This window comes from Ovis canadensis, chromosome 13 (assembly GCF_042477335.2).
Source record: "Ovis canadensis isolate MfBH-ARS-UI-01 breed Bighorn chromosome 13, ARS-UI_OviCan_v2, whole genome shotgun sequence".
NCBI lineage: Eukaryota > Metazoa > Chordata > Mammalia > Artiodactyla > Bovidae > Ovis > Ovis canadensis.
In genome coordinates, this window is record NC_091257.1 from 68,371,095 (window position 1) to 68,432,042 (window position 60,948).

At 44.7% G+C, this 60,948-nt stretch overlaps 1 protein-coding gene across 1 annotated transcript; it reads left to right on the forward strand.

Moving 5' to 3' along the window:
* Positions 1-38,588: 38,588 nt before the first annotated feature.
* LOC138417258 (tyrosine-protein phosphatase non-receptor type substrate 1-like) lies at positions 38,589-57,421 on the forward strand. Its single transcript, XM_069547073.2, has 7 exons — positions 38,589-38,652; positions 42,136-42,447; positions 43,280-43,600; positions 47,889-48,197; positions 55,277-55,603; positions 55,713-55,819; positions 56,421-57,421. The coding sequence occupies exons 1-6, from the start codon at positions 38,589-38,591 to the stop codon at positions 55,814-55,816; spliced, it is 1,437 nt and encodes a 478-aa protein (XP_069403174.2). The 3' UTR covers positions 55,817-55,819; positions 56,421-57,421.
* The last annotated feature ends 3,527 nt before the right edge of the window (positions 57,422-60,948 follow it).

A 60,948-nucleotide genomic window follows, 5' to 3' on the forward strand; every position in this document is an offset into this window, starting at 1 on the left:
TCCCAGGCACATCCTCCTATTGTAGCCCTAGTAACCCAAGTAAAAAAATACGGAAAACCTGATCCAAATAGTGGGATTGTCTTCACCTCTCCCAGGGTGCTCCAGTTGAGATCTCCAAATGAGTCTCTTTCTCCTTCTCCCTCACCGAGTCCTCACTCTACCCCAGCCCATAGAAACAGGGGGCTTGGAGGAGTGAGGGGAGAGGTGGCCACCAGAGGCCAAGGAGTCCCACATTGTGCCTTGGGGAAGGTGGGCCCTCTATGAGGGGGCCATCTGGGTCCATTTGACCTGGATTCTTGGGTCCCCAGAGCTAAGGGATGCTCTGGCTTCACAGATCAGAAGCAGACTGGGCATGGCCCAATGTACGATAAGTAGCCTGGTCTGTTTTGAAGTCATGAGCATGTCAGCCTAACTGAGCTTTCTGTGTCACCTTGCCCAGTGAAATTCAGAGGCTTAGGCTCTCAGAGTCCTCAGTACTAATTACTTAGAAAGTTAGAGTGTTGCCTTAGAATTGTATTCAAATAATACAGAAATGTCATATCCTTAGGTTAGAATATTGTCTTATAAAATCATAGCAGGACATTCAGAGAAGGCAATGGCACGCCACTCCAGTACTCTTGCCAGGAAAATCCCATGGATGGAGGAGCCTGGTAGACTGTGGTCAATGGGGTTGCTAAAAGTCGGACATGACTGAGCGACTTCGCTCTCACTTCTCACTTTCATGCACTGGAGAAGGAAATGGCAACCCACTCCAGTGTTCTTGCCTGGAGAATCCCAGGAACGGGGGAGCCTGGTGGGCTGATATCTATGGGGTCGCACAGATTTGGACATGATTGAAGTGACTTAGCAGCAGCAGCAGGACATTATGTAATGTTGTGTGTTATAATAGTATGTGCTTCAGAGTGTTAGATTAGAATGTGGGTTAGAACTGTGCTAAAATGTTGAAGTGGAATATTAAGCTGTGTCGAAATGTAGTATTTGAATGTTATGTTATTGTAGTATATCAGAGCGTTACATGAAATATTGTTGAAATGTTCTGTTAGCATGTTTTCTAAGGATGGCAAGTGGCATCTTTAGCCAAAAGCCAGTGCAGGGAATTGCAGGGTGCTTTGATAGGGTGCAGAGCAAGGAGGGGCCTGGCCATTTCAGGAGGGCTGGACTTGGGTTCAGCTCTGCTGCTGACTCTTTCCCCAACTCTCCCTTTCTCTGGACCTCAGTTTCCCCACTTTGGAGACAGGGGCTGTTGGACAGTGTTTTCTATAGCGTCTCTCACACTGACTATGGGGCTCCAAGTGCTGGAATTTTGCCTTTCGCCTCCTCCCGGACAGGAAGTGAAAATTCTCTTTAACAATGAGGTTGATCTTATCAGGGAATAAATGACTTTCTGGGAGTAAACAGCTTCCTCACAGACAGGAAAAGTAAGAGGATAGAGCACTGCAGCCAGAACACGGGCCCTCCAGCCAATAGCCCATTGCCTCCCTAAAGGCAAAACAATCCCTCCCCCAAACTGGGGAAGAACCAGGGTCCCCTGCCTTCCCCCAAGAACCCTCTCTACCCCACCTTCAACACTGCTTGGTCCTCTCCTGACTGTACTCCTGGAATTCCCACCACTGATGAAAGGAAGGCATTGCTGAGTTCTGAGATACCCCCATCCCCACCCCCAGGCCTCGGCCAGATCCCCAGCATCTCATGTCTGTCCCTTTCTTCATGTGCGTCAGGCCCCTTCAGAGGCAGGTTTTGAACAGAGTTCGAGCAAAAATACCCTGGGATTCCTCAGCCCCAACTCTCACTGCTCCTTACTCCTGAGAAGAAAAAAATGAGTGATGCCAAGGTGACCTGGGAGAAGCCACATGCTCACACATACCGTTCTGTACATTTTCAGGGCTTTTATCCACTGCCACCCACCCACAGACCTCAGGGGTCTATGATCTAAGACATTAAGAGCATGTCTGGCCATGCTAATGACCATGCGTGTGCTTGTGTAAGCGACTTCTCTTCTGTGTCCTCAGCAGCAAAATGGGGTGGAGGTTTTGATCTTGTTGGGCATAGTGGGCATGAATTTAATATAATACCTGCAAAGCATTTAGCTCAGCACCTATCAAGTGGCAGGTGCACTGAGCTAGTTGAGGTTGAGGATGTCCAGATCTGGGAGACCCCACAGCCACACCTATGCCTCCAATCTGGAGTCTGGGCCCTAACTTCTCTGTGTGCTTCTGTTTGGAGAGTACTTGGTCATCCAAGGTCATCCTGAGATGGAAGGGGATATCCATAGGAGAAAGGGAGCCAGGAGTCTTTGTGGTTGGAAGAAGGTTTTCCTAGCAAGTTGATAATGAGCGTGATTGGTTTTGCTGAAACAAATTCTTGATATGTGCAAGGATCTGATAAAGCAGACCAGACCTTGAAACCTAGAGTCAAAAACTGGGCAAGGTTCTAGCCCCCCATTTCTTCACTGGCTGACCTCTTCCTGTTTTAGTTATCCGGTTATATTATCTGTAACATGGGGCTTAAAAAGGCACTTTCACAAGGCCATTGTGAGAGTCAAATAAGAAGCTTGTGTGGTATGAGGATGGAGAGCAAATAGTGTCATGCAGAAATGGAGCAGGGAGGAAGGAGTGAAAGTGAAGGAAAGAGGGAATGACTTAAGGAAATGCAAGCTATGGGCAGTGCCTTGGGCAGTCCCCTGGGCAACTCTATAGAAGTAGCACGGGGTGGGCAGTCAGCTGAATTGCGTCTGAGTGCCAGCTCTGCCATTAGCTTCCTGTGTGAACTTTAGCTGGTCCCTTGACATCTCTAAGCCTCAGTGTCCTCATAGGTAACAGCCAATCAGACTAGATGCCCTCCAATGATTCACCCTCCCTTGGTCCCTCAGATTTCCTATTATGCAGCTTGGCTGAGGATGCTCAAATTGCCCACAATTCCTAAACACCTTCATTTTCATCTTCATGATTTGCCCAAGGATGGCAAAGAAAAGATCGCAAACTTTTGGATAGGGTAGTTGGGAAAGTTGAGGACAACCAGCAGCCAGTGCTCCCTACCTGAAGTTTGGTGGCAATCCCCAGATTCTATCTGCCTGCTTCCCTGTAGTCACTTGCTGGGAATAGTGGGAAGTGAGCTAGACACAATACCTAACACTGGAGCAAAGCAGTGAGTAATACAGATCCAGTTCTTGCTGTCATGGAACTAACATTCAGGAAGTAGGATGAGCTCTAATACATTAGAGCTCTGATATTTGGTACATATATGTTTATTATTGCTATTACTTTCTTGTTCAATTGACACTCACTAATATATAATGTCCTTCTTTGTCTTTTATAACAATGTTTGGCTTAAAGTCTATTTTGTCTGATATTAGTATAGAATGCACTGGGGATAGAAAACACCCTCTTCCAACAACACAAGAGATAACTCTATACATGGACATCACCAGATGGTCAATACTGAAATCAAATTGATTATATTCTTTGCAGCTGAAGATGGAGAAGCTTTCTAGGGTCAGCAAAATCAAGACTGGGAACTGACTGTGGCTCAGATCATGAACTCCTTATTGTCAAATTCAGACTTAAATTGAAGAAAGTAAGGAAAAGCACTAGACCATTCAGGTATGACCTAAATCAAATCCCTCATGATTATACAGTGGCAGTGACAAATAGATTCCAGGGATAAGATCTGATAGGCAGAGTACCTGAAGAGCTATGGACAGAGGCTTGTGACATTATACAGGAGGTAGTGATCAAAATTATCTCCAAGAAAAAGAAATGCAAAAAAGCAAAATGGTTGCTTGAGTAGGCCTTAAAAATAGCTGAGAAATGAAGAGAAGAGAAGATAAAGGCAAAAGAGAAAAGAAAAGATATATCCATCTAAATGCAGAGTTCCAAAGAATAGCAAGGAGAGATAAGAAAGCCTTTCTAAGGGATCAATGCAAAGAAATAGAGGAAAACAACAGAATGGAAAAGACTGGAGATCTCTTTAAGAAAATTAGAGATACCAATGGGAACATTTCATGCAAAGATGCGCACAATTGAGGACAGAAACTGTATGGACCTAACAGAAGCAGAAGATATTAAGAAGAGGTGGCAAGAATACACAGAAGAACCATACAAAAAATATATTAATGACCCAGATAACCACAATGGTGTGATCACTCACCTAGAGCCAGACATCCTGGAATGCAAAGTCAAGTAGGTCTTAGGAAGCATCACTCCAAACAAAGCTAGTGGAGGTGATGGAATTCTAGCTGAGCTATTTCAAATCCTAAAAGATGATGCTATGAAAGCGCTGCACTCAATATGCCAGGAAATTTGGAAAACTCAGCAGTGACCATAGGACTGGAAAAGGTCAGTTTTCATTTCAATCCCAGAGAAAGGCAATGCCAAAGAATGTTAGAACTACTACACAATTGCACTCATCTCACACGCTAGTAAAGTGAAGTTGCTCAGTTGTGTCCAACTCTTTGTGACCCCATGGACTGTAGCCTACCTGGCTCCTCTGTCCATGGGATTTTCCAGGCAATAGTACTGGAGTGGATTGCCATTTCCTTCTCCAGGGGATCTTCCCGACCCAGGGATCAAACCCAGGTCTCCCACATTGTAGACAGATGCTTTACCATCTGAGCCACTCAAAATTCTCCAAGCTAGGCTTCAACAGTACATGAACCATGAAATTCCAGATGTTCAAGCTGGATTTAGAAAAGGCAGAGGAACTAGAGATCAAATTGCCAACATCTGTTGGATCATAGAACAAGCAAGAGAATTCCAGAAAAAGCATCTGCTTTATTGACTATGCCAAAGCCTTTGACTGTGTGGATCACAACAAACTGTGGAAAATTCTTCAAGAGATGGGAATACCAGATCACCTGACCTGTCTCCTGCAAAACTTGTATGCAGGTTGAGAAGCAACAGTTAGAACCAGACATGGAACAACAGACTGGTTCCAAATAGGAAAAGGAGTATGATAAGGCTGTACATTTTCACCTAGCTTATTTAACTTATATGCAGAGTACATCATGCAAAATGCCAGGCTGGATGCAGCACTAGCTGGAATCAAGATTGCCAGGAGAAATATCAATAACCTCAGATATGCAGATGACACCACCCGTATGGCAGAAAGCAAAGAGGAACTAAAGAGCCTCTTGATGAAAGTGAAAGAGGAGAGTGAAAAAGCTGACTTAAAATTCAACATGCAAAAAACGAAGATCATGGCATCTGATCCCATCACTTCATGGCAAGTAGATGGGGAAATAATGGGAACAGTGGCAGATTTTATTTTCTTAGGCTTCAAAATCACTGTGGATGGTGATTTCAGCCATGAGATGAAAAGACACTTGCTCCTTGGAAGAAAAGCCATGGTAAACCTAGACAGCACATTAAAAAGCAGAGACATTACTTTTCCAGAAAAGTCCATATATTCGAAGCTATGGTTTTTCCATTAGTCATGTATGGATGTTAGAGTTGGACCATGAAGAAAGCTGAGCATGGAAGAATTCATGCTTTTGAACTGTGGTGCCAGAGAAGACTTTTGAGCGTCCCTAGGACTGCAAAGAGATCCGACCTGTCCATCCTAAAGGAAATCAGTCCTGGGTATTGATTGGAAGGACTGATGTTGAAGCTGAAACTCCAGTACTTTGGCCACCTGATGCAAGGAGCTGACTCATTTGAAAAGACCCTGATATTGGGAAAGATTGAGGGCAGGAGAAGAAGGGGATGACAGAGGATGAGATGGTTAGATGGCATCACCAACTCAATGGGCATGAATTTGGGTAAACTCCAGGAGTTGGTGATGGACAGGAAGACCTGGCATGCTGCAGTTCATGAGGTCGCAAAGAGTCAGACAGGACTGAGCGACTGAACTGAACTAAACTGAACTGCAAGGAGATTAAATCAGTCAGTCCCAAAGGAAATCACTCCTGAATATTCATTAGAAGAACTGATGCTGAAGCTGAAGCTCCAATACTTTAGCCACCTGGTGGGAAGAACTGACTCCTTAGAAAAGACCCTTATGCTGGAAACATTGAAAAAAAAAAGGTAGAGTTACAAACCAAAATTACAATAATATTTGCTTTTATATTTGCCCAAGTACTTACCTTTATCAGATATTCTTATTTCTTCATACAGCTTTGAGTTACTATCTAGTATCTTTTTATTTTAACATGAAGGATGAAACATGAAATTAGAATTTCTCATAGGTTAGGTCTAGTGGTAATGAATTACCTCAGTTTTTGTTTATCTTGATGTGTCTTAATTCTTCCCTCATTTTTTGGAAGGATATAGTTTTTCTGGATAAGAATTCTTTGGTTGAAATCTTTTTTTTCGACACTTAAATATATTCTCCCACTTCCTTCTAGTCTTCAAGGTTTCTGCTGAGAAGTAGGCTAATAATCACATTAAAACTCCATTGTCCATAATGGAGTCACCTCTCTCGCTGTTTTTCAAGTTTTTTCTTTGGCTTGGGCATTTTACAATTTGATTATAATGCAGCTCAGAGTGGGTTGGTTTGAGTGCAACCAATTTGAAATTATTCAGCTTCTTGGATTTGTAGATACATGCACTTCATCAAGTTTGGGACGTTTTAGCCATTTTCTTCTTCAAATAGTTTCTCTGCCTCTTTTTATCCTCTTCTTTGGGGACTCCCACAATACATATATTGGTCCTTTGTTGCTGTCCTGCAAGCCCCCTGGATTTTATTCATGTTCCTTCATTCTTTTTTTCCCCCTGCTCTCCAGGCTCAAACTTTTCCGTTGTTCTTTCTTCAGGTTTACTGCATCTTTCTTTGGCCTGTTCAGTATTGCCCATTATAGGCAGCAGACTAGATGTCTAGGAAGCTCCAAGCTCTCATCCCTCCCATGGAAGCATCAAGAACAAAACCAAAAACTAGAAACTGCACTGACCTAATATAGGAGCTCTGGAAAACAGTACAAGATTTACAGCAACCGAGTGAACATCCAGTCAAGATGTCTGAGGCAAGTGATTATGGGCAGACACGTACAGCAAACCATCTATGGACCCGGGCGTCTTGGTTCTATCTTCTCCCTGAAGCTTTTATGAGTGGTGCCTGCTGCATCTCCCTACCTGAGATCCAAATTAGATGCAACAAGGACCAGTTCTTCAGGGAGTTCTCATCAGATCAGAAAGTTGCAAACAAGATCTGCCTTGAAACCTCTGGTTTGAGAGAGAGGGAACTAGGAACTGGGCTGCTGTCTCCCCCAGACGAAGATCACTGTTGTGCCAGGGAGAGGATGGAATAAGAGCTAATAAAATCATCACAAAACATTTCCTACTGTTTTGAAGGTGGATTTTTCTTGATTGTGTGTTCATTTAGTTGCTATAAATTTCTGATTGTTTTTCAGAGCTCCTATATTAGTTCGGCCCAGTTTCTGGGTTTTTATTTTTGTTTTTGGTGCTTCCGTGGGAGGAATGAGAGTTTGGAGTATCCTCATCTGTCATTTTGCTGCCTCTGATGGACAATATGTTAGAAACACTGAAATATTTAACTGCATGATAAGAGAAAGGAGCAGTATCACTGGTGTGAACATGCATATGGCAGAAGCTACTATAAATGATTGGGATCAGGCTTTGGGGAAAAGATGAGTTTTGAACTGAGGGAGAAGAAAGAAAGAGACCAGGAGAAGAACTGAGGAAAGAGAAAAAGAACCAAGTTCCCAAGATGGGAAAGAAGCTGGTTTAGCCTGAGCCCTATTGAAAGGTTGATTTTGAAGCTCAGGGAGTCTGGAGGCCAAAGCACACAGACCTGAGAGCCAGGTGGAACAGCCTGGGCTTTCTTCTATCTAACATGGAGGGTTTCAAGAACTAAAGAGGCCTCGTGATTTTTGTTTAAGGTCACTGCGTAGGTAAGGCCTAGGATGGAAGCAGGGAGACCAGTAAGGAGGGTGATATAGATGGCCTGGCCAGAGGTGCAGCCAGAGTCTGATAATTAGGGGCCAGCCTTTGGCAGGAGTCAAAGGAGGCTGAGTTTTGCGGGAATGGGCTGGCAGCATCCCTGAGGGCTTTCAGAGGTAGACCAGGGAATAATCTCGGCCAAGTCTGGTGCTGGGGCAAATCTGCGGAGGTGGGGGAATGGATCACTTTTGCTCCTGTGGATGTCTTTTGAAGTTTTATGCTCTGCCTCTCCCATCTGTGCCTTTCTCAGTGGGGAGGTGGGGGGGGGGGTGGTGGGAGACAAGCTGTGTGCCTGGGGTTTGCAGAATCAGTATCTAAAAGGTCCATGCATTTAACAGGAACTGGCTCATTGAAGAGATGGGGAAGCTGGGCCCAAGAGAGGGGCTGTGGCTGTGGGCTCACAACCTGTGGGCCCCCTTCAGTGGGAATGAGTCAGGGACCTCATCACTCAGTTCCTGCTAATACCGAAGTGTCAGCATTCTGAGTGTGTCTGAGGTTAAACACAAGGATTCCAAAGTTGGTCTGGCCTGGCCAGAATCCTGAACCTCTGACTCACAGTGTGATGTTCTGCAAGCTGCCGAGCCTCAGTTTCCTTCTCTGTACCACTGAGGTGGTAACAGTCCTCACAATATTGATTTGTGGTAAACTAGATAATGTGGACAAAGCCCTTAGCAGGGGCCTGGCTTATAGTAGGTACTCAATATTTGATATTTGCAATGATATTGCTAATTACTTTGATAACTGTAATTATTAGCCGAGTATCCTGCCAACAATTTCAGGCACTCATCAGAACCACAGAATCCAGCTTGATCTGGTTTGGGAGCATGTCAGAAGGACAGATTCCTTCTTCTTGTTCCCTCTGTCTTAGCCACAGAGCTTGCCTGCTCCCAGGCCCTGCCACCTAGTTCATGTTCAGAGTGAAATGTCAAAGAAAGGGAAAGAGAACCTGCAGAAAGAAGAACAACACGCCATTACATCCGTTCCTCATAGATGGTGGGTGGCATTGGAGATGGGCCTTGAGGTTGGGTTGGAGATATACAAGCCAATATGGCAGGCTGGCATTCCAAGAGAAGCGAGGCGCCTCTGCCAAGGTTTGGAGATACAAAAGTGTTTCTCACTGCTTTTGGGTAGACAGAGAAAAGACTGGCTCATTTTAGCCATGTGAAGAGTTTGTGATAAGAGGGTGAGTATGAAGAAATAAAGTTGTTAGATTGTGGCTATTTGTGGATGCCAGGGTAGAGGACTTTGGTGTCCACCATGCAAGTGACAGGAGATGTGATTGTTTCTGAAGAAGGGAAGATCACTCTTAGAGCTGGGCTCTGGAGAGGTCCATACACAGACCAGAGGCCCTGATCCCTGTTCAGAGCCTTTACAGTGGTCTAGGCCAGGGATGCTGAGGTCCATCTTTGGGAGTGTGGATGGAGGGATTTTCCAGGCGAGGTGTATAGTCAACAAGGCTTGACAACTAATTAGAAGTGACAGAGGAGAGGGAGGACCCAAGACAGACTTGCATGGCTGGAGGGTTGAGCTGAAGGGCAAGGACAGAGAGGTCTGGGGAGGAGGATGGTGATGGCAGCTCTGGATGCTTCTTGCTTGAGGAGCCTGTGAGCCCTTCGCAGGGCCAGTTGGCTCTGCAGCTCTGGACTTAGAGGTCTCAGGATCGGAGATGGGTATTTGGTGATGGTTATGCCTGAGTTTGTCTGATCTGTTGAGGGACGTGGGCAGAGGGGAGGGTCTGGCAGGGCCGCTGGCTGCTGCTGCCCCCTCGGCCCACGTGTGGCCTCAGAGTCTGTTTCTTCTCTCTGCCGCCATCCCCTCCTTCTCATCTTACACTTCCTTTCTGGCCCTCACTCAGCTGCGTCATTTTAGGGAACTTGGAAACCAGGCCTCATGTCTTTAACTTACAAAATTATACACTCCAATGAGCCGGAAAGGGGCTTTCTGGAATAATTCTATTGAAAATATGTGGGTTTTCGCCTTGAAATGATCTTCCTGAAATTATCCCCTTTCTCTCTTTATAAATATTAAAAAGAAGGAATCAGAGCTTAGTGCTTTAAATCCCTATTCAGGGATTTCTCATCTGCCTCCCAGGAAAGCAACCAGTCACTGCTGAGGAAGAAAAGGAAGAAGCTGGCTTGGGTCCGTCTAATGTGATCACCCTGACCCCAGCTTTTGGAGTATCCCTGACCCATCCCTCCTTGTGTCCCTACAGAGAAGCTGGGATGTGTCGGAATGTGGGGGTGTGAGAGGGAAGGAGCAGGCTGGGAGGGGTGGGGGAGAGGGAAGGTGAGTAAGGCTGCAGAGACAGAGGCAAGAGAGACGGAGAGCTGCAGTGAGAATGAGAGAGACAGAGACAGAGAGAGACATCAGGAAGAGAGAGAAGACAGTTGGAGTGAGAGAGAGAAGTGGCTTTAGGGAGAAAGAGACGTAAAAACCAGAGACGGGGGGCTGGGTAAGAGAAGTAGTCACAGAACCAGAGCCCGAGGATTAAAGGAGACACAGAATACAGAGGGAGAACACACGAGATGCCGAGAGAGAAAGAGAAGCTATGGGGATGGGGGACTGGGAGCGTGAGACAGGGAGCCAGAGGCAGACAGAGATGCAGAGAAAGGCCCACAGAAGGGAGGCAACACAGACTGACAAGCAGGGTAGGGAAGAGCCGTGGAACAGAGACACCGTGAGACAGTGACAGAGGAGGGATGACAAGGCGGCTGGAAGGGCCGGGGCCACGCCCAGGCTGGGGGCTGACTTGGGCTGGGGATGAATGTGTGACTTGTGTGCAGGGTGGCATCAGATGGAGGGAAACTCCTCTTTCCTAGCCTGACCCCTCAGGGCCTTCCTCAGTTCCGTGATTTGGGTGAAACACTGTCGGCTTTAATATGCAAGGGAGGGGTGGGGGAACAGGAAGCAGGCCTAGGAGATGTTAGGTCCAAGTGTGAGGTCTGCCAAGCCATTGCTGTGTCACCTTAGGCACTTTTTCCAGTTTTTGGAGCCTTGGTTTTCTCATCTGAAAAGTGGGTATAATGGAGCCTACATCACAGGACTGTTTTGCCACCCACATGGGGCACTACCTGTAAGGGGCTTGACACAGAACCTGGTGGTATGTGCTCCACCTTACAAGAATGTTTGGGACTCAACCACAATTCTTCTGTGATCTCAGAACTAACCAGTGCACGTGCTGAAGACCTAGAGGGTAGAACTTGTACCCTATAGGCACCTGGAAAAAAGAAGTCTGTGGGAGGAAGAGAACAGGAAACTTCATGGTTGGGAGAGTTCCTGAGAAGGCTTTCTAAGGCAGTCGTGATGGGTACAAGAGGTAAAGGGGGAGATAGGAACATGTAACTAGTCTCCATCCTCCTGAAAGGGGCCCTGGTGAGGAGAGAAGTGCCCTGGCCCATGGCTCCCTCTGTGACCATGAGCCCTCCAGGGCTTCTGCCTGCCTGTCTGACCAAGAGGCTATCAGACACCAGGCTCTGGAAGGCTTTGAGGCCCTAACATTCAGGGGTTCTTCAGGTCTGTGATTGTAGCAGCCTGATCTGGAGTGGGGGTGGGGGTGGCGAGGATGTCCCCTGTGCCTTCCCGCCACCCCCAGAGCTGCAGCAGGAACAGAGCCCTCTGCCTTCTAAAGGATCTGTCACAAAGCACGGTGGTGGGTTACTGGTTACCACATAAGCCAAGCCCTTGATCTGCCGTGTTTGAGGAAACCCTTTGTTCCTTTCAAGTCTCTATTCTCTCAGCCAGGGTTGGCGCAGAGACCGAAGCACTGTTTTCTCTTTCTTCCTTTTCTTTTTGGATTTTTAAAAATAACTGGCTTGTGCATTCAGGCAGTGTTCCAGAATTAGGTTCCCAGGCTTGGGTTCAGGGCCAGGGACTTCAGCTGCCCCTTACTCCTGGGAGCACCTGGGAGGAGTGAACCCAGGAAGACTGGGGGAATGGGGAGGGCATTAAAACCATGTCCTTGAGACAGACTCAAGCTGAGGCAGCAGCCCTGTGAGGTGAGGCTAGAGAGTACAGAGTGATGGGAGGTTCCAATCCTGGCTGCAGTAGCCCCAAGCTGGCTGACTCTAGTATACCCCCATTCTCTTCTGGACATCAGTTTTGTTAAGTGTAAAATTAGAGGTCAGAGCAGAGATGGCACCTCTCTCCATTGCTGGGTCCATGCCAGACATTACTAATCAATATCCCCCTCCCCCAACCCTCAAGCTTGGATGAGACCTGGGAATTCTTTTCAACACAGTGCCCTGTGTGTTTACCACCAATTGAATCTGAGCAGTGCAAAATGAGACCTACCTCCCATCCTGGGACATCTCAAGCAGCCAATATGAAGTGGGTACTCAAAAAATATTTATTAGATGAACAGAAAAAACATTTTTTTTAGTCCCTACTACATCTCATGCAACGAGTTGACTTATTGGAAAAGACCCTGATGCTGGGAGGGATTGGGGGCAGGAGGAGAAGGGGACAACAGAGGATGAGATGGTTGGATGGCATCACCAACACGATGGACGTGAGTTTGAGTGAACTCCAGGAGTTAGTGATGGACAGGGAGGCCTGGCATGCTGCGATTCATGGGGGTGCAAAGAGTTAGACACGACTGAGGGACTGAACTGAACTGAACATGCCAGATATTGTTGTAAGTACTTCTAAGCAGTGAACAAAACAGAGTTCCTGACCTCAATTCAACGTGGGGGGGAGACAGGCAATAAGCAAATAAACAGAGAAATAAATATCAAACATCAGGTGGTAATCAGTGCTGCGAAGAAAAATGAACCAGAATAAAACGATGGAGAGTGAGAGAGAATGGGTGCGGTGACGGGGTTGGTGGGGGGTAGATATTGTAGATAAGGTCATTAAAGAAGGTCTTCTGAGGAGTCGATAGCACATCAGAGAACAGAGTGAGAAATCTCTTAAGATTCCGTCACTCTAAGACTATGAGTGGATTTGACACTAAGATTCTAATTTTTGTTGTATAGGATTCTAGAATCCCATGAATCTAGGAACCGGTAACTAAAATTGCAGATTTTTACTGCTCTCACATTCTCTGACCATGATTCTAGAATTTTGTGACTCTGAAATGCTAGGATTCACTGAAACATCTTTTTGCTTGAATAGACCAGGATTCATTGCCTACCCTCTCCTGCTACCCTTAGGAAACGAAGCTGAAAATAGAAACATCAAAACAACAAGCCATTCCAGCTCTAAGTGCCATAGTAAACAAATGGTCCAATGTTGCTCCGATGGTTTAATTGCAGCAGCTCCAGACAAGCTCATTCATGAAGCATCTTCAGTTGATGAAGAGGAGGAGTGAGGCCTTGGGGGAAGGGGTGGCTTGTGGCTATCTCTGAGAAGGTATCTGAACTGCCATCCCAGGTGAGGGAGACGCTCTGGGAAGCTGGCTGGGTTTTAGCAGTCAGAGCCCTCTTTGGCTGGATCGTCTAGACACCCTTTGCTTTGGGGATCAAGATGGTAGATATTTTCTAGGAGATTAAGAAAGGCCTCTGTGAGGAGATGGCAGTAGAGCTGGATCTGAAGGACTAAGACAAAGCCAGGTTGACAGACTGCCAGGGGAGGTGAATTACAGGCGGAGGGAATAGCAGAGGCAAAGGTCCTGAGGTGAGAGGGAGCTTGGCTGGTTCCCAAAGCTGTTGGAACACATAAAAACAAGGAGGTAAGATTAGAAGGGCAGGATGGGTCTGGATCCTATATGGGTTTGTAGGCCAGGACTAGGAATGTGGAAGCGCCTGGAAGGTTTTAAACAGAGGAGTGACATAATGTTAATTCTGTAATTAAAAGATTCCTAAGCACTCTGAGTAGAATGAACTACTGTGGGGAAAAGTAGAAACTAGAAGATCAGTAAGAAACTGGTGTTTGTCCCACTGAGAAATGATGGTGGCTTAGACTTAAATGGTGGCAGTGAATCCATCTGTTCATCTCTCCCTTTTTCCTTCTCTCTTCCTTCCAGTCTTCTCTCTATCCATCCATTTATTAACCAAACACATATCAAGGGTCTATGGGGAGTTAGGCACAATGCTGGAATCACAAAGATGAATACAACATGGTTCCTAACCATGAGGAGCTCAAGGACCAGCAGGGTGAATGACGCTGCAGTATACTGGTATGAATGCTCCAGGTAAGAAACTCACCAAATACAGTGCAAGCTCACGGAAATGTGTTGAGCCTGGGAAGCTGGAAAAGGCCTCATGGAGGAGGAGCTGATGTTTGGCTTGGACCTTTCGAAAGACACAGGGAAAGTGGGCAGCCAGGACAGTGTCCCTGGTAGGCGGGCAGCGTGAGCAAAGGCAAGGGGGCAGCCTGAGACAGCATGGTGTGTACTGAAACGTGGAGATGTCCAGGTTGGTGGAATTGTCCCGCGAGTATACGTTCCTCGATTCTGTGTCTCGTCACAACAAAGATTTGGAGCGACGGACATTAAAGCCCCCTCGGCATGTCACAGCTCTCAGGTCTTGGATAGACCGTGTTATAGCTCTCAGGTCTCGAATGGACCATGTTATAGCTCTTAGACAAATCAGTGTTACAGCCCAGTGTTACAGCTCTATTTTATTTAGAAGATAGCAAGAAAATCCATCTTCGAGGCGTGAGGGCACGTCGATCCAAAGACACGAGGAGAAGAGCGCCCCAGCGTGCGGTGGAGAGAGAGAGAGAGAGAGAGGGCTGGCTTTGGCTCCTCTATTTACATGTTTTTCTCTCCCTGGGCCAGTCCTATGTCAACTGGGCCAGCCAGGAGTGTTGTTTGTTTCACCTGAGGTCCTCCCTCCGGTCCTCGGACCTTTTTTTGTTTCATTTTTGCGGGCTTTTCCCTTCCTTGTCTTGTAGCCACCGCCATTTTGGACTCCTTTTCCCTGTTCTACCTACCTAACAGAATCAACAGGTGGGTGGAGGCACACTCTGGGAGAGGTGGAAGGCTTGTGATGGGCCTGCCCCTCGCTGCTCAGTTCTGCCTGCGCCAACCAGAGCTGAGTAGTTTAATTAAGTGCCAGCTCTCAAATAAGATGCAGCTGTTTAGCAGATGTCGCCTTCCACCCCAGATGGAGGTGCATCTTGGCGAGGGGCACAGCATTTCTAGGGCATCTAATTTGTGAAGCTGCAGAGAGGAAGGAAATTCAAGACACTGCCATTATTATCTAACGACCCTCATTCGCTCGGCCCCCACCCCCAGGACCAGGGCCACCTGTCAGCCATTCCTGTTGGCTTCAGACTAGAGACAGGGAGGTGGGCTTGCAGGACTAGGAGCTTGACTTGCTGGTTCTCACTCAGTAAAGGAGAAGAAAAGTAAATGAAAAAGCTGTCAATCCACAGAGAGTCCCCAGAACTTTTATGATAGTGGAAAGTGACCTATTGCCCCAGTTTTCATGAAAGGGGCACAGACAATAAGGACTATCTACTGAACTCCTACTTAGAGTCACACGCTGTGCGCAGTTCTTCATGCGCCTGTCTCTGGTTCTCTAGGCCCCCCCCCATCTCCATGCGCCCATGTACCCCATGCACAGTACTGCCTCAAGGCCTCTGCTCTCGCTTCCGCCCCGGGAATGCTCTTCCTCCCCTGGGAATGTTCTGTCCACGTGGCTTATTCCCTTCTGTTTTTCAATGTCACCTCCTCACAGAGGCCTTCCCTGACCCCCCTACTTACAATAGCACCCTCCCCATCATTCTCTATCCCCTTACCTTGCTTTATTTTCCTTTATCACCCGATATGTGTATGTTTACTTGGTGTCTGTTTCTCTCCTCTAGAGTTTAAACTCTTAAGCACAAAGATTTCTGTCTGTTTTATTCATTGTGGCCCCTCCAGCACTCAAAAGAATGCTTGACGCAAGGCAGAACTCTGTAAATATTTGTTCAGTGGGTGGATGAATGATCAATGGATCTCATTGAACTTCAGGGAGATAAAATCACTTTCCCAGGAGTAACATAGCTGCAAGGGGCAAGCTTGGATTTGAATTTGGGTCTGTCTGATTCCAAAACTCTTTCCTTAAGGGTCTCTCCTCTATTCTTTCTCCATAGCACTTACAACCACTTAGTTGTTAACGATCTGTTCTTGTGTTTGGTATCTGTCTCCCCACTAGAATGGCAACTCCACTGTAATAACAGAGTTCACCTCTTTTATTCACAATTGACTCCTCTCACACACATAATTCTTTAATCCTGGAAGCAACTCTGCAAGGTAGGTTTCATCCATGCCATTTTACAGATGGGAAAATTGACACTCGGTCAGAGGAACTGTTTGCCTTGCCCAAGGTCCTCCACCTAGTGAGTGGAGATCAGGTTTTCATTTAACACTTGCTGGTTCAGCCCACCCAAGGGGCTGCCCAGCCTGGCCAGAAGCTCCACTCACAGCCTCTAGTGCCTGCGCTTTCCCCTCAAGGTCAGCAGTGTCAGGGCCAACCTCAAGCTAACCCTTAATTCATAACTCCCCAGTTTTGTCCATTCAAGTAAAAACTTTGATGTTATTTTAACTCAAATCCCCCATTGACTTCAATGGAAGCTTTGAATCCATGAGGAAGTTCTGACAGCGATTTTGGAGGTAGCACAAGCACCCAATGGAAATCACATTAGCATACTCATTATCTCAGGATCCTTTGAATGTGTTTTTCAGCTGTTCCCTTAAAGTGACTGGCAACAATGGATCCTTTCTATTCACGGATTCCCGGGCCTGTAGTGTGGCTGTGGTGGGCTCCTAGGTGCTTCCCTGCGTTTTCCAAATGGTGACAAGATGTGAACCCCTGCGGCATAAGGTAAAGAAAGCCATTCAGGCAGACACCCTGGGATGAATGAAGCACATGGTCTGGGTTTGGAAGAAACAACTCCTCAAGTCACTTAGGGCCAGTGTGGTGGGACCCCCAGGAGTGAGAGTGGGGGCTCAGGTAACAAAAGCTGTTGCTAAAGGGCAGGGATGGCTCTGGGTTGTCAAGATGGCTGCTCAACTCCTGGAAAGCGCCAGAATCACCTGGGGAGCATCTGCCAACCCTCAGCATCCAGAACTCCCACAAAAGACCATTTAGCTCTATATCTTGGGACTTGGGGGGACAACTGGGCCTCAAAGGCTTTTGAGTGTTCCCGGATGACTCTGGTACACTGACAGGCAGCTAGTAAGTGGAGCTAAACTGCTCTCTCAGTCAAACCAGAGGGGAGGGGAAGCGGGAAATTATGCTGTGGGTGATGGTGGCAGAGAGGGGCAATAGGAAGTCCTCTGAGGATGTGTGGGGAAGAAGGCACATCGGAGAAAACATCCCCCCCCCCTTTTTTTTTCTTTTTAAGAAAAATTTCAAATACAGAAAAGTAGAGAGACTAGTACAATGACCCTCTTATTTGTTACCAGTCTCATCAATTACCAACTTGATGCCCCTCGTTGCAGGGGGAGGCTCAGGTGTATGTGGGAAGTAATGGACCCCAGCTTCCCTGGGAGCTTCCTGGAAAACCAGCACTGTTCACCAGTGGTTCTGTGACAGCGGATCCCTGGTGGGAATGCAGAGCGCCAGGACCAAGCTCTCAGGCTAGGACAAGTTTTGGCAGGAGAGCCAACAACTGGGACACAAGGACTTCTGTAGTAAGGGAAAAAAGTTATACTTAAGAAGAAATTCCCAACTATTTGAAATAATTCTTCCTTGACTAGTTCCTTGGTCCTCATGTTTGGGGACAGGGCTGTGAGCATCCCCTTTTAGCGGGAGCTACCTGGCTGCTGAGTGCTGAGCATCTGTAGAAGGTGAGCAACAGAGCAGATGGCTGTTGCAGTCTCCCCAGACCCACTGACAGTTTAGCCACTTGCAAATCATTCAGCTGCCAGTGCTCTGGGGGCTGAGTTAGTTCAGGGCCCCCTTCTTGTCTTCACTTATGCGCCTTCACCTAAGAGTCTCTGTGTCTTCACACAGTCTTTGTAATATCTGATCCTATGAGGTCTTTCGGTTTTTATGCATTTCTCCAACTCTCAGATCCGGATTCAAACACAGTACCAATACTAGACCAAATGGTACTGATTGGTTTAGCTAACTGCGCTCAGCCCTGCTGGGTGGAGATTTTGGACCAGGCCAAACCAGTGGCTGCCAGCTGGCCTATATTTTGGCAGCCTTTGGCTCACGTGACACCTCCTGCTCCAATCAGCAGCTGTGGTGCCTATGGAGGCACTATTGGGTATGAATATAAAGTCCACATGGTAATAGAGCATGGATTAAGGTGGACTCTGGGGCAGACTGCCTGTGTTCAGGTTCAAACCCAGCCTTCACCACTTATTGTGACCTTGAGCTGGGTATTCAACCTTACATTGGTGAAGAGTACGTAAGCTGATCAATGAACACACAGTATAGTGTTTAATTAGAGCTCAAAAAGTGTTCATCGCCGTTGCTCCTACTATCAGGGGACAGTTTATCTGCACTAAGTTAGATTCTTTAAAGGTAAGTTCTCATTCAGTTCTTTAAAAAACTGCAATGAGATAGGCTGTCTTTTCTATCCCGTCACATAGGTGTGAATATAGAGGGACAGGTATGTTACCTTCTGGTTCTAGGGTCCCTCAGCTAGTAAGGATAGAGCTGGGATTCAAACACAGGTTTGTCTGGATCCAAAACCATTGCTCTGATTCACTGTGCCCCTGACAGGGCACCTATGTATAAATGCCCACCATTGGCCACTTCTGCAAGGCTTAGGCAGGAGCCCTCCCACGCCCCAGAAGGTGTAGCACTGCCCCGACCCCACACCCCCTCAGCTGGCCCTGCTCTCCAAGGATGCAATCTGCTGAAGTGGAGACTGCATCCTGTCTGGCTCTGGTCTACAAAGGCCGTTCCTATCCCTCGTTCTACGTGGTCCTCAACAAGTGCCAACAAGTTAGTAGACTGGGAATTATCCCTCCCATTTGACAGATGCAGAAACTGAGGGTCACCAAAAAGACAGAATCAGAATTTGAACCCAGGTCTGTCTGTCCCTTTCCCCTTTTCCATCCCCTTTGCAGGGCAAAGCTGAATCCACGGGGATCGGGAGCCACTGTAGATTCTTGAACAGGGTAAATTAAAGGCAAGAACAACTTGAGGTCAGAACGGAGAACCTCAGAGCTGGAAGGTGCCTCATGTAATTGGGCCCAGAGAAGCCAGGGGGTTGCTGGATTTGTGCCCTGATCACTGCTTAACAATTAAACAATTGTGTAAAGTTTCCTACCCGTGACCTGGGGTTCTTTCAGGGTGTAGAGGAAATGGAGTGAAATGAATTCCAGGTGCCAGTTTAATTTCACGAAGTTCAGAATGCCTGCCAAACACAGGGATTTGATGCAGGTTCCCTGACTGAAGGACTGCAGGGAGGAAGGGGTATCTGCAGGCTCTTGGCTCAGGTTTTCCTCTTCTAACACTCACACACAAAGCAGGGCCTTACTTATCCTCCAGGCTGATTATCGCTCAACAGTCCCTGGGCTTCACATATGTAGGCTTTTCAGCACACCCGTGGAATCAAACAGACAAGGATTTGAATTCTTATCTTGCACCTACACGCTGTGTGACCTGGGGCAAGTCGCTTAACCTCTCTGGGCTTCCATTTCCTCATGTATCAATACAGTCCTCTCCTATTTGGTTACTGTGAGGATCGAGTAAGATATGTTCATACAGTGCTTGGTGTAGTGCCTGGTGTATGGTGAAAGCTGTTGTTGTTATTTTAGGCATTAAAATCCCGTGGCCCCCACACACAAAACTTCAGACACATGCTGTTGGCATGGGGATGATTAAGAGATTTACCTTTTAGAAACATAAAAGAATGATTAAAAAGGAAGGGTTATTTTGGTGACAGGGTAGAGGATGCATTAGGAGGAAGAAGACTGAAAATGAAATATGTCCATTAGGAATGTGTTTGGCTGTTAGTAGCAAAAAATCCAACAATGAAACAGATTTCCAGTCTTTCCTCAATCTTCACTCTCCCTCTCTTCCTTAGTCAATAGGATTCCTAATTTTATCTGGGCACGTGGCAGCCTGGCATGAAGATTACAGTTCCTAGCTTCCTTTTCATATTTTAGGTATGGCCATGAATTTCTCTTGCCAATGAGAAATGTTTTATGTGATTTCTAGAGAATGTCTTAAAAGAGAGAGTATACACATTACTCCTCTCTTCCTCCTTGCTGGCTGGAATTTGAGATGTGATGACTGGATCTTAAGCAGCTGTTTTGTAAATTAAAGATGGTTGATAATTCTTTGACCCTCTTTCCTTCGAGAGGAAGAGTCAACTTGAGTCAATTTTTCCCTTCACTAAATCTAGGCTGGCTTGTGACTTCTCGGACCAAAAGACTAGAGTGGAAATGCTGTTCTGCCAATTCTAGGTGTTGCCCTTAAGAGAACTGACAGCTTCTGCCATGGCTTTTTGGATCCAGATGCTGCTGTTGGCAAGGTCAAACCACTCTGCTGGAGAGATCACCTGGAGAGGCCTAGGACTACATAGAAAGGGAGGGGGACCCAGCTGAGCTTAGCACTGTAGTCATCTCAGGAAAGTACCGGCATCCCAGTAAAATCATCAGCTGAATGTGAAAAGTGGCTAGTTGACGCTTACAGATCAGAAGGATCCCCCAATTGTTGTTGTTCAGTTGCTGAGTCACATCTCATTTTGCAACCTCATGGACCACAGCACACCAGGTTTCCCTGTCCTTCACTGTCTCCTGCAGTTTGCTCAGACTCATGTCCATTGAGTTGGTGATGATATCTAACCATCTCATCCTCTGTTGCCCTCTTCTCATTTTGCCTTCAGTCTTTCTCAGCATCAGGAGCTCTTCCAATGAGTCAGCCCTTTACATCACATAGCCGAAGGATTAGAGCTTCAGCTTCAGCATCAGTCCTCCAGTGAATATTCAGGGTTGATTTCCTTTAGGATTGACTGGTCTGATCTCCTTGCAGTCCAAGGGATTCTCAAGAATCTTTACCAACACCACAGTTCAAGAACATCAATTGTTTGGTGCTTAGCTTTCTTTATGGTCCAACTCACATCCATACATGACTACTGGAAAAATCATAGCTTTGACTATATGAACCTTTGTTGGCAAAGTGATATCTTTGCTTTTTAATATGCTGTCTAGGTTTGTCATAGCTTTCCTTCCAAGGAGCAAGTGTCTTTTGATTTCATGGCTGCAGTCACTGCCCCCGGTGATTTTGGAGCCCAAGGAAATAAAATCTGTCTCTGCTTCCACTTTTTCCCCTTCTATTTGCCATGAAGTGATGGGACTGGATGCCAGATCTTTGTTTTTTGAATGTTGAGTTTTAAGCCAGCTTTTTCACTCTCTGCTTTCACCCTCATCAAGAGACTCTTTAGTTCCTCTTCACTTTCTGCCATTATAGGGAAATCATCTGCCTATCTGAGGTTGTTGATATTTCTCACCCAATAGAGCCCTGCCCAAAGCTTTGACCCACAAAGCTGTAGAAAAATAATAGAATGGTTACTGTTTGAGAGTTGTTTATTATAAAACCAGAAATAATCAGAACAGAGGATGAGATGGAAGCTATTTGCTGACGATGGTGCACCAATTACATTAGCCTTGGTCTGGCCACCTCCCGATTGCTTGTTACACAAGAAAAGTCAACTCTATTTGTTAAAGCCTTGATGATACCTTGGGTTATTGCTCAAGGCCTCAGTTTCCCCAAAACTGTTCAACTGGACTTAAGCTCATGCCCTTACCTCCCAAGTGCCTGAAAGGATAAAGCAATAATCAAGAGGAGGGGGGCCTTTTTCATGTATATAAACAATGCTTCTATCCAACAAGACCAATAGGTGTTCAAGATGGGTGTGAACTCATCATGAACCAATTACAAAGGATTTTGGAATCAGCCATACTAGAGCTTGAGGCTCAACTCTTCTCTTTTCTAATGTGATGGATTGGGGCAGTCACTAAATCTCTCCAAGCCTAGTTTCCTCATCAATAAAACACAGATGCTGCTATTTCCCTTGTAGAGTCTGTGTGAGGATTAAATTAGATTAATCCATCTATTTGATAAATAGTGAATTTCTCTTATGTTCTAGGCCAGACCCACTCCTGATATTGGTGGGGCCTGGGGCCCACTCACTCCCAAAATTTAAATATTTAAATATTATATATCAAGCTAATACATTGTTTTTAAAATGTTCTATCCTTCTCCTCAAGGAATATAACTTCATGACTACCTGGAAGGCCAGGTTCAATTTGGAAACCTTGGACTCCTCAGACTGAGATGTCAAGTGGTAGTGGGCAGAGCTGGGCCCCAGCCTAGCTCCCCAGATGCCTTCTCCCTTCTCTCTTCTCATTCTTGGCTCCTTGCCACACTGTGCAGACCCACATGCACTCCAGGCTGCCTGTCCAAGCTCCCTTCACCCATACTCCATCCTGTTGGTTGATTGACCTATTGGTTACATCCTGAGCCTAGTATTTTGCTTCCAGACAACAAATCAAAAGAGGCCTGCAGAGGCCCTGGAATCAGCTTGGACCCTTGAGAAGGGAGCTTAAGAATCCTGGGACCCCAGAGTGTGTCTAGAAAGGGAGTAAAGTCTTGGGCGGGCATGTCCCCTTGGCCCTGTGGGGATATATGCAGCTGGAGGAGCCAGAGAGAGGCTCTTTAAAGTATGAGAACCAGGGACAACGGCAGGGCCCCCTACCTGGATCTGAGGCCTGTTAGTAGATGTGTATCAGTGTATGAAACAGATACTGCCCCTGCCCTGTTCCATTTGGGCCTCAGTCTCACCTCTACTTGTAAAATGAGGGTTTAGCTGATCTGACATCTCCAAGTTTGTGTTGGAGACCAAGGGCTAGGGACTTGGTGAATGCCAACATGAATCTCCTAGACACCAGGAGATCAGATGCAAGAAGGGTGTGTTTAAGACCTGAGTGATCAACCTCCCCCCACCCCCCACCCAGCCCAAACCTGGCAGAGCAGGAGGGGCCTCTACTGGCTAGCCCAACCCATTATCCACACAAAACTTTAGCAGCCATAATAGCAATGTGACTTCCTGTCAAATCTGGAATAAAATCCTGGCTCTATACCAAGACCTGCAAAGTTTCTTCCACTTGGCCTCTGGCTACCTGCAGTCTGCTCACCCACCACTCTTGCCCTTCCTCGCTGAGCTATAGCCCCCTTGACCTTCCTTATATTTGTGAAATGTAAAGAGTCCACTCCTCCCACCTCCAGGCCTCGGCCCTGGCTGTTCCCACTGCCTGGACCACCCAGCTGTTTGCACAGCTGTATCTACTCCTTCAGGCCTCAGCTTAGTTGCCCTGGGATGTAGAGATGTTCACTGACACCTTTCTAAGAATAGTTCTCCTTTAGCCCAGTGCTCTCTTTATAATTTTTCATCTTCCTTAGCATGACCAGAAGTGGCAGATGGAGTGATTAAAAGGTCACCCTTGGAGCAGAACTGAGTCCAAAGCTGGTCTCCACCATCTACTGGACTCTTGAGTAAATTCTTCAGCCTATTTTGCCACGAATATATTATTCGACCTCTCAGTTTCCTTGAATAGTGATTCAACCTCCATTTTCCCATCGGTGAAAGTGGGTAATATTCTGTCTCTTGGGTATGTTGTGAGATTGGAGGAGCAAACCACACATATTTATACCATTTAGAACAGAAGTCTGGCACTAGCACTTTATTTGTTTTTTGCCATTTTATTAGCACTTGTTATTTGAAATTATCTTGTCTGTTTATTTCTTTACTTGTTTATTGCCTCTCCTCTCTTTCTGAAAGGCAAACGCCTCCTTGTGCCTGGATAAAAGGATTCCAGCAAGGAGCAGGCACCGTGCCCAGCCCTTCTGAACATCTCCGGGTGCAGATGGGGAAGCTGAGGTAGCGATAGAAGGTCGGGAGCGAGGGCCTACGGGGGAGAGCCAACCAAACTGCCGGGCTCTCTCGGCGGCCCCTCTTGCAGGATGGCGCTGAGATGCCACCAGGGCGGCGCGGCGCGGCATGTCGCGGCGCTTTGATTTCCAGCGCTTAGGTCTTTCAAGGCCCCACAGAAGGGAATGCGGGAAAGCCGCCTACAGCCCGCATCAGCTGCGGGCCCATCCTCTTGCTCCCGGTGCACGAACGCAGGTATTTGCATGAGAACAAGAGCTCCGTTTGCTGAGACGGCCTGTCTGCGCTCCCGGGCCCAGAGGACACCCTTCCTTAGACCTCGTGGGACAGGCTCCTGTCAACTCGTTTGTACTCTGCGGAGGCGTGGGAACCCTGGAACGGATGAACTGCCCCTGGGGTATCTACCCCAGGGTCTCCCTCTTGGTCTTGGCCCCCGCTGGCTCCTTCATGCGAAGGAGCGCAAGCGTGAACAAGGGCCTAACCCCAGGAGAACGCAGTCTACCCGAAGGATGCGCGCCTGGCACCTAGGGGGGCTCAGTGAATATGGGCTCGGATGTCCCTCCCCACGCTGTTTCTCAGCCAGCTCTTTGCAAATCCCACCTAGCCGCTACTCTCGGAGGCAAGTCATTTAGAGCAGTGGTTCGGGAACCAGGGAAACCTGGCTTCAGATCTTACTCCGGCCCACACTGCCATCTGTGTAGTCAGGAGCGAGTTATTTTGTCTTTTGAGGCCACAGCTTCCTCATCTGTAAAATGGGGATGGGATAGTCTGTAGGGCGCTTAGATCAGTCACTGTCACAAATTAAGTGCTTAATTCATTCTTACAGTCACCACTTCCAGTTTACAGGGAGTCAGTGGCAAACCGTCCAGATGTCCTTAAGAGTCTTTTAGCAACCTAAAGGTCCAGATACCCCGCAGGGCTTTACAGAGCCAGTAAAGATGCGCTCTTCCCTCGTGCTCCCTCCCCACCCCCAAATCCCAGAAGATGCACAGGCTTCCTGTGAACTGAAGAGTAATGGCTGGTTGGTCCGGTGCCTGGGGTGAGGTTCTAGGACGCTTTTCTGCCTAGTTGAAACTCATTATTATTGTTATAATTATTTAATTTAATACAGAAAGCCTCCTTTGGAGACAGCGCGCTATTCATAGAGGCCCATGATCCCTCCATGGTTCCCTGTCAGGAAGGAAGCCTCAGGCTGCCCTCTAGTGGCAGGCAGGGTTGTGCAGACCCAGAGAAACTGGCAAACAAGGGAACCAGAGAAGCAAGCTTCACTTAGCACGTGGTGGAGACTCTCTGGAAGCCGGAGGCAGAAAATACAGCCTGGTTCTCTCTCTGCTGTTTGTGGTCCTGCTGGATCTCTCAGAAATCTTGGGAGAAGAGAATAAAAGACTGAATTTGAAAGGCACGGGAGGTTTTTTTTTTTTTTTTCTTCATTCTGCTTTTGTTTATTTTTGAATAGACAACACATTTACATGATTCCAAAGATAAAAAAAAGACTGTAGAGTGAAAAGGAATTCTCACCTTCCACTCTTGTTCCCCTGCCATCCAGTTCCTCTTCCTAAAGGGAGCCCTTGTCATGTTTCTTGTGTAACCTCCAGCAAAAGTTTATGCAAATACAAATATTTCACAGGATCAGTAGCTTCTTCCAAATATTCTTTTGTATGTTGCTGTTTCATGTAAAAGTGTATCATGGGATTTGTTCTGTATTGATTCATGTAGAGCTGCCTGATTCTTTTGAACAGCTGCATAATATTCCATTGTCTGATCTTATAATTATTTGATCAGTCTTCTATTGACAAGCCTTTAAACTGTTCCCAATCTTTAGTAATCACGTTACAACAATACTCTTGTATAAACACTGTTGTGCATGAGTGAATCACTCAGCTATTGATGCATAACAAACAGCTTTAAACAAAAAGCTTTTGTTATTGGTCATATGGATCACTGGTGGCTAGGGTCAGGCTGGGCTAATTTTGTGTTGGCTCTTCTGTCTGGATCAGATGGTGGGTCTTGCTGGGGGCTGGCTAATCTAGGAAGAATGAGCTCAGTCACATGTCTGGTAGTTGGCTAGTTATCAGCTGGGGTAAAAGGGCGCCTGAGACATGTCTCTCATCGTTCAGCAGCATGTAAGTCCTCTGGAAACTCTGTGACTGGCATTACATTCCCATCCTATGCTGTTGGTCCAAGCAAGTCACAGGCCAGATTTAAGAAGTGGGGAAATGAAAAACACTTCTCCAAGGGAGGAGCAGCAAAGTCACATTGTAAAGAGTATGACGCACGGACATGAACTGTGGTTATTAAAAATTATTTTTTAATTTTAAATTAATATTTTTATTTTATAATGGTTAGATTTACAGAAAGTTGTAAAGATAGTACAGAGAGTTCCTATATACTCCTACACACAGCTTCCCCTATTGTTAACATCTTGTATTACTGTGATACATTTGTCACAGCTAATACTGATACCAATATTGACACATTATTATTAGCTCAACTCCATGCTTTATTCAGATCTCATTAGTTTTCCCTTAGTACTTTTTTCTGTTCCAGGATCCCATCCAGAATGTCATATTACAATTAGTCATCATGCTGTCTTAGGTTCCTCTTGGCTATGACTCTTTCTCAAACTTTCTTTGTTTTTGATGACTTTTATGATTTTGAGAAGCACTGGTCAGACTTTCTGTAGATTATCCCTCAGTTTAGGTGTTGGGTATTTTCCCCATGATTAGAATGGAGCTATGAGGTTTCAAGAAGAGGACCTCAGAGGTGAAGCATCATTCTAAGCACAGTATATCAAGAGAACATGCCATCAGCATCGCTAATCATTAATGATGTTAATTTTAGTCACCTGAGATAGTGTTTCCCAGCTTTCTCCGCTGGGACATCACCCTTTTTCCCTTTCCATGTTATTCTCTGTGAGAAGTCACTACGCACAGCCCACACTTAAGAGAGGGAGAGTTATTCTCTATCTCTTTGAGGGGGCAGAATCTACATAAGTTATTTGGAATTCTTCTGCTATTTGTTTATTCCATAGTATATTATATCCGTGTAGTTTCTCCAAGGAATCCAGTTCCTTTTATTAAGAATGGTATTAGAAGCCAAGCTCTGAGTGCCGAGCATGCTTGTTGCTACCTGCGGCCACTCTCAGTGGACAGAGCTAGGAAATACAAGCAGGTGGTGGGAGCCTGTATGTGCCCATAACTATAGTTATTTCTGCATCTATCCATTAGCATTGTGTTAAGCTAAATGTTCATGTTAATGTTCATGAGTTCATGTTAATGTCTCCAACATGAATTCATTCATACAGTTCATTCTATTCTTCTCTCCTTGCTTATCTGTAAGCTCCCCATCCCCACTTCAGCGGTAAGAAACCTGGCTCCCACCATCTGCCATCTATTTACTTCATTGTTTAATTCTAGTGCACATGAACAGGAGTTTCAGAATTGCCAACCCACACTCTCATGAAGTATAACTTTACCAATAAAAGTACAATGCTGTGGACAGCTCTTTTGGTCTTCAGTTTTCTTGTTTTCAGTTATTTCTAGAGTTATTTATGTCGGCACGTCTGTTCCCCACACCCTTCAGTGAGTTTATGTCATACATTTGTAATGTAGTTGGATTCTTTTATAACATTTGCATACATTCAGATTCACTCTTTGTGCTGTGAACTCCTGAGTTTTGACGAATGGATGGTCGTGTACCTATCACTACAATGTCACACAGGATAGTTTCACAGCTCTAAAATATCCACGTACTTCACCTGGTCAATCATCACCCTCTCTCCAGTCCCTGGAAGCCACTGATCTGGTTTTTATCTCTATAGTTTTGCCCTTTTCTTAACCATATAAATGGAATCAAACATTAGGTAATGTTTTGAGTCTGACTTCTTTCACTTAGCAACATGCATTTAAGATTCATCCACACTGCTGTGTGGATTAACAGCTTGTTCCTTTTCTTTTTAATTGAAGTATATTGATTTACAATGTTGTGTTCATTTCTGCTTTACATGAAAGTACAGCAAAGAGATTCATTTATACATATATATTTTTTAAAATATTCTTTTCCATTATGCTTTACCTTAGGATATTGATTATAGTTCCTGATGCTATAGAGTAGGACTTTGCTGTTGATCCATTCTGTACGTAACCGTTTGCATCTACTGACCTCCAATTCCCAGTCCATCCCTCCCCCATCTCTCTTCCCTCTTGGCCACCACAAGTCTATTCTCTGTCTAATAGCTTGTTCCTTCAGATTGCTAAGGAGGGTTCCAAAGTGTGGATGTGCCCCTGTTTATCCATCCACTTATTAAAGAATTTCTTAGTTGCTTCCAGCTTTTTTAGGAATATAAATTTGCTATATAAATATTTGTATAAAGGCTTTTGTGTGGACATAACATTTCTAATCAGTTGGGTAAATATTTAGGAGTGCAACTGCTGCATCATATGGTGCATATATGATTAGATTTATAAGAAATTGCCAAACTGTCTTCTGAAGTACTTGTACCAGTTTTCATTCCCACCAGTGTGGGTAAGGGTCCCTGCTCTTCTGCATGTTCATCAGCACATTGGCACAAAAATGATACTGCCCAGTTTTTTTTGGAATGTGATCATTTTAGTAGGTATGTAATAGTTGTTTCAATTTACCTTTTATTTTAGCTGGCATTTCCTTAATGACAAGTGATGCTAAGAATCTTTTCATGTGTTTATTTGCCACTTGTATATCTTCCTTGGTGTGATGTTTGTTCATATCTGTTTCCCATTTTTAAGTCAGGGTGTTTGTTTTCTTATTGTTGAGTTCTAGAAGTTCTTTGCATATTGTGGACATGATTCTTTTATCAGATATGTGATTAGCCAATATTTACTCTCAGTCTGTGGCCTGTCTTTCCATCTTCTTCACTTTGTCTTTTACAGAAAAAAATGTTAATAAAGTCCATCTTGTCCATTTTTTTTCTTTTGTGGATTGCATTTTTGGTATTGTGTCCAAAAACGTATCATCAGACCCAAAGTAAATCAGATTTTCTCCTATCTTTTCTTTCAGAGTTTTGTTGTTTGTGCTCTACATTTAGATCTATGATATATTTCGAGTTCATTTTAGTTTTCATGTAAGGTAGAAGATATATGTTGGGAATCTTTTTCTTTTTTGCATATGGGCATCTAATTGTTCCAGCAGGAATTTTTAAAAAACCATCTTTTCTCCAAATAAGGTCAATCTTTTAAAGTGTGTTGACTTCTTTCGTGGTCTAATACATGGTATCTTGGGCTTCCCTAGTGGCTCAGATGGTAAGGAATCCACCTGTAATGCCTGAGACTGGGTTTGATCCCTGGGTCAAGAAGATACCCTGGAGAAGGGAATGGTTACCCACTCCAGTATTCTTGTCTGGAGCATCCTCAGGATGGAGGAGCCTGGCAGACTACAGTCCACAGGGCTGCAAAAAGTCTGACATGACTGAGCAACTAAGCACATATGATATCTTGGGAAATGTCTTTCCATTAGAATCTTTAACATATTAGTTGTAGTTGTTTTAAATTCCCTGCCTGATAACTTCAATGTGGGTTAATCTGAGTCTGCTTCTAGTGATTGTTTTGTCTCTTCAACCTATAATTTTTTCTTGCCTTTTGGCATATGTGATAGGCTAAAGAATGGATCTTGAGGTGCAAAGATTATTCTGGATTATCCAGGTGGACTTTAAGTGCAACCACATGCATCCTTATGAGACAGGCAGAGGGAAATCTGGTACAGAGAGAGAAGAAGAGGGGAGGGTGATGTGACCGTGCAGAAAGTGATTAGAGGCATTCAGCCACAAGCCAAGGAATCCTGGCAACTGCCGGAAGCTGGGAAAGGCAAGGAAGGGAGCTCAGCCCTGTGGCATTTTGATTTCAGCCCTGTAAGGCTGATTTTGAGTCTCTGGCTTCCAGAAGAGTAAGAGAATAAATTCCTGTTGTTTTAAGCCACCAAGCTTGTGGCAATTGGTTATAGCAATCCTGTCTTGTAAATTTTTGTTAACAGTTGCACATATTGTAGAGGATAATAAATGCAGACCTTTAGTGTCAGGATTGATGTTAATTATCGCTAGGACTTGGGCCACATTTAATGCTTGTTTGTAGCTCTGTGTACCTGGGGCTTCACGGTCCTTTGTGTCCTTGTTTTCTCCTTCCTTTTGGCCCTGGAGCATCTCTTTGAATGTCTCCTCAGAGAATCTGTATCTTGCAGCTCTTTGTAGCACTCTTTCAGCTGTAATCCGCTGTGCTTATTTATACTGGGGCCTTACTGGTGTGGTGGTAGTAGAGCAGGGTGGAGGGAAGGCATTCCCTAATCTTCCAATTAAGTCTCAGTCTTTCTGTGGGGCTACAGCTCATCTCAGGGGTGTGGCCTTTACAAGTGTTGCTGTTCCTCTTCTAGAGGTAAAGCTCCTGCCGTCCCGCTGCTTCTGGTCCCTTTCCCACCCAGGTGCAACATCCCAGCCTACCTCCTATGTTGTGTATACACACATACATTTTCCCCCTTAGGTGAAACAGGAAGGCTGGAGAGGGCTGGAGCGCTGCAGAGTTCCTTTGGCCTGAGCAAGGGTGAAGTCTCAGAATTGCTCTCTGGCATAATCCTCTACTCTGGAGATTAGGGAGAAGGATCCAGAAGGTCATCACCGTGACTGCTCTTTGCCTTCTCCTACCAGAGTTACCTGGAGATCTCTCTCGGATCCTTTCCATTAGAGCCTGGTGATGTTCCTGGAGGAAAAATCTACAAAAATACTAGGTCTTCCCCACCCCCATGACTGGAGTCTTCAGAAGCTTCTCACTCTTATGTTAGCCACACTCAGCCTTCAGCAGTTCATCACTATTACTCCTTAAGTGTTCCACCAACTCATAACATTGCTTGGGAAGCCAGTTTTGGGTGCCGTATCTCGGTGAGTTCACTTGACTCCCCATATTTTTGGGTGGTGTTTGCCCTGCAGGCTCATGTCTGTGATGGATTCAAGAAAAGCCATTGATTTTTCAGCTTCTCTCTTTCTTGTTATAAAGACAGAAGTAATGACTTTCAAATTCTTTACATGTTGGCGTTGAAACCAGAAGTCCCTATTGTGACTAGTTTTTTTATATCAGTCTACCACAGACAGTAAAATATATTAAGGGTCACAAAATTCAGAGGACTATAATCTTGGAATCATAAAGACTTTGGCATAGACTCAGAGTTTTGCAACTAGGGAAGCATAAATTCCCTAAGAATAAAAATTCCCCAGATTGAAAATCTCCATGGGCTCTCGACTGCTTACAGGATGACATGACATAAAATACTTTTTGTTACCTGGCCCTTCCCACCCCTCCAGCCCCATTTCTCACCCCTATCACACCTCCCATCCAGATCTTATTCTCCCTCCCACTCCCCGCAGAAAACAAACTCTGGGTCCAGCCACGTGGTAAACTAATTGAGATTCCCTGGTACGCTCTGAGCATTGCCTGAAACATGGCAGCACTTCAACAATCATTTGTTAATCTAATTAATGAATACAATTATAAAGGTCTTAGCACATGTGTAGCATATGGGAGTGTTAACAGTAGCCAATTCCTACCATGCACCTGATTCGTGCCTGATACTCTTCTAAGCACTTCACATGTATTGATTTATTTTCATACACTTATGTGGTATTATTCCTATTTTAAGGATGAAGAAACTGGGTTACGAAGGGGTTAGCAACTTGACCAGGGTGACCCAGAGGGTAAGTGCAGGGCTAGGTTTCAAACTCAAGGAAATTTCATCAATGGGTTGTAATCAACACAAAGCTCCTATTGTGCTAATGCTTAGATGCATCATGTGCGTTCATGCTAAGTTGCTCAGTCGTGTCCAGCTCTTTGCGACCCCATGGGCTGTACCCCGTCAGGCTCCTCTGTCCATGAGATTCTCCAGGCAAGAATACTGGAGTGAGTTGCCATGCCCTCCTCCTGGGGATTTTCCCAACCCAGGGATCGAACCTGTATCTCCTACACTGCAGGCGGCTTCTTTACCACTGAGCCACTGGGAAGCCCAGATGCATCAGGTGCATGATAACCTTCATTTAGAAGAAATGAGACCAGAGAGGTTAAGTGACTTGCCCAGTGTCACACAGCTAGCAAACACTGTAATGAAAATTCAAACCAAATTTGCCTGCTCTAAGTCCCACACTCTTTCCTGTTCTCAGCATGGTTTCTGGGCTGTCTCTTGAGAAAATGAATGCATTTTTTCTCACCTCATTAAGCTATCAAACTCCTATTCTTCCTTCAAAACCTAACTCAAGCATCTCCTGTGCTGTGGCACTTGTCCTCACCTCTCCCTCACGCCACCCCAGCTGCTCCAGCCAGTCCCTTCCTCCCTGAGCCTTCTCACCCCGACTCGTGCCCTCTCCACCACAGACCAGTGGTTAAAAATACAGCCCTGCACACAAGGGGTCTTGAGTTCAAATTATGGCTCTACTGGGGGAACCTTGATGAACTTTTCATATAACCATCTGACCTTGATTTTTTCCTCATCTGCAAAATGGTGCTGAGAAAAGCACCTCCATCATAGGACTGGGTGAAATATGTACCAAACTTAGCTAAGTGCTCGCTGAGACACTTACCATGCTGCATTGTAAGTATCTGTTTAAATGTCTGTCTCCATCACTTGACTTGAGGGCAGAAGCTGATTACGATCTATCTCTTTCTCCCTAGCACCCAGCATGGCATAGAAGAGGTATTAAATGAATGTGAAGTAAATGGATGAAAAAGAAATAAATGAATCTTAGAATCCTAGTCTCATAATTTCATCCATAAAATCTAAAAACCTTGCCTCACATAACTGCAAAGTAGAAAGGATCTTAGAGATCAACCTCCTGAGGCTTTCAATCTTTTTGACCACCACCCACAGTCAGTAATACACTTTATACTGCCATCCAGAGCTCATGTGCATGCGTGCGCACACACACACTCTCTAAGTTTTAAGAAAGAATACTTTCCGTAACTATGTAGGATAAACCCTGATATTTATTTCTTCTCCCTTCCCGTCCACTCCCCATCATCTTCTTTCTTTTTCTTTTCCATTAAAACATGCTGGATTATGTCCACCACATTAATTCCATGACCTCTGAATTCTTTACGGTTGATGGTTTGAAAATCCTTCAAGTTTGGTTTCAACAGTACATGAACTGAGAACTTCCAGATGTACAAGCTGGATTTAGAAAAAGCAGAGGAACCAGGGATCAAATTGCCAACATCCATTGGATCATAGAAAAAGCAAGAAAATTCCAGAAAAATGTCTACTTCTTCTTCATTGACTACACTAAATCTTCTGACTGTGTGGATCACAACAATCTGTGGAAAATTCTTCAAGCGATGGGAATACCAGACTACCTTACCTGCCTCCTGAGAAGCCTGTATGCAGGTCAAGAAGCAACAGGTAGAACCAGACATGGAAGAACGGACTGGTTCCAAATTGGGAAAGGAGTACATCAAGGCTATATATTGCCACCCTGCTTATTTAGCTTACATGCAAAATACACCATGGGAAATGCCAGGCTGGATGAAGCACAAGCTGGAATCAAGATTGCTGGGAGAAGTATCAATAAAAGATATGCAGATGACACCATCCTTATGGCAGAAAGTGAAGAAAAACTGAAGAACCTCTTGTTGAAGGTGAAAGAGGAGAGTGAAAAAGCTGGCTTAAAACTCAACATTCAGAAAACTAAGATCATGGCATCTGGTCCCATCACTTTATGGCAAATAGATGGGGAAATGATGGAAACAGTGAAAGACTTTATCTTCTTAGGCTCCAAAATCACTGTAGATGGTGACTGCAGCCATGAAATTAAAAGAAGCTTGCTCCTTGGGAGAAAAGCTGTGACCAACCTAGACAGCATATTAAAAAGCAGAGGCATTGCTTTGCCTACAAATATCCCTATAGTCCAAGCTGTGGTTCTTCCAGTAGTCATGTACAGATATGAGAGGTGGGCCATAAAGAAGGCTGAGTGCCAAAGAATTGATGCTTTTGAACTGTGGTGTTGGTCAAGACTCCTGAGATTCCCCTGGAAAGCAAAGAGATCAAACCAGTCAATCCTAGAGGAAATCAACCCTGAATATTCATTGGAAGGGCTGATGCTGAAGCTGAAGCTCCAATACTTTGGCCACCTGAGAGGAAGAACTGACTCATTTGAAAAGACCCTGATGCTGGGAAAGATTGAGGGCAGGAGGAGAAGGGGACAACAGAGGATGAGATGGTTGGGTGGCATCACTGACTCAATGGACTTGAGTTTGCGCAAGCTCTGGGAAATTGTGATGGACAGGGAAACCTGACTGCAGTCCACGTGGTCACAAAGAGTCGATTGAGCAACTGAACAACAACATCGTTTGAAAAACATTTCTCTAATTGAGCTGCTCAACCAGAATCTTCATCCCTGACATGAGTTCTATACTTAAACCCCTGGGAAGGGAAGTGGCCACCTAAAGTTGAAGCTTCGTTGCTAAACAGCATTATTGTTAGAAAGTCCTTCTTTTTCTCAAGTGAAATGAGCCCCAATCACTTCCTCTTTGGTTCCCTTCCGCTTGCTGGTATCAAGCAGTCACCTCACATCACTGGGTTTCACTTACTTCCCCTGTTCCCACACATGTGCCCTACCTAAATGCATGGAGCCTAAAAGTCTATCATCAAAGCCACTTTTGGGGGTTAAGGCCTTGGTCTCCAGTTCTGAATTCAGGTCTTCAATTTAGGTCTTCAGGCTGAATTCTTCAGTTCCCGGAACAGAGAAGTTGTTGGGATTTGTGGGATGTCAATGAGCCTGGAGAGGTGGTAGGAAGGTGGTGCTAGTGATGTCAGGGACAGAATGATACAGAGGGGTCCAGGGAGGGCCCTCAGTTGGTCCTGATACATAGCAACTTGAGACGCCTGCTTCCCTCTGCATCATGCCTGAAACCTCTGGGATATGTGCCTTCCCTCACCCCAGGAGGCCAAGGGCATGTGGCTGCACAGGCCACATAATCAGCAGAGCCCTGTGCAAACTGACAATGCAGGGCCCCATGTTCCAAAAGTATTAAGTGTTTCAAGACGGCGACAGCAGAGCAGTAAATCAGTTATAAGCCCAGTGAGCACAGGCCCTGGGCGATCGCAGAGTTTGGACATCCACCATTACCAGCCCTGGCTCTTTGCCTGGGAGGCAGTCTCAGCAGACATGGTGTGAATGAGGCCTGGGCCTGGGCTGGGACTCCAGAGTGCAGGAAGTGAAACCAGGCCCGTGAATATTCAAGGAACAAGGTCCTTAGAGATCACTTCGCCCAAACCCATCCGTGCCCAGCTATAGAATCTGAGAGCGCAGAGAGCTGACCCAAGGTCTCCCTAGGAATTGATGGCAGAGCCAGATCACAACCTCAGCCCTGCGACCCTCCCCCACTTTCCTCTCAGTCCTTTCTGAAGTTGCTCTCATCCTATGCAATGTTGGTGACTATTTATTTACAACTTGCCAGTTTCTATCCCCTGTCCCCACCATCCCTCTTTCTCCCCCAGGCTCCAGACTCCTGTGTCTGACTGTCCCCAGTCGCAGTGGCCTCTTGCTTCCTGTCCCTGCCTTGCCTCCTCCCTGACCTTCTCCTCTCCATCCTCACCATGGCCACCAGAGTGTGCTTTTAATTTACAAATTGGATCCTCCCACACCTCTGCTCTCAGCCCACCAGTGTGTTGCACACAGACTGTAATCCCACCTCTTTACCATGACCTACAAGGTCAGGCCCTGTGGTTTCTCTCATGATTGCCTGCCCCTCCCTCTGCCAGTGACTTTATTGTTATCAGAAGCCCCACTCACGCCTGCCATGCAGGGTGCATCCTTCTATTCCCCCAGGTCCCCCCAAGGCCTCTCCTCCCTATGACCAGGTCTCAGCTTACATGCCCCTTCCCCTGGATCCTGGTCTTCCTCTGCACTGTCCCAAACACACACCTCACTCTCTCTCCCCACCACCTTCTTTGCTTCATTCATAGTGCTAAGGGCTCCCCTGATAGCTCAGTTGGTAAAGAATCTGCCTGCAATGCGGGAGGCCTGGGTTCCATCCCTGGGTTGGGAAGATCCCCTAGAGAAGGAAAAGGCTACGCAGTCCAGCATTCTGGCCTGGAGAATTCCATGGACTGTATAAGTCCATGGGGTAGCAAAGAGCTGGACACGACTGAGCAACTTTCACTTCACATAGTGTTAACTTTCCTGACATCACACTGCACACTGGCTCCTTTGTTTTCAGCCTTCCTTCTAGAATGTAGCTCCCTTAAGGTAGAGACCTGTCCTGCTCAGTTGCTTGGGGCCTTGTCTGGCACTTGGCACAGTTGGCACTCTACTGAGTTGTAGGAATGTACAAACTGCTAAGGGAATGAACTGATTCAGCAAACACGTGTTCTCACAGGCCATTCTGTATCAGGCGCTGTGCTGGACACTGAACACTCAGACAGGGCGTCAGTGGACAAGAAAGTGTCTCTGCTCTCAAGGAGTCAAGTGACTGTCTTCAGGAGAGATAGAGCAGTGTCTGAAGGGGTGGCAGTGTGACATGAGTGGCTGTTTACACTAGTCTGAGCCCCTCCAACCTGTGTCGAGAGCGAAAGATTGTGGGTCCAAGAGGTTGGATTTTAGGGACCACGCATTCCCCTTTCGGAGGAGCTAGGGCATCTCTGTCTGTCTCTGGTCCCCTAGCCCATTAGGCCAGGACTGGAGCCCACACTCACAACGAGGCCCCTAGGAGGACCCCCTAGGTAATGGAGCTTGCAGCCTGGGGGACAGCCATGTCCTGGGCGCTGGAATCAGGAAGAAGACTGACTCGGCTCCACTCAGAGGAAACTGAGCCTCCCCCAGTGGGCATGTGGTCCAGCCTGGGCGAGCCCTGTGGGTACCTTGGCACTCCTCAAACCATCTCCCAGAGTACTCCAATCTCCCCACTTCTCTTTAAGCCTCACAAAGTAGGAGGCCCATGGCTACCCAGACCCTGCAGCCCAGCCCTGGGTCCCCAGTCTCCTCCTGCCATGCGGATGGTGTGACTAAAGCTGAAGGGCAGATGCAGGGGCCCTTGAAGGTAAGTTACTTCCTCCAGGAAGTCGTCTCTGCTTTCTCTTTGGTGGTGCTTCTGCCTTTTCCTTATCCCCATGGTTCACATTCCCTCTTTGTTTATTTATTCAAACATCCACCCATCCCTCCATCCATCCTTTGATGCAACCATTCTTTGAGCACCTACTATGCTCTCGTCACTTACAGTAGTGAACAAGAACAAGGCCCCTGCCCTTGCAGAGCTTACTGTCTAATGGGGAAATTATGTAACTGGTTGCCAGTTAAACCAGAGCTGTGATAAATGCTATGCCAGAGAAGTACCTCAGCTTCAGGGTAGGAGGGCTTTCCAGAGGAAAGAACATTTCACCCAAGACTATGCTGTCCAATGTGGCAACTGAGCCCAGCCAGTGCCAGGAGAAACTGAAGTTTTCATTGTATTTACTGCTAATTATTTTAAGTGTAGAAACAGAAACAGGAAAATACATATGGCTTTTGTTCATCACAACTTTATTGTTTAGGAAGGACTTGGAACGTGTGTCTGTTAGTTGTTCAATGGTCTTCGACTCTGTGATCCTATGGACTATATACTGCCACACTCTTTTATCCATGGAATTCTCCAGGCAAGAATACTGGAGTGGGTTGTCATTCCCTTTTCCAGGGAATCCTCCCAACCCAGGAATTGAACCCGGGCCTCCTGCATTGCAGGCAGATTCTTTACTGTCTCAGCCACTAGGCAAGCTTAGACTACTGTAACTAACAAAGATTTCAAAGACTAAAGGAAAAAACAAGGTAATAATACCACCATATTTTTATATTAATAATCACATGTTGAAATGGTATAATTATAGATGTTGAGTTAAATAAAATGTATTTATTAAAATTAATCTCACCTGTTTCTTTTTACTTTTTGAACATGAAGACTGGAAAGTCTAAAGCTCCCTACCTGGCTCACACGGTGTGCCTGGGGACAGAACTGAGCTGAGCTCAGAAAGGCACGTGGAGGAGTAAAGAGCAGAACAAGCATGAAGAGTGTGGAGCTGAGGGGATCGCATTTCTTAGGACGGAAATTCACATTTAGCTCCTATTACATGTCCAGCACTTTAGACTTTATATGCATTAGACTGAGTGCCTCCTGCTATAGATGAGGAAATGGAGGCTCAGGTTTGACCGAGGTCCAGGGGCTGCTGCGACCACTCCACTGAACTGTCTGAACTATGCATGAGTGTCACCCTGAGCTGCTTTTATTTATGTCTGAGGGCTGCTCTCACATCGGCTCGGTCACATTTCTTCTGCCTGTTTCCCGTTTCTTTGGCAGAGCCCGCTGTTTTTGGACACTTGCTCTGTAATTGTCGAATAAATGGGTGATGAGGAATGAATAACTTCATGACACTTTTAGGAAAAAATTGTTGTGTCAGACCCTGTAGAAAGCCCAGTTCAAACTAGGCCGCTTCCAAACGCCAGCCATCCAACCAGCGTACTCTCAGTTCCACACTCACCATGGATGGCGCTGCTCCCTAGTCCCTGCCGAGCCATCTGGAAGGGGTGCAGCAAGGAACTCTTTTCTTCCTCCTCCAGCTCCGCATGCGGTCCCAGGCGGCTCCTTTCGTGGGTCCTGTGTGTGTGCATGAGACAGTCAGCGCCCAGACCAGAGACAGCACGCGCCTCCCACTGGAGACCTCAGGCTTCCCTGAGGGCTTGGGGTTTGGAAGGGGATGTGGGCCACAGTGACCACTTCTCTCACTATGGCTCAAACCGCTGCTCCGGGCCTGGGGGTGGGCGGATAGTCAGGAGCTGCGAGGCCCACCCCAGGCTGTCAGGAGACCAGGCAGTGGCTCATCCAGGGCTCGGAGCCACAGCCAGCACTTGGAGCCAGCACGTTCTAGGGACGCTGGGCACCTCCTGCCATGACTGCTGCCCCTGGGCAGGCGCTGAGTGCCCTCCTGCTCACCCTCCTGCTGGGACTCCCAGGTGAGCCTGAGCACTGCCCACAGAGACCCTCAGAGTGGGCGGGGATTACCCACCCCAGCCACTCTGCTGCAGGGGAGGCTGAGCTGAGCTGTTTGCCTGCCTGTCAGGGTGCTCTTTCCTATGTTTTCCTTAGTGTGGACCTTGTGGGTAATGGCGCTAAGGGAAGCTTTGGGGGCAGGAGGAGAAAGATGTGAAGGGAGGCGAAGAGCCTGGGGTCAGGTCAGGGGATGAAAGAGAAGCCCTGCACTACCCAGTATCCCTGACGTGAACTCTGGTCTGAGTGGCTATCGGATCTAGCTCAGAGAGGGTTAGGGGTGCAAAGACAGATGGACAGAGAGCCCCCAAATGATGGAGCCTCTGGCATCATGAAGAGAGTGCTGGACCCGCAGTCAGATGGACATGCTTAACATCCCTCCTTAGTCATTCACAGGCATTGTGACCTTGTGCAACTCACTAAACCTCTCTGAGTCTCAGTTTCTTCTGGAAAGTGGGGGTAAAAATACCAGCCTCCCACAGCTGGGATGCAGTTGAAAATGAGCACACAGCCCCAGAAATGTTTTCTAATCCACAGGGCTCAGTGTGCAGGAGGGAAGATGATTATCATAGGATCTACTCAGAGGAGAGCACGATGCAGAGCTGAGTGCCAAGGGGACAGGCTCCCACAGCCTCCTGAGCTGCCCTCCACCCCCTGTGCTGTCACTGCTGCTTTATTTGCCCTGCCCTCCAACACATACCTGCCCATTTGTTCCTCCAGGGCAGGAGTCCTGTCTGACACATCTCTGTGTCCTCTCAGCATCCAAGTCACATCCTCACTCAAAGTAGAGGCTCGGGGAATGTAGCAAAGCCTCCCAGAGGTCCCTGCGCTCCGATCTCTGTAGGCTGTCCTGATGGGGAAGGAAGAGTCTAGCCCTGCAGTGGTCAGGATGACTCCAGAAGATAGATCCTGGGTGAGGAGCAGGAGTGCTGGGTCATCCTCCCAGCTTGTGAGGATGGATGAAGCTGCCTCCAACAGAGAGAGGCCCCTGTCCCTGGAGGTGAACAAGCAGAGGATAGAGGCTTAGGGGGAGTTAACAGGAAGGATCCGAGAAGGAGAGCCAGCCATGCCTTGCAGTGATTCTTGGCTTCTCTGTTATGTCCAAAGTGTAAATCTTGATTCCTCACCAAACCTCTCAGTTTCAGCTTAAAATGTCACCTCCTCCAGGAACCCTTTTCTGACCGCCTTTCCAGAAGAAGTCCTCCAGGCATTTTCTATGTCAGCACTCTTTGGGTTTCCCTGAAATCACTGAAGTGAGAAATAGATTTAAGGACTAGATTTGATAGACAGAGTGCCGGATGAACTATGGACGGAGGTTGGTGACATTGTACAGGAGACAGGGAGCAAGACCATCCCCAAGAAAAAGGAATGCAAAAAAGCAAAATGGCTGTCTGAGGAAGCCTTACAAATAGCTATGAAAAGAAGAGAAGTGAAAGGCAAAGGAGAAAAAGAAAGATACTCATTTGAATGCAGAGTTCTAAAGAATAACAAGGAGAGATAAGAAAGCCTTCCTCAGAGATCAATGCAAAGAAATAAAGGAAAACAATAGAATGGGAAAGACGAGAGATCTCTTCAAGAAAATTAGAGATACCAAGGGAGCATTTCATGCAAAGATGGGCACAATAAAGGACAGAAATGGTATGGACTTATCAGAAGCAGAAGATATTAAGAAGAGATGGCAAGAATACACGGAAGAACTGCACAAAAAAGATCTTCATGACCCAGATAATCACAAAGGTGTGATCACTCACACTCACCTAGAGCCGGACATCCTGGAATGTGAAGTCAGGTGGGCCTTAGGAAGCATCACTACGAACAAAGGTAGTGAAGGTGATGGAATTCCAGTTGAGCTATTTCAAATCCTGAAAGATGATGCTGTCAAAGTGCTGCACTCAATATGCCAGCAAATTTGGAAAACTCAGCAGTGGCCACAGGACTGGAAAAAGTCAGTTTTCATTCCAATCCCAAAGAAAGGCAATGCCAAAGAATGCGCAAACTACCGCACAATTGCACTCATCTCACATGCTAGCAAAGTAATGCTCAAAATTCTCCAAGCCAGGCTTCAGCAATACATGAACTGTGAACTTCCAGATGTTCAAGCCGGTTTTAGAAAAGGCAGAGGAACCAGAGATCAAATTGTCAATATCCGCTGGATCATTAAAAAGCAAGAGAGTTTCAGAAAAGCATCTATTTCTGCTTTATTGACTATGCCAAAGCCTTTGACTGTGTGGATCACAATAAACTGTGGAAAATTCTGAAAGAGATGGGAATACCAGACCACCTGACCTGCCTCTTGAGAAACCTGTATGCAGGTCAGGAAGCAATAGTTACTACTGGACATGGAAAAACAGACTGGTTCCAAATAGGAAAAGGAGTTCGTCAAGGCTGCATATTGTCACCCTGTTTTTTTAACTTATATGCAAAGTACATCATGAGAAACGCTGGGCTAGAAGAAGCACAAGCTGGAATCAAGATTGCCGGGAGAAATATCAATAACCTCAGATATGCAGATGACACCACCTTTATGGCAGGAAGTGAAGAACTAAAGAAACTCTTGATGAAAGTGACAGAGAATGAAAAAGTTGGCTTAAAGCTCAACATTTAGAAAACTAAGATCATGGCATCTATCTGGTCCCATCACTTTATGGGAAATAGATGGGGAAACAGTGGAAACAGTGGCTGACTTTATTTTCCTGGGCTCCAAAATCACTGCAGGTGGTGATTGCAGCCATGAAATTAAAAAACACTTACTCCATGAAAGGAAAGTTATGACCAACCTAGACAGTATATTAAAAAGCAGAGATATTACTTTGCCAACAAAGGTCCATTTAGTCAAGGCTATGGTTTTTCCAGTGGTCATGTATGGATGTGAGAGTTGGACTATAAAGAAAGCTGAGCACCGAAGAATTGATGCTTTTGAACTGTGGTATTGGAGAAGACTCTTGAGAGTCCCTTGGACTGCAAGGAGATCCAACCAGGCCATCCTAAAGGAGATCAGTCTCAGGTGTTTATTGGAGGGACTGATGTTGAAGCTGAAACTCCAATACTTTGGCCACCTGATGCGGAGAGCTGACTCATTGGAAAAGATCCTGATGCTGGGAAAGATTGAGGGCAGGAGAAGAAGGGGACGACAGAGGATGAGATGGTTGTATGGTATCACCAACACAATGAACATGGGTTTGGGTGGACTCGAGAGTTGGTGATGGACAGGGAGGCCTGGTGTGCTGCAGTTCATGGGTCACAAAGAGTTGGACATGACTGAGTGAACTGAACTGAAATCACTGAGGCCCAGTTGTAATTTTATATTTATTTGTTTACTTTTTAGCATCTGTTGGTTCCCTGAGCTGGAACCAGACAAGATATATAGTTAGTCCCCATGGCCACACACACCATGTCGGCAGTGGGATGCGTGGGCTCTCAGCATGCACTCACAGCCATCTCTTTCCTAGGTGGGCAGCCCTCCATCTCTCTGGTGGGCCCGACTCGCAGGACAACCCCTGAGAATCCAGTGCCTTTCAACTGTACTGCTGGTCCCTTCAACTCCTCAGACTTCAATGTCACCTGGATGAAGGACAGAGATAAGCATCCAGCCTCGGCTCAGCGCCTAGTGACCGACAACAAAGGCAATTACTCCATCACCAGTAAGGTGTGGGTGACCCTGTCCCACCAAGATATCTTGTCGGAGATAACCTGCGAAGTCATGCACCGGGGCCTGGCCAAGCCCTTGCGGAGGAGCATGAACCTCTCCCGGGTGCTCCAAGGTGAGAGGGCGGGAGGCTGGGTGGGGGGGCGTGGCTTTCTCAGTGTTTTGCACAAAGCCCCATTTCACAGTTGGGAAATTGGAATTCCGCCTCACAATGTCTGATCCCAGGGTAGCATTATTGAAGACACTGGTTTCAGGGGCCGGATATCTGGGTTTAGTCCTGACTGTACCACTTCATGATCTGTGTGCTCCTTTGGAAGTTACTGAGCCTCCTTGTGCCTCAGTTTCCCCTTAGAATGAGAATAAATTATCACCTACCTTGTAGGTTGCATGTGAGGATTAAATGAACTATTTCTTGTGAAGCACCTAGAACACTGCTTGTCAAAAGGAAAATCGTTTATGTATATTTGATTTTATTATTATTGTCTGGATTAAGCTTCCATCCCAAACATCTTTCTTCTATTAATACCATTACTATTTTTTACCTTTAAATATGTATTATTTATTCAACACAAATGAATTAATTCATCCATGAATATTTACTGTGTGGCAGGCACTGTTCTGGGTGGCAGGGATATAGAAATGAATATCAAGTTAAGTCCTGGTTCTCATGAAAATCATAGTTTATAATTCTTAAAATATTTCATGATATGAAATGTTTCAAATGCACAGGGAGTAACATAGCAAACACCCACGTACTATTAGCCATATTTAGTGAATGTTAGCACTTAGCTCTATTTGCCTTACATTGAGCATACAAGAAAAAAATTTTTTTTAAGGTAACTAATTTAAGAATGAGAGTTCTAGGGTTGGTTCCTGGGAAAGAAAGACATAGAGGGCAGAGGGGCAGGGATAATTCAGAAGATGTTCCCTTCTGTTTCTGTGTTTAGTTGTCCCCACCCTGAAGATCACCGCCCAGCCCTCTGCAGTGCAAATTCGTGTGCATCAGAGAGTGAATCTCACATGTCATGTGAGCCGCTTCTATCCCTCCCGCCTGCATCTCACCTGGATGGAGAACAGGCACAAGGTGCAGACCGTGGAGTCCCCCCAGGTCACCAGAAACCCAGACGGGACCTACTCTCTGCAGCACACCTGGCAAGTAGAGGCTACGCTGGATGGGAGAGAGTTTGCCTGCTGGGTGGTCCAGGATGAGCAGCCCCCAGTCCAGGCCAACATCACCCTGCGGGCTCAGGCGTCCAGACTGGGGAAAGGTGGGTACAGCCCCTCTGCGCAGCCTGGCTGGGAAAGTCAGGTGTGAAAACACTTGCCATCTGCCTGGAGTGCAGACAGCAGTGGGTCAGGGACTCAAGGCAGCAAGGGGTGAAGGTGAAGGAAGAGAAGGTGCCCTGGGATTGTAATAAAACTCTCAAGAATTCATCCCCAAACTCCACTCCTCCTTCCCCTGTTAGTCTCTCAGTCGTGACCCTTTGTGACTCTTTGTGACCCTATAGACTGTAGCCTACCTGGCTCCTCTGTCCATAGGGTTTCCCAGGCAAGAAAACTGAAGTGGGTTGCCATTTCCTCCTGCAGGGGATCTTCCCGACCCAGGGAGTGAACCCCGGGTTTCCTGCATTGCAGGCAGATTCTTTACCATCTGAGCCAGCAGGGAAGCCCTCCAACCCCTGCATCCTTTTTAAGAAGGAGGAGTGGGACTTCCTTCTTCAATTCCAAGCACTCTTCAGATTGAAAGCTCTCTGTTTTAACACTTAGGTACAGGAAACAGTAGATACTAAGGACAGCTAGAAATCAAAATCCCTTCCAGAAAGGTGATAATCAAGACAGGTTCATCTGACAGTTTCTAGGAGTCGATTTTAAAGAGCGGTCAGAATTCTTGACAGGATTACCTGGGAAGTTGGAGGGTGCAGGGGCAGGATTCTCACTGTCTCTATTTTTTTGCTCTCTATCACTTTTGCTCATTTGTTTGCTCTCTATCACTTCTGCCTCAGGCGATTTTTTCTCTTTTCTCCCCTCCTCTGTCCCTCATTTTTCTTTTCCTTCCCTTTTTCCTCTTCCTCTCCCTTGTTGTTGTTTTAGTTGCTAAGTCATATCTGACACTTTTTTGACCACATGGACTATAGCCTTGCAGGTTCCTCTGTCCGTGGGATTTCCCAGGTAAGAACACTGGAGTGGGTTGTCATCTCCTTCTCCAAAGAATCTTCCCCACCAGGGATTGAACCCAGGTCTCCTGCATTGGTAGGTGAATTCTTTATCACTGAGCCACAAGGGAAGCCCCTTTCTCTCTGTGTATGCTTGCTAAGTTGCTTCAGTTGTGTCTGACTCTTTGCAACCCTGTAGACTTTGCCCACCAGGCTCCTCTGTCCATGGGAATTCTCCACGCAAGAATACTGGAGTGGGTTGCCAGGTCCTTCTCCAGGGGATCTTCCTAACCCAAGAACTGAACCCGTATTTCTAATGTCTACCTGCATTGGCAGGCGGGCTCTTTAACACTGGAGAAGGAAATGGCAACCCACTCCAGTATTCTTGCCTGGAGAATCCCATGGACGGAGGAGCCTGGTGGGCTAGAGTTCATGGGGTCGCAAAGAGTCGGACACAACTGAGCAACTTCACTTCACTTCACTTCCACTTGTGACTCTTATCTTCTAAATCTAAATCTATCTTCCCCTCTGTACCTTTTGTGTGCTAGATGACATTCTCCACTAGAGGGAGCTGCCCACCAGCCCTTCAAACCCTGGGGCCAGATCTGCTTTCCCTGGTCCTGGTGAATCAGCTTGGGAGAATGAGTGACTCAGCCAGAGGGGCTGTGTTGGGGAGAGGAGGAGAGACGGGAATATTGGAAATGGCCAGACCTTGACCGGCCAAGGGTGAACCAGAATCCACTGACAGCTCTCCAGAACAACAGGAAGTGGGATAAGATAACTCCCTACAGGCAGTGCGAGCTGCTTGGTCTGCAGCACCAGCAAAAGGGCAGACAGGTTGCTGGGCTGCAAAACCACACATCCTCACAACAGGAGCACTGACCCTGCATTCGATCTCTTCCTGAAAGAACTGGCCTTTTCTGCTAACTCCAAGAATTCCCAGGGGCAATGAGCCTATTACCTTTTGACTTCTCCGTGGCCTTTTTATTCTTGTCTACAGGAAATAAGAAAAATGTCCACCCAGCGGGATATACAGATCTATGCGAAAAACTCCAAACAGCTCCTTTCTGACCAGAAGCAAGTTATATTATTTCGTTTTTTACTCATGCTGAGGCGTTTCTCTCTGTCTTATTTTTCTCCTTCGCCTGCATACAAGTATCTGACCCACTACTGCAAGGTTAGCCCCCTGAGAACATCACTTTGATTCTCCCACCCCTCTGTGCAGCTGTTTGATGTGCCCTCCGGTCTGCAGTGGGGAAAGGGCAGCTTCCTTTTCTGGCATCAGGCCCTCTTCTGTGTGGTGTTAAGGCGCTTTTGCTGCAACACCTCAGCCTGACTCCTAAACCCCTTCTTCAGCTCCCACCCCTTACACACTCCCAGTCCGTGCATCTGGTCATGTTCACTGACTCCTGTAGAGCACTTCGTGTGTGCCAGGCATCCTCACATATGTTGTCTGACATAATAAAATTGGGACAGACAGGAGAGGAGTAGGTCTCAGGCATCTCAAATAGTAGTACTTGGATTCGAAGGCAAGGCTGTCTGCTCACCAGTTCAACGTGTTTTCAGAGATTTTTTTTCCCTCCATCCTGCCTAGGCATACAAATATTAGTGTTATCTCAAGTCTTTTGTAAATTTCCCTCTTAAATACTCTGTATTGTATTTATTTCCTTCTGAACTGTCATATCTCCCCACATCATTCCGTTCTCATAGTTGGCCCTGAAACTATGGGACCTCTTCCAAGTCCCGACAGGGATTCTGTCCATTTAGGCCTCTCCTCTGCGCTGAGACTCTCTCAGCCCTGAAGCAGACACTGGCTCTTATTTTTTGAGTGGCCAGATTTCAGAGTCAAATGGATTGGTATCACCTGGCAGGGTTGCCATGGGCATTCTGCAACCTCAGGCAAAGCACTGCCCTTCCTGAGCTCCGTTTCCTCCTCTCAGCGAGAACAGTTATGCCCTCCAGGTGGGAACCAGCTAGGGCTCCTTCCTTTGACCCATGCTTGGCATCTAGATATTGCGGTGCACAGAGGGTGCTCTATGATGATCGTGATGGCAGTCTCTCTGATGCCCAGACCATGCTGGGTTGAAAGCAGGAAAATGCTGAAGTTCACTAATTACTATGGGGAAGCTATGGAGAAACAGAGGCAGCGTCAGTGTAACAGAAAGAGCCCTTGACTTGGAGTCTGTGATGGGAATGTGAGTTCTGTTTGCTGTGAGGCCCTTGGGTGAGTTACTAACCTTCTCAGCCTTTTTTCCTTTAACATTAGGAATACAATTAAAAATAATTATTTAGGTGACTGTTGTGAGTATTTGATGATAATAATTATCATTTGGGGCTTCCCTGGTGTCTCAAATGGTAAAGAATCTGCCTGCGATGTGGGAGACCCAGGTTCGATCCCTAGGTTGGGAAGATACCCTGGAGAAGGAAGTGGCAACCCACTCCATCATTCTTGCCTGGAAAATCCCATTGACAGAGGAACCTGGTGAGCTCCACATGGTCACAAAGAGTCGGACATGACTGAGCAACTAACACTCACACTCACACAATTGTGTTTATAGAGTGATTATAAATGATAATTATTTATAATTATCTCATATGTTTTGCTAGTAATTGTACATGATTTTTAAACTAACACTGGGTATTAAGAATCATCCCCATATCACAGATGAGGAAACTGAGTTAAGTTGTCATGCAGTGGAAGGACTGGGAATGCAAATTTGGGCTGAGTGTGACCCCAAAGCCTATGCTCCTACCCCTTCTCTGTGCTGTTGTTGTTGTTGTTGTTCAGTTGCCAAGTTGTGTCCAACTCTTTGCAACCCCATGAACCGCAGCCACCAGGCCTCCCTGTCCCTCACCATCCCCTGGAGTTTGCCCAAGTTCATGTCCATTAAATTCTCTGTGCTGCCTGCCTTCATATGACCTGTCCTGAGAGCAGTGATACACCCTTCCCTGTCCCAGGACTGAGGGAAGAGCTGAGTCTGGCCACTGAGCGCAGACGCTGAGTCCTTACTTTCTGGCTAAGAACCCTGGCTCTACTGGCCAGTTTTGGAACTTAGACAAGGTACTTAGGCTCTGGACCTCAGTGTCTTCATCAGCAAAACGAGAATAGGAGCAGCTCCCTCCTCCTAGGTTTGCAGTGAGGACTAGGGTTAGGTCTCAAAGTCAGCAAGCAGGGCTGTGAGGTGAGGGTGGGAGTCAGGTCTCTTTGCAAACTGCTGTTGTCCCTGTAGCTTCATTTGTTTGGCCTCTGATATCAGCTTCATAGTTGAACTCCTGTCAGAATGTAACCTAGAAACACGGTGGAAGACGAGACAGTGAGGCTTGTCAGTGGAGAAGCTGAGATTTGGTTCGCACTGGGTTTGGGCTCCTCTGCATCTTCTCACAGGCTGGGTCTCCTCTACAGGCATGAGCAGCTACTCTTCTGCCCTTCAAGGCCCCTTTCAGCGCTCTGAGCCAGGCACAAACATCCAACTGACCTTCACGTCCTCTGGATTCTCTACAGGTCAGGTTACTGTGACCTGGCTTAAAAATTCCCACCAGCTATTAAAGTCCCAGACCAGCGTCCACCCTCGTGGAGACATCTACAATGTGACCAGCCGTGTGCTCCTCCTTCTGGAGGCTGACGACGTGCATTCCCTTGTCCACTGCCAAGTCAAGCACATGTCCACCCTGGTTTCCCAGAAAACCATCAGACTGGAGCAGTACCTCCGTGGTAAGGATGTTCTCTTTGTCCAGATGGCTTAGTGCAGAGTCGGGCTGGAAGTTTCCTGAGTCTTGGTTTCCTTGACTGATACATGGGGCATCCCCTCACTTTGCTGTGGCAAGAATTCAGCATAATGAAACTGGTAAAGTAATTAACACATCTCTGGCTCATATGAATCACAGAGAAGTGGCAATTGTTATTATTCACATTTACTATTCATATCACCTCTCAGAACTCAGTTTCTTCAGCTGTAAAATGGAGACAAAATATTCAATTTTATTATATTAATTAATATATATTAATTTTATTTATATATATAAATTTATAATTTTTATATGAATCAAATTTAAAGGCCTTTGTGAACTTCTAAATTTTAGGTAGAATGATAACTGTTTTTATCTTTACTCATATGTAGGGAAGGGCCCAATTTTCTTTTTTTTTTTTTAGACCATTCACATTTTTTAAAAATATAAATTTATTTAATTGGAGGCTAATTACTTTACAATATTGTATTGGTTTTGCCATACATCAACATGAATCCACCATGGGTGTACACGTGTTCCCAATCCTGAACCCCCCTTCCACCTCCCTCCCCATACCATCCCTCTGGGTCATCCCAGTGCACCAGCCCCGAGCATCCTGTATCATGCATCGAACCTGGACTGGCGATTCATTTTACATATGATATTATACATGTTTCAATGCCATTCTCCCAAATCATCCCACCTTTGCCCTCTCCCACAGAGTCCAAAAGACTGTTCTATACATCTGTGTCTCTTTTGCTGTCTTGCATACAGGGTTATCGTTACCATCTTTCTAAATTCCATATATATGCATTAGTATACTGTATTGGTGTTTTTCTTTCTGGCTTACTTCACTCTGTATAAGAGGCTCCAGTTTCATTCACCTCATTAGAACTGATTCAAATGTATTCTTTCTAATGACTGAGTAATACTCCATTGTGTATATGTACCACAGCTTTCTTATCCATTCATCTGCTGATGGACATCTAGGTTGCTTCCATTGTAAACAGTGCTGTGATGAACATTGGGGTACATGTGTCTCTTTCTATTCTGGTTTCCTCGGTGCGTATGCCCAGCAGTGGGATTGCTGGGTCATAAGGCAGTTCTATTTCCAATTTTTTAAGGAATCTCCACACTGTTCTCCATAATGGCTGTACTAGTTTACATTCCCACCAACAGTGCAAGAGGGTTCCCTTTTCTCCACACCCTCCCAAGCATCTATTGCTTGTAGACTTTTGGATAGCAGCCATTCTGATTGGCATGAAATGGTACCTCATTGTGGTTTTGATTTGCATTTCTCTGATAATGAGTGATGTTGAGCATCTTTTCATGTGTTTGCTAGCCATCTGTATGTCTTCTTTGGAGAAATGTCTGTTTAATTCTTTGGCCCATTTTTTGATTGGGTCATTTATTTTTCTGGAATTGAGCTGCAGGAGTTGCTTGTATATTTTTGAGATTAATTCTTTGTTAGTTGCTTCATTTGCTATTAGTTTCTCCCATTCTGAAGGCTGTCTTTTCACCTTGCTTATAGTTTCCTTTGTTGTGCAGAAGCTTTTAACTTTAATTAGGTCCCATTTGTTTATTTTTGCTTTTATTTCCAATATTCTGGGAAGTGGGTCATAGAAGATCCTGCTGTGATTTATGTCAGAGAGTGTTTTGCCTATGTTATCCTCTAGGAATTTTATAGTTTCTGGTCTTACATTTAGATCTTTAATCAATTTTGAGTTTATTTTTGTGTATGCCTGGTAGGCTGCAGTCCATGGGGTCACTAAGAGTCGGACACGACTGAGTGACTTCACTTTCATGCACCGGAGAAGGAAATGGCAACCCACTCCAGTGTTCTTGCCTGGAGAATCCCAGGGACAGGGGAGCCTTGTGGGCTGCCATATATGGGGTCGCACAGAGTCAGACACAACTCTGTTACAAAGTGTTCTAGTTTTTATAAGAACATTCTTTTACAAGTGGTTGACCAGTTTCCCCAGCACCACTTGTTAAAGAGATTATTTTTTCTCCATTGTGTATTCTTGTCTCCTTTGTCAAAGATAAGGTGTCCATAGGTGCGTGGATTTATCTCTGGGCTTTCTATTTTGTTCCATTGATCTATATTTCTGTCTTTGTGCCAGTACCATACTGTCTTGATGACTGTGGCTTTGTAGTAGAGCCTGAAGTCAGGCAGGTTGATTCCTCCAGTTCCATTCTTCTTTCTCAAGATTGCTTTGGCTATTCAAGGTTTTTTAATATTTCCATACAAATTGTGAAATTATTTGTTCTAGCTCTGTGAAAAATACCATTGGTAGCTTGATAGGGACTGCATTGAATCTATAGATTTCTTTGGGTAGTATACTCATTTTCACTATATTGATTCTTCCGATCCATGAACACAGTATATTTCTCCATCTATTAGTGTCCTCTTTGATTTCTTTCACCAGTGTTTTATAGTTTTCTATATATGGGTCTTTTGTTTCTTTAGGTAGATATATTCCGAAGTATTTTATTTTTCCCATTGCAATGGTGAATGGAATTGTTTCCTTAATTTATCTTTCTGTTTTCTCATTATTAGTGTATAGGAATGCAAGGGATTTATGTGTGTTGATTTTATATCCTGAAACTTTACTATATTCATTGATTAGCTCTGGTAATTTTCTGGTGGAGTCTTTAGGGTTTTCTATGTAGAGGATCATGTCATCTGTGAACAGAGTTTTACTTCTTCTTTTCCAGTTTGGATTCCTTTTATTTCTTTTTCTGCTCTGATTGCTGTGGCCAAAACTGCCAATTTTCATCTGTATTTTTTACAGAAGGTTGATTTTGATTTTCTTGGCCTGGATGAGGCCTTGTTGCTGCTGCTGCTGCTCAGTCGCTTCAGTTGTGTCTGACTCTGTGCGACCCCATATATGGCAGCCCACAAGGCTCCCCTGTCCCTGGGATTCTCCAGGCAAGAACACTGGAATGGGTTGCCATTTCCTTCTCCAATGGATGAAAGTGAAAAGTGAAAGTGAAGTCACTCAGTCGTGTCTGACTCTTAGTGACCCTCATGGACTGCAGCCTACCAGGCTCCTCCCTCTATGGGATTTTCCAGGCAAGAATACTGGAGTGGGTTGCCATTGCCTTCTCTGTGATCAGGCCTTGACTGGTCTGCAAATAAGATGATTTGAAATTCTTTCATATCATGCCTAATAGGAGCTTAGTGATCACCTCATTATTTGCAACAACTTTAAAGCCCAGAAAAGATAAGTGAGTTGTCCAAGATTGCATGCACAGCAGTAAAATTAATTTTTAAAATATTTATAGGACTTTAAAGTTAACAAAATATTTTCCTCATTTTATGCTATTCTTGTGGAAGAAAATACATCATTTTACATGGATAAAATATTGATATTAATGACTCAAGTGAGCACAGCACATTATCAATATACACACTTGTGTGGATTGGCTTATTTAATATGTACAACCGCTCTGTACTGCTTATCCCATTCATGGTTTTATAGAAAGAAACTGAGTTTGTAAGAAGTGAAGGTTGCCTGAGGATATGAAGCTGCTTAGTGAGAGAACTTGGATGTGAATTCAGGTTTTTCGGACTCCACTATTCACCAGCTGTGGGACCTCCTGCTGGTTGTTTAAGTTCTCTGAGTGTTGGGATTGCTGACTGTAAAACAGGAAAATGATACTGCAGGGACTCCTCCTTATCTGAAAAATTTTTATATAATTCTCTGGAGTTAGAACAATTGTATAGAGAAGCAAATAGATAATAAGAATATTCACCATAAATTGATTATTTATAAATTATATTAATCAAACTAACAAAAATTAAACACAGAAAAAAAATATTAAAAGCAGCAAGGAAAAAGCAACAATAAGCATACAGGAGAATCCCCATAAAGTTAACAGCTGATCTTTCTGCAGAAATTCTGCAGGCCAGAAGGAAGTGGCAGGATATATTTAAAGTAATGACAGAGAAAAACCTACAGCCAAGATTACTCTACACAGCAAGGGTCTCATTCAGCTTCAGTGGAGAAATCAAAAGCTTTTCAGACAAGCAAAAGTTAAGAGAATGCAGCACCACCAAACCAGATTTACAACAAATGCTAAAGGAACTTCTCTAGCCAGGAAACACAAGAGAAGAAAAAGACCTATAAAAACAAATCTAAAACAATTAAGAAAATGCTAATAGGAACATATATATTAATAATTACTTTAAATGTAAATGGATTAAATGCTCCAACTAAAAGACACAGACTGAATGGATAAAAAAGAAGACCTATATATATGCTGTATGCAAGAGACCCACTTCAGACCTTGGGACACATGCAGACTGAAAGCGAGGAGATGGAAAAATAGATTAACCTCCTCTTTAAATCCTCACTGCTCAACACTGCCTGCATCAGATTGGGCTTGCCATTACAGAAATAATTTTGTGCTGTTGTCTGGATTTCCTTGGAGGCAAAGCCTGAAACGAGGTGTTAGGTGCAGGTGGTTGGGAGATGATTCAGTGAGACTGGGATAAGAGATGGAGTGAGTGACACAAGGAAGAAGGGACACTCCAGAAAAGGTGAGTTATTGACCTGGGGGCCCCTGTGGATGACTGGGGCTCATTGCCACTGGGGACCCTCTGAGAAACTCTATAGACTATTCCTCAGGAGTGTCTGAGGAGGGAGGGGGGAGGCTGGAATGTGCCTTCATGGGCTGCTGGGTGGCATTTCATGGTTGTGGAGAAATTCAGATGCAGAGCATTGAGGAAGAGCTTCAGGAATCTGAAATAGAATGTGGTACAACTCATCACTGCTGGGCTGAGATCAGGTGGCTACAAGAGGTAGTGTGGAGCCCAGAAACCCTCTGCTTTAGGAGGAGGGTCTTTCCTTGACTGAAGTATGGCAAGCATCAGACCACACCATGCAATTAGAACCCTAATACACTGTTGCTAAGTGAAATCAGAGATTTGGCAAAGTGTATTTCAAGTAATTGATATAAATGATGTTTGAGAACTGCTGGGGTCTCAGGTGAATCTTCTGGCCTTTAAAGATGAAAGAAGAAGGAAAAAATTCTATATTCTATGATCCTAATGATTCTGTGGGCACTTTGAAAGATAACATTTTGAGTTTAAAATGCCCCTTAAAATTGACAGAATAGTCAAATGATTTCAAATAATTTTTAAAAATTAACTTTTAGGTTGTGAGTGTGAAATTTGAAATGTAGGGTTTGATGGTATTGGCATAAGTTTTCTAGGAAAATATTACGCCAACTTCCTTACACTCCCAACACTTGTTTCTTCTAAAAGTTGGTGCATAGTTGTTATTATATGCTGCTGCTGTGCTCAGTTGCTTCAGTTGTGTCCAACTCTTTGCAACTCCATGGACTGCAACCTGCTGGGCTCCTCTGTCCATGGAATTCTCCAGGCAAGAATACTGGAGTGGGTTGCCATGCCCTCCTCCAGGGGATCTTCCCAACCCAGGGATTGAACCTCTGTCTCCTGCATTGCAGGCAGATTCTTTATCACTGAGCCAGTGGGGAAACCCAGTTGTCATTATATTCTATGTTTAATGAAAAGGTAAATTAAATAAAATTACTTGTATAATTGAAATGTTTTTCAAGTTCAAGTTTGAATCAATTCCTTTTTGACAATTTCATTGAAATGGAGGCCTGAGTTGTGTAGGGTCCTTCTACTGGCTTTTTGTTGTCTTTTCTGATACCAAGTAGCACTTTGTGTTTATACCATTTGGTTGTGAAGAATAAATAGCACGTGCACAGTGACTCAAGCTCTGTTCTCAGCACATGGGAGCAAATATCATCAGCTGGGTTTTGGTCTCGGTCCTCCCGACATTGTCCTGAATATCTTGCAGCCCAGAGAACTCACTGGTGACTAGAATGGTCTATCTGAGACCCTCCATGCTCTTATTGGTCCTTGTCAGCCCCATGGCACTTGCTTGATGGTACCTTGTTCTGGCCTGTCCTCCACAGGCACTGCCTAGTTACTAGGCCATCACAATCCCTTCTCTGGATTCTGCTTTTTGCTTGGTAGGAATCCCTGCCTGTGGGCTGAAGCGGAAAGATTGACAAGAGATAGGGACATTCTAGGGATGGTGACAGGGACATACTGGGGATGGTGTCTTGCTTGGCTGTTCCACCCATGAGCAGCATCATAGATGCAAGCATATAGGTCGAGGTGAATTGAGTATAAAAGAAATAATATTTGGGGAACAAACATGCTCTTAGTTCTTTCAAATTGTACTACATGAGGAGTTATTTTCTCTACCCTAGACCAAGAGCCAAAGTCTGTATAACTAGACCCCTCAAGCTTAGACAATTTTGAATAAGAGTATGGGAAATAAAGAGAAGGTGACGGGCACAAGGTCTTGCATTTGCCAGCGGTGTCAGTGCAGGGACCAGAATCTGATGCTCACATCCCTTACTTTAATTTAGTTCTGTGTATTCCTATGAATTCTACTGAAACCCTTAATGTTTGTTTGTTTGTTTTAATTTTTAAATTTCTCCAATTTTCTTTAGTATGCATACATTGTCTTCACAGCTGAAAAGTCTGGTTGAAAAAATTCTAGAAATTGTTAGGTCATAATTCCCAGGAGCCTGCAGTCATAAATGATTATAGCCTTATAGTTTGGGTGTCAGCATAGCAAATGTTAAAACATACTGTCTCTGGTAGAACCCCTGCTTTGCCACTTGTGACCTTGGGTAAATACTTAACTTCTCTAAAAGTAACCTCCTTTCTATGTCAACTATTAGTATCCTGCAGTCATGAAGATTAGAGGCTAGGAATCTTCATCAAGTCATAGAGTAAGTCAACTGATTCATAGGTTCTTAAATGAAATCCAGGTTCAACTTTTCCTATTGAATGTCCACAGTGGAAAAGAAAGGAAAGATTAAGATGACTTCATCATTCCATGCTTCCGTCCAAGCATGCATTCACTCATGCACTTACTTATGCATGCATTTATTAACCAACACCTAACTCCTCTATTGTAGGCCCTGGGCAGAGGACCCCTATCTTTAGGGAGCTTGCCAGTTCCCATGGTGAACTTCCTATAGTAATTGTCTGCTTTCTTTGGGCTGTGACAGTTCCCCCTACAGTGACTGTGTCCCAGTCTTCACAATCCTTGGATGTGGTGGCAGTTACCTGCCATGTGCAGAGATTCTATCCACAGAATGTGCATCTCAGCTGGTTGGAGAACTGCCATACATTCAAGAGAGCTGTGCAACCCTCGCCCAAGCAGAATAGTGATGGTACCTATACCTTGGAAAGCTTGCATTTGGTGAATGCCTCAGTGTGGGAGTCTGAACGTGTACTTACCTGTAAAGTGCAGCATGAGACCCAGCCTCCCATCCAAGCCAGCCTCATACTGTCCACAGCAGTGCAGGACACATACAAACTCCTTGGGAGCACAGGTAAGCTTACCTCTACACCTGTGAACAACTGGGTCACCTCTGTCTCCAAGTAGAATGAGGTATTAACTCAGAGTCCCGTTTGATATCTCCTCTGCCCCTTGTCCCTTAGGTCCAGAGATGCCTGCCTTTTTGATGGCTTTCCTCCTGGGCTTCAAAGTGGTGCTGGTGATCAGTTTCATAGCCACCTATTTCCACAGGTGGTGGAACCTGTAACAGGTGAGGTGGTGGCGGTCTTATTCTTTAGGGAGGGAGATCAGAGCCACCTTCCTGGGGTGGCAAGAAGAGTCAGAGCAAGCTCAAAAGTCATATGGCAATCCAGCTTCAAGGGAGAGATGGGAACAGACTTATTTTCTCCAAATGTGTCTTGGAATTCCAGAGACTTCCAACTCTCATTATTTTGTGCCCAGGAATATGAAGTTTCTACAACTAAGTTAGTTGGGACCCTGCAGGTGAGAGTCCAAGGTATGCAGGACCCTGGAGGTGAGGGTCCACAGTCAAAAAAGTTTTGAGACCCAGACTCCAAAGAGCCCTTCCATAGACTGTTGTATATTATGTTATACAACATGGAATGTTGTATATCCTTGGAATGAATAAGGAAAGTATTACTAAAATCAACTTATGGAACCTATCTTGGGCACTTGAATGTGCTGTGTAATAATACAGATGGATGTGGGTATGGGAGAGAGTTCAGAAGTCAAAAAGAGGTGTTTGGGGCTTCATTCCTCATCAGCACCATGAACCCAGGCCAAGCAAAGTGCCTCCCATACCATATGTGCTCAAAAACACTTGTGGAATCAATGAATGTTTTTCCCTACAGGTCCTACATACTCTGTGATACACTGCCTCCCTCCCTGTGCAAGGGGTTCAAGTGGAAAAAGCTACAAGGACTGGAGATGACTCAAGATTTCCCATCCTTCACTCTGCTTTCCCCACCTCCAACATGAACACACTCCCTTCCACACATTCTCCTATGTGCCTTCTCTCTGACCTTTGGAATTGAGTCAAGGATGGACATTGGTCATGTTGATCCAGAATGTCTGGACCCTGATGCACTGAGCTTCAAACTGGCCCTGCCTCCACCCCAAAGAGAATCAAGTAGATCAAGAAAACAGGTTTCCATTGTGCCCCTGCTCATGAACCCTTAATTTTCAGAGCACTTTTTACTTTTACCCAGAGCTTTTGCAATTGTGATTTCATTTTAACACACATGTATTTTAAATCACTAAGTTGAATAAAATTTTTCTATTCTGAAATTTATGATATAAAAATATCCACATAACTACCTACCATGCTATGTTTGCAGACTGTTAACATTTTGCTATTGCGATCTGTTGTTCCTTTGAAAATTACTGTACTAGATTTTGTATTCATAGTCTCAATCATGATTTTATGCTTCTACAACATATGTATAAATCCTTAAGCAATATATAACATTACTTGCATGTTTTAACTTTTGTATAAATGTTATTATACTGTATACAGTCTGCTGGAACTTTTAGTTTTTTATACTCAACACAGCTTTTTTTATTCATAAATTCATAAATGAATTTATACATTCATTTATGTAGCTTAATTTTATTAATTTCCACTGCTTTATAAGTTCTACTGTGACAGTATGCCACAATGTATTGATTTTTCTTGTGATGGATATTAAATATTTATGTAATGTCTTGCTAGTAGAATTTTGCACACATATTTTTGTATTTGTTTCTTGGGCATATATGGGAGAGTTCCTCTTCGACTGGTGTGTCCATAAAGTGGACTCTTGGTATCATTTGGAGCTTTTGTTATACATTAAAAAAAACATTTTCAAATCTTGATCAAGTTTTGCTCTTTCTATTTATGCCTTTGATCTCATTTTGTGTGTGTGTGTGTCTATTACAGGTGGGGATATTATTGGGATCTTACATATATATTTTTTTGATCTCCACTGCCCCTTTTCCATATATCAAGTTCCCATAAATTTCTGGTTCTTTTACTGATTTTATTTTGTTCCATTGTGCTACTTGTCTATTTCTCTGACCAAACTACCCTAGAATAGCTTCATAAGCTTTAATGCCTTGGCTGGGCACATCTTCCCACCTTTTCTTTCGTTTCTTCCTTTCTTTCTTTGGCTGCACTGGGTCTTAGCTGTGGCACATGGGGTCTTCACTGCAGCATGTAGGCTTTCTCTACTTGTGAAGCATGGGCTCCAGAGTGGGCAGGCTCAGCAGCTGTGGCATGTGACTTTAGTTGCCCTGTGGCATATGGGATCTTAGTTCTCTGACCAGGGATTGAACCTACATCCCTGTATTGCAAGCAGGTCCTTAACCAGTGGACTACCAGGGAAGTCCCTTCCCACCTTTTCTTGTTATTCAAAACTGTCATGGCTATTTTTGGCCCAAACACATTTTATTTTACTTTATTTTCTGCTTTTTAGAGATTGAAGTATACTTGATTTAAAATAGTATGTTAGTTTTAAGTGTACAACATAGTGATTCAAGACTTTGTAGCTTATATTCCATTTAAAATTACAAAAATGGCTATATTTTCTCATGCTGTGCAATGTACCCTTCTAACTTTTTAATCATATACATAGTAGTTCACAACTTTTCATCCCCTTTCCCCTCCCCACTTGTAATTACTATTTGTTCTCTATATCTGTGAGTCTGTTTCTGTTCTGTCATATACATTCATTTATTTTTTAGACTCCATGTATGAGTATTTGTCCTTCTCTGTCTGACTTACTTCACTAAACACAATACCCTGCAGGTCCACTCACATTGTTGCAAATGGCAGAATTTCATTTTTTTTAAATGACTCTGTAATATTCCATTCCAAGAATATTCCACATATGTATATTGCGTATATTCCATTCCATACATATATATACACATATATGTATATATATATCCCACATCTTTCTTATCCATTCATCTGTTAAGTTACTTCCATATATCAGCTATTATAAATAACGCTGCTATGAACATTGGGGGTGCATGTATCTTTCCCAATTAGTATTTATTTTCCATTCAGATAGAATGGAAGGGCTGGGTTATATGATAGTTCTGTTTTTAGTTTTTTGAGGAATCTTCATACTGTTTTTCATAATGGCTGCATCAATCCTACCAAGAGTGTACTCTGATTCCCTTTTCTCCACATCCTCACTAGCATTTGTTATTTGTAGAATTTGGGGTAATGGACATTTTGACAGGTATAAATAAGCATTTGTAGTTTTAATTTCCATTTCTCTCTAGTGATTAGCAAAGTTGAGCATCTTTTCATGTACCTATTGGCCATCTGTCTGTCTTCTTTGGAAAAATGTCTGCTCGGATTTTCTGTCCATCTTTTAATTAGGTTGTGGTTTTTTTTTTTTATATTGAGCTGTATGGTCTCATATTTTGGATATTGTGCATGTCTTAGTTGCTCAGTCACGTCCTACTTTTTACAACCCCATGGACTGTAGCCTGCCAGGCTCCTCTATCCATGAAATTCTCCAGACTAGAACACTGGAGTGGGTAGCCTTTCCCTTATCCAGGGGATCTTTCCAACCTAGGAATCGAACCCAGGTCTCTGGCATTGCAGGTGGATTCTTTACCAGCTGAGCCACCAGGGAAACCCATATTTTGGATATTGACTATGTATTAAATATAGATTAAAAACTCCTTATTGGTCATATTATTTGCAAATATTTTCCTCCATTTAATAGGCTATCCTTTTGTTTTCTCAGTGATTTCCTTTGCTGTGCAAAAGCTTTTAATTTTATTTAGGACTCAATTTTTTTTTTAAAAATTTTTGCTTTTGTTTCTTTTCCTGATGGAGATAGATCCATAAGATACTGCTTCAATTTATGTCAAAGAGTGTACTATATTCTCCTCTAGGAATTTTATGATTTCAGGTTTTACATTTAGTTCTTTAATTCAGTTTGAGTTTATTTGTGTATGTGGTGTGAAGGAATGTTCTAATTTCATTCTTTCATATGTAGCTATCCAATTTTCCCAGTACCATCTATTGAAGAGACTGTCTTTTCTCTACTGTATATTTTTGCATTCTTTGTCATAGATTACTTGACCATAGTGCATAGTTTAATCTCTAGTCTCTCTATTCCATTCCATTGATCTATGTGTTTGTTTTATGCCATTACCATGCTGCTTTGCTTATTGTCAATCTGTAATATAGTCTGAAGTGAAAAAGCATGATACCTCCAGCTTTGTTCTTTTTTCTCAAGATTGCTTTGGAAATTCAGGATCTATCTGGTTCCATATAAATTTTAGGATAACTTTTCTATGTCTGTGAAAAATGTCATAGATATTTTGATAAGGATTGCATTAAATCTGTAGATTATATTGGGTAGTATGGACATTTTAACAATATTAATTCTTATAATATAAGAACATGGGATATCTTTCCATTTCTTTGCATCATCTTCAATTTCCTTCCTTAGTGTTTTATAGATTTCAGAGTGAAGATCTTTCATCTCCTTGTATAAGTTTATTCCTAGGTATTACATTCTTTTTGATGATATTTTAAATGAGATTGTTTTCTTTTCTCTTCTGATAGTTCATTGTTGGTGTCTAGAAAAGCAAAAGTATTTCTGCATGTTAATCTTGTATCCTGAAACTTTACTGATAACTTTTTTAGTTTTGTCTATATAGTATTATGTCGTTTGAAAATAATGACAATTTTTCTTTCTTTCCTTCTCATTTTAATGCCTTTTATTTCTTTTTCTTCTCCAATTGCTGTGGCTAGGACTTCCAATATTATTGTAAATAGAACTGGTAAGAATGGGAATCCTTGTCTTGTTCCTGAATTTAGTGGGAAGACTTTCAGCTTTTCACCATTGAGTATGATGTTAGCTGTGGGTTTGTCATAAATGGCCTTTATTTTGTTGAGATATATTACCTCCATGCCAACTTTGATAAGAGCTTTTATCATGAATGGATGTTAAATTTTGTTAAAGGCTTTTTCTCTGTATGTTGAGATGATCACGGGATTTTTATCCTTCCTTTTTTTATGTGGTATATTGCATTGATAGACTTGTGAATATTAAGCTATCTTCATATCCCTGCCATAAATACCACTTGATCATGGTATATGATCTTTCTAATATATTGTTGAATCATTTGCTAATATTTTGTTGAATATTTTTGTCTCTATATTTATCATGGATATGGGACTGTAATTTTCTTTTTTGTACTGTGTTTGTTGCATTTTCCTGTCCAGGGTATTGTGCTGCATAGAATGAATTTAAAAGTATTCCATCCTCTTTAATCTTTGGAATAGTTTGAGAAGGATAGCATTAGCTCTTCTTTATATTTTTGATGGAATTCCCACGTGAAGCCATCTGGTCTTGGACTTTAGGTGTG

Excerpts from the sequence above, each read along its gene's own strand:
- LOC138417258 (XM_069547073.2), top strand. The coding sequence starts at position 38,589 with ATGACTGCTGCCCCTGGGCAGGCGCTGAGTGCCCTCCTGCTCACCCTC. Across the intron at positions 43,601-47,888 it reads GGCGTCCAGACTGGGGAAAG|GCATGAGCAGCTACTCTTCT; the intron begins GTGGGTACAGCC and ends TCTCCTCTACAG. Across the intron at positions 48,198-55,276 it reads ACTGGAGCAGTACCTCCGTG|TTCCCCCTACAGTGACTGTG; the intron begins GTAAGGATGTTC and ends GGGCTGTGACAG.